At 34.2% G+C, this 57,268-nt stretch overlaps 5 protein-coding genes and 1 long non-coding RNA gene across 7 annotated transcripts; 2 read left to right on the top strand and 4 right to left on the bottom strand.

The window, feature by feature from the left end:
- Positions 1-3,828: 3,828 nt before the first annotated feature.
- Positions 3,829-6,804, top strand: LOC140823600 (metal transporter Nramp3.2-like). Its single transcript, XM_073185021.1, has 4 exons — positions 3,829-4,515; positions 5,015-5,151; positions 5,229-5,878; positions 6,326-6,804. Exons 1-4 carry the CDS (start codon positions 3,953-3,955, stop codon positions 6,542-6,544), a joined length of 1,569 nt encoding a protein of 522 aa, XP_073041122.1. The 5' UTR covers positions 3,829-3,952; the 3' UTR covers positions 6,545-6,804.
- Positions 6,805-10,948: 4,144 nt separating this feature from the next.
- On the bottom strand, positions 10,949-12,217 carry LOC140824788 (uncharacterized). The gene is made up of 2 exons (XR_012116458.1): positions 11,490-12,217; positions 10,949-11,230 (listed from the first exon to the last, which is right to left on the bottom strand). It is a non-coding gene; the product is annotated as an uncharacterized lncRNA (long non-coding RNA).
- A 5,747-nt stretch (positions 12,218-17,964) lies between these two features.
- LOC140823601 (karrikin insensitive 2 receptor IA) lies at positions 17,965-19,062 on the bottom strand. The gene is made up of 2 exons (XM_073185022.1): positions 18,668-19,062; positions 17,965-18,570 (listed from the first exon to the last, which is right to left on the bottom strand). Exons 1-2 carry the CDS (start codon positions 19,033-19,035, stop codon positions 18,123-18,125), a joined length of 816 nt encoding a protein of 271 aa, XP_073041123.1. The 5' UTR covers positions 19,036-19,062; the 3' UTR covers positions 17,965-18,122.
- A 13,261-nt stretch (positions 19,063-32,323) lies between these two features.
- LOC140823602 (subtilisin-like protease SBT1.7) lies at positions 32,324-35,009 on the bottom strand. The gene has a single exon (XM_073185023.1). The coding sequence runs from the start codon at positions 34,802-34,804 to the stop codon at positions 32,492-32,494; it is 2,313 nt and encodes a 770-aa protein (XP_073041124.1). The 5' UTR covers positions 34,805-35,009; the 3' UTR covers positions 32,324-32,491.
- Positions 35,010-40,722: 5,713 nt separating this feature from the next.
- On the bottom strand, positions 40,723-44,560 carry LOC140823603 (ribonuclease III domain-containing protein RNC1, chloroplastic). The gene is made up of 5 exons (XM_073185024.1): positions 43,554-44,560; positions 42,320-42,524; positions 41,949-42,149; positions 41,437-41,523; positions 40,723-41,130 (listed from the first exon to the last, which is right to left on the bottom strand). Exons 1-5 carry the CDS (start codon positions 44,324-44,326, stop codon positions 40,810-40,812), a joined length of 1,587 nt encoding a protein of 528 aa, XP_073041125.1. The 5' UTR covers positions 44,327-44,560; the 3' UTR covers positions 40,723-40,809.
- A 7,989-nt stretch (positions 44,561-52,549) lies between these two features.
- LOC140823604 (BTB/POZ domain-containing protein SR1IP1-like) lies at positions 52,550-57,062 on the top strand. 2 transcript variants are annotated; one of them, XM_073185025.1, is made up of 6 exons: positions 52,550-52,985; positions 53,131-53,200; positions 53,455-54,003; positions 54,084-54,629; positions 55,037-55,591; positions 56,977-57,062. In XM_073185025.1, exons 1-5 carry the CDS (start codon positions 52,930-52,932, stop codon positions 55,577-55,579), a joined length of 1,764 nt encoding a protein of 587 aa, XP_073041126.1. In that variant the 5' UTR covers positions 52,550-52,929; the 3' UTR covers positions 55,580-55,591; positions 56,977-57,062. The 2 variants fall into 2 exon arrangements, with proteins under 2 accessions (XP_073041126.1, XP_073041127.1); XM_073185026.1 differs by lacking the exon at positions 56,977-57,062 and having other exon boundaries at positions 52,893-52,985; positions 55,037-55,736.
- The last annotated feature ends 206 nt before the right edge of the window (positions 57,063-57,268 follow it).

Here is a 57,268-nt window from a genome sequence, read left to right on the forward strand (position 1 = left end):
GGCGTAAAGATTTTCAATCCTTTTTCAGAAACCTTTTCTCGATTCTTGCTTTTCATCTGAAGGAACTTAAATGATATACGTGTATATATATCTCCACTTGTATGATAAAGAAACGTGTCTCGTTTTTCTTAACTTTCAGTCGACGCTCGGGCGGTAAGAAAGTACCGCTCGGGCGCCGAGCGTTCTGCCCGATTTCGAGACTTATCATGCATTGGCGCTCGGGCGGTAATATTCTACCGCTCGGGCACCACATCATCTGCCCGAGACACATTGCTGTTGAACATGGGCGCTCGGGCGGTCAGAAACTACCGCTCGGGCGCCACTAGTTCTGTCCAATTTTGTATAATTCATCTACTTGACCCCGTTCGGTCTCGGCATAATGCATCTATAATCATATCAGATTACGTTAATCATCTCAGATTACGTTAATCAAATTCTTGGGCATTACATATATAGTATAGATAAATATATTTGTTAATTGATTTTGAAATAGTTTTTGGAGTTAAGTAACTTAAGTAATGTTAAATATAAATGATGGAGGCATTTGGGTGATTTAAAATTTTAACTTGTATAGTACAGATAAACAAAGAAAAACTACGTACAACTCCGAAAAGTTACGGCAAAATTCATGATGGGACAACAATTAGTTAAAATCAGCAAGATATGTAAAACAAAGCGAGGGCCCATGAAAATCGCTTATGTAGTTTGATAAGAATCGTGGATAATGTTATTTAAATTTTTGAATGAGAAAATCTCGAGTAGAAGTCGGAAAAAATATTGAATTTGTTATATATCGAGATTATCATATTGAAAACATATTGAATTTATCGAATTTTTGGTATATCGTAGATTTTTGTACGGTACGTTAACAATACCAAATTTTTAGGTATGATAATGATATCAATTTGAAAATTTCGGTATATATCGAAATACTTAAAAAATATATAAAAAAATTTAAAATTTATAATATTTTAAAAGAATAAATTTATAAAATTTTTAAAAATATAAGGTTTTTTCGATATAAAACATTATATACCGATATCGTATCGAAATTTTCGATCGACCGTACAATTTTGGTATAATCGATATGCAAGTTATATGTACCGAAATTTTCGGTACGGTATCGATATGTATTTTCTTATACCATAATTTTCAATAAGATACGATACGGTATACCAATTTTAATCTCAACTACTTTAATTTATTACATAAAATTTATATAAGTTTTGTGATTAAAAAAATTATATATTTTTTTAATAATAAAACGTGACGGTTATCCGTACTCGTATGATGTATCTGCTCGGTTAAGTATTGTAAAGAATCTAATACGATTTCTCTTTTTCATACCAAGGAAGAGGTGTAATGCATAGTGTAATTAGATGCCTTCAAAAAAAAAAAATTAAAAGGTGAATAAATGTGAATACGACATTTGAATTGATTTCCTTCCATCCAATTTGGAATCTTTTACTTTCTTACAAATGATTTATTTATTTTATTTCGCAAATGATAAATTATTTTGTATCAGCTAACTTTTGAACATTACTTTAATGATACATATGATGTTTTTTATTCATTTTCACATATTTTGTTTATAATATGTAAGAGAGAATGTGGATAATTTGATAATATCTTTTGGCTGAGTTGAACTCAACCTAAAAAGATAACGCAACAATCTCATTTTCGAGAAATATATAGGATTTATCTATTCAAAATTTAGAGTAGGTTTTTTGTGAGACGATCTCACGAATCTTGTACGGATCAATCCTACCGATATTCAAAAGAAAAAGCAATATTCTTAGCATAAAAATTAATATTTTTTTATGGATGACCAAAATAAGATATATGTATCACAAAATACGACGTATAAGACCGTCTCACACAAGTTTTTGCTCCAAATGAAATCAACAATAATGCTATTTCCAAATGATTAAAAAAATTCGGTGTTGACTTCTTGATTTGAGTTATAACTAAGTATTTGATAAATAACGACATAACTGGTTAAATTATATTCGAAGAAAATGTGTTTGATGAAAACTTGATAGATGAACATTATCGTACGAAATCTAGCGAACTCATTTTAAATCATAAAAAATTTCATAATATAAACATAATTGGTTCATCTCAAATAATAGTTTCTTGCTTATAATTGTTTTAAAAGAGTTATGAATTTTACATATTTTTATATATTTATTTTCATATAAAAAAAGTCGAGAATCTTTATATGTTCGTCCATTGTCATCATTATTTCGGTTTTAAATATTTATTTTTAATATGACAATAAATAGATTATAGAACTCAATTTCATTATTTTTTGATGACAAAAACTTGTGTGATACGGTTTTACATGTCGTATTTCTTGAGACAGATATCTTATTTGAGTCATCCATGAAAAAATATTACTTTTTATGCTAAAAGTATTTTTTTTATTGTGAACATCGGTAGGATTTATATCACAGATAAAGAGTCGTGATATCGTCTTACAAGATACCTACTATTTTTGGATAATATACTATATTATTTGATGTTTACTCTAAAAAATTGAGTAATTTGATTAACAATCATTTCACTGTTAGTTATCAGTTGTTCCGATGTCACCTTGATTTTAATATTTGAATTGTACATTAATCCTGTCGTCCTTTAATTGGTTGAAATATTTTATTTATTATGAAAATTAAATTACCCACACACAGTATTATTAATATGGCCGAAGTTCACTTTTAAAGTTTTCTTTAATAGGTTAGTGTAATAAGTGGGCATGCACTATATGAATCGGACAAAATTTACAGTGATTTGCTACACTGAATTATCGTATGAATTATAAACAATCATTTTTGGCTTACGGATGTAGATCAACTAATTTCGGTGTCACGACTTGTCCAAATTTTCAAATATTTAAAATAACCCTATATATTATAACAATTATGAAAAATAATTACACTAAATATCAAAAATTATCCTACTCAAAATGTATCCCAAAAATAACGTATATATTTTACAAAAAAAATTATATATCTATGCTATTTTGTGAAACTTTTTTACCTTCTTCCTCGAAATTTTATTTCGAAACGTTTAAAAAATATATCAGTGTTTAAACTTAAATTGAAACTATAAGATACTTTATTTCTTACATTTTTTCCGCTATACAAAATATTAAAAATCAAACACACGACAAGATTATATATTTTTAGAGTTAAACGTGTGAAAGACTTGTTTTGGAATTTATTTTTAAAAAGGTTATACCAAACGTGTGTACAATTTTTTTTATCATTTTCGATGGACTAAAGTGCAAATTGACAAATTATGGAGAGACTAAATTGATATTTGAATGGTTGAAATAAAAAAAAAATGTGTGTTGAAATTTTTTTAAAAAAAACAAAAGACAAAAGTGTAATATTAGTATCATATAAGGGTAAAATTGGGAAAAAAAAGTTGATGTCCTTTCTAGGTATTTATTATCATGTCTTCACACTTAATAATATAATATAGAAATATAAATTAGTGTAAGATACACATGTTGCGTATGTTATGATTTTTGAAGTTGATCAAATAATATTAAATAATTAAACCAAGATTGTAAATATAAGCAGAATTAGAGATCATTTGCAAGGACTTACTAAAAATATATTTGATAATAATTGCATAAAACATGTATTTTTTTTTTAAAAAAAAAAACTGATTCGGTTGACAAAGAAAACGGGTGCGAGAATTCTGTATTATTTCCAAAATTTTAATCCACTAAAAAATGAAATTCAAATTATTTAGGTCCTATAAAAAATATTATAACCTTTTTTATAATTATGTTTGTTGCATTATTTGTAAACTACATTGTGACCATAAGTGAAGGTTTCGACTCTTGTATTTTCCCACGTCGAACTTTGCTCTCCTAAAATCTCTTCCAAAATCCCTTCACTTTTCTACCTTTCTGCTTCACTGATCAACGCTTTTGATCAAAATGAATCCTCACGACGAAGAAGAAGAAGAATCCCAGCAACGATTACTCTCAAGTCAGCCTCTCGTTTTCATCGAGGTAAACGAAGAGGAGCGTGCCTACGACTGCACAGAGAGAATCCATGTGATCGGAGTGGACGTGGGATCTGAAGCCGACGAGTACTCCTCCGCTGTACCGCCGTTCTCATGGCGGAAGCTGTGGCTTTTCACTGGGCCCGGATTCTTGATGAGCATAGCGTTCTTGGATCCTGGTAACCTGGAGGGGGACCTCCAGGCCGGCGCTGTGGCCGGGTACTCCCTGTTATGGCTTCTGTTATGGGCCACGGCGATGGGTCTCTTGGTTCAGCTTCTGGCGGCCAGACTCGGTGTCGTGACCGGCCGACACCTGGCGGAGCTGTGCAGGGAAGAGTACCCGAAGTGGGCCCGGATTTTACTTTGGGTGATGGCTGAGTTTGCCTTGATCGGAGCTGATATTCAGGAAGTAATTGGTAGTGCTATTGCGATCAAGATTTTGAGCCATGGGTTCATCCACATATGGGTTGGTGTCATCATCACAGCTCTCGACTGGTAAATATTTGGAGATTGTTGACACATAGTTCTTGAAATCATTTTTTTGAGTTAAAGATAAATTTTTAAATCTTTAGCTAATGCAAATTTGTCCAAATTTTACCTTTTTCTTATATTATAAACTGAGTATTTTATTATTCTTCATCAGATAAAGCAACACGTTAAAATGGTAAGAAATGTAAGTAGAGTTTCTGTTTTGACAGTTTCTTAGGTAAAGAGTGGTTGAGACTTCATATTAAATGCTATAGTATTCTTCATATATCGGATAGAGGAATATGCTAGTATTTGAAAATGGTAAGTTGTGTACATAAAGTTTCAGTTTTGTGCATGAAGATTAAATCTTTGTTTTTTCCCCCACGTTTATAGTGGTTGAGATTCATACGAACAAAACTAATACATTTATTTTTTTTCTTTAAGTATATATTTCCATTGAAATTTTGTATTCATCTTATGACTTGTGTTCCTTCTTCTTCTTGTTTTTCTTCTTCGTTTTGACCAGCTTCGTCTTTCTATTTCTGGAGCATTGTGGTGTGAGGAAATTAGAAGCCCTTTTTGCTGTCCTGATAGCGACTATGGCAATATCATTTGCTTGGCTCTTTGGCAAAACAAAGCCTAATGGTGTTGAACTTCTAAGAGGTGAGAAAATGATCTTTCCGAAAATTTTTAACATTCTTTGCATTTTTGGTTATCTAATATGTAAACTGCGATATTAGGTGTTTTGGTCCCAAAACTCAGTCCCAGCACAATAAAGCAAGCAGCAGGAGTGGTGGGGTGCATCATAATGCCTCACAATGTATTCCTGCACTCCGCACTTGTACAGTCTAGAGAAGTCGACAATCGCAAGGTTTCACGAATTCGGGAAGCTCTCACGTACTTTTCAATAGAATCTGTTGCTGCCCTCACGACCTCTTTCGTCATAAATCTGTTAGTTACCTCGGTTTTCGCGAAGGCATTTTACGGTACACAAGAAGCCAACAGTATAGGTCTTGGAAATTCAGGGCAGTATCTTCAAGAAAAATATGGTGGATCATTTCCAATAGCATACATTTGGGCTATTGGTTTACTAGCTTCTGGCCAGAGTAGCACCATGACCGGTACCTACGCTGGACAGTTTATCATGGGCGGATTTTTGAACATGCGGTTGAAAAAATGGCTACGAGCCCTTGTAACAAGAAGCTGTGCTATCGTCCCTACACTAATCGTTGCTCTAGTTTTTGATACGTATGAGGATTCGTTGGATGTTTTGAACGAATGGCTTAACGTGCTTCAGGCGATTCAGTTCCCTTTTGCTCTTATCCCCCTCCTTTGTCTTGTGTCAAAAGATGAAATCATGGGAGTTTTCCGAATCGGCACTGCTCTTCAGGTACCTTCTTTCTTCATGAGTTCATTCGGTAGAGTCAATATTAGAATTGTGGAACATAAATAGTAGAAATATGGCAAAAACTTGTGTGAGATGGTCTCACGGGTAGTATTTGTGAGACGGATCTCTTATTTGGATCATCAATGAAAAAATATTACTTTTTATGCTAAGAGTATTACTTTTTATTGTGAATATGGGTAGGGTTGACCCGTCTCACGGATTAAGATCCGTGAGACGGTCTCATATGAGACTCACTCTAGAAATATATAGTAGAGAGAATTAAATGCAATACGAGATATAAGTGGGTGAAATGCAGCAGGATAAATCTGTTAGGTCATCTATCCTTACATTAAAACTAAAATCAAGATATAATGATGATCTTAATTATATGAAATCCACTACTAACTTATGTCGACAAAAACATGATAATTTGGATGCTTATGCTGGTAGGTAGCATCATGGTGTGTAGCTGGATTGGTGATGTTGATCAACATCTATCTTTTGGTGGATTTTTTCTCATCCAAGGGACGCGCAAATTTCTTTACTCCTGTGCTATCAGTGTTTGCAGTTGCATATAGTTGTTTCATCATGTATCTTGTTGGAAGGGGAGCTGTGTCTCCAAGTTTGACTCGAAAAACCAAGAAATCGACTAGTGGTTCTTGCATTTGATCCATCAACACAGGCCCCTGAAGATACTAAGAAATAACCGAGATTTATAGGTGACAGACACATATTGGATATGGATAATTATATCATCTGGTTTAGGATTCTGAAGGTTTGAAATAAAACGAAACAAAATTCAACGCAAGGTTTCAAGCAAGGAGAGTTGGTTGTGAAAGTCGTAAAATACAAAAATATGCTTGTGTACGCACAAACTCGGAGGTGAAATAAAGAGTGTTTGCAAATACTTAAAAAGGAGATTATGAACTTTTCGTTTACAATTTTTTTGCAAATTTATGCATTCAATGAGTATTGTGAATCCTTATATTGTAACAACAGTGAAGTGAATGAGCAAATGCAGATATAATTTAATCAAGGACACTTTGATGTGCACTTGCATATATCTGTAACACGGGTACTCCGACTTAGCTTGTTGCAGCATATATGCAGCAGTTTTTAAAGCAGTTCTTGTAGTTTCCTGCTTTCCACACATTGTATCGCCCTTTGCATTACATGATCTTGCGACTGAACGAGAAGACGAACATTACTCATTTGATTTCTGCTCATGTCTACCTTATATATTAATTCTGAGCATATACTTTCCAGTTGCAGGGTGACACATTCCAAGCTTTGTTAGAGTATAAAGCTACTATTTGGATTGCCTACAGGGATTTCGAAATTTTGGAAAGTGTAGTTTAGCATAATCTTCCTCTTGATCTTTTTTTCTTTTGTCTTTTCGTTTTTGCAAAACAAAAATGGTCGCTACAACTTACGAACATCCTATCGAATCGAGACATAGGACATGCATGCTATAAATACCAGGCAATACAACAAAAGATAAGAACACCGAGTATTTCATATGATTCTCCATCAACGACAATGTAATAAAAAATGTGACACCTAGTGTTTCATTATATTTGAAAGAGATATTGAAGGCAAAATGTTACTACCCGGGGTTGGAGACGGGGCAAGTACAACATCCGCTACAAAACAAGAGCTCAGAAACAGTGAAACGGGAAACTAAGTGAAGAAGAGAAGCTTTCATTTTTAGTAATCTGAGGAACTGAAGTTTGGATTTATTCTTGATTTTGTTTTAGACCTAAGTGAGACTCACTGCCACTTCATGTGGCACCCGGGCCGAGGAGGGATGATTGTCGTTGTCATGAGGTTACAAGGATAATGAGCGGTTCCTAACAAATTTCTAGACGAAAGAAAATAAATTAACAGACCTCATACTAGAACAGAGAGATTTAAAAACTTTTCACGTATGTGATTATGCAGTTGAAAATGATTTAAAGATTTGATATATATTACTCATATCATTAAGGTGTATTTTCTTTTCGGAAAATCATCACTTAGGCCATCTTCGACATAAAACTCTATTTTAAAGCAAATCTATTTTAAAATAGTGCAGTTTCTGCACCGAATATAATATTCATCTTCAACTCATCAACTTCAAATCTTACTCTAAAAAAAAATATTCTTGAAATATTTTTTATTTGATTTATTTAATTTTTTTTCTTATTATTTTTTAAATTTAGTGATATAATTATAAGTATATTTTATATTTGATATTATTATTGATACTTGCAATAATATTATTAAAATGATTATTTTAAATATATTATTGAAATCTATATTTTACAAATTGAAATATAAATAATTTAAATTGGTGAAATAAAATTAATATTTGATATTAAATTAAATAACATATTATAAATACAACTTCAAATATTTGAACGACCATATTTATCTCATAAATGATCAATTAAATCATTTCGTAAGCATAGTGAGTGTCTTTGTCTTTTATTTTTTATATCGAGAGAGAAATTCGCTAAATCTGATATGCTCATTGACAGTCATTTCTACCATTGGAGTCGGTGCTTCCCTAGCATCTTGATTTGGTGCACTAAGATCACGTTCATCTTCGATTATCATATTGTGTATTATTATAATATATACTTTCATTATATCATTCAAATAATTTTTCTTCCAACCACATGCTGGAGATGCCACGATCGTAAATCGTGATTGAAGAACGCCAAATGCACGCTCGACATCTTTCCTGCATAACTCTTGTTTCATAGGAAAATATTGCTTCTTTGGACCACGTTCTTTGTGCACGATTGGAAAATAGATTGTTAGATGAGTTTTGACTAGTAGATGAGTTTTGACCGATACGGATCGACGAAACAGCATGGAACGAAACTTAAAAAAAATATATATGATCCATTTAAATTTTGACTTTTTTAAAATAGAGGAAAGTTAGTTTATGAGATAAAAAATAAATATATGGTTTCAAACTAGGCTGTTGTCTTAAAAAATTGGGTTGAGTACTCGAGGTGGATCGAACTCTTTGTTTGGGTCGAGCTCGACCCATTCTTCAGACTTGGGTCGAGCTTGACCCAGGTAGGTCGAGGTGAGTAGGTGAAAAGCTCGACCCACTCTTATTTTTTTAAAAAAAATTAATTTTTTTTTTGTTTTTTCCTTTTTTAATATATCAAATTATTAAATTAATATAATAATATCCTATTATATATAATAATATTATAATTTTATTATAATATTTATAATTAGAAAAGCAAAAAAATTTAAAAAAAGGAAACTTATTTACGCCAAATTTGGCGCAGAGGAAAATAGAGTTGGGTTGTTTTGACACGGTATTTTGATGCTTGGGTTGGAGATGACTCGAATAAGTCCAGAGTTATGCGTGATTGACTTTAAGTTTGTTTACCTAAAATAAATCATAGTACCGGAAATCAACTGCTATCGATGTGGGATATTCAATATTTTGTAATAATAAAATGTTTAATCCAAGTTTGATTCTATCTCAAATGTTTAATCTCACGTTATTATATTAAATCTATCGATGTGGGATATTCAATATTTTACATTAATAAAATGTTTAATCCCATGTTTGATTCGATCTCAAATGTTTAATCTCACGTTATTATATTAAATCTATCGATGTGGGATATTCAATATTTTATATTAATAAAATGTTTAATCCCATGTTTGATTCTATCTCAAATATTTAATCTCACGTTATTATATTAAATCTATCGTGGTTAAATGGTAAAATCATAATGTATCATTTGATCGTGGTCTAAATAATAAAGTCCTCCATCTCGGACATATTATTAATCATGTGACATTCCAATCATTGAAATCAAAACAAGAGGAGTTCCATTCAAAATTAACAAAAATATTGTTAAAAAGGCATTACAAGTTGTAAATTGGGTGTCAATATTAGGCACCGACCGGCGTCTTCATCCTGTTGACCCCTATAAGACACAATCTTGGTTTTGAAGTAAAGTGTTGCCTGCCTGCACTTTCAAAAAAGAAAAATAAATTAATTAATTATAAATGTGACAGCTGCCATGATCATAATTGGTTTTATTGAATTTGCACTTTCTTGGAAGGTCACACTTTGTCTTGGTGCTGCCGTTTCATTTTGTGGCCAAACTTTTTTGCTCTTCTTCTATTCCAATTGGTATCCTAAGATGATTTTATTTAATCTCTTATGAGGAGAAACAGTAATATTTATCAGTGTTCTAAAAAGCTCGCTTAAGCTTGAAACTTGGAAAAAACGCCCCGCTTCGGAGAAAGCGTAAAAAAACAGTCAAACTGTAGTTTGATCGAATTAAGTATAATTAAGGTGTTTAATTAAGCGTGTTTAACCACAATGAATCGCATCTATTAATTTTTTTTATTTTGAAGGTAATAAATTAGGTTTATAATTTCGATGTTTATTTTTTAATTTTAATTATGATTAAGCGTGTCTGATAATGATTTGACAAATATTTAATATTTTTAATGTGTTATAGTTGCAAAAACAAATTAAGATTGTAATTTTGATATTTTATGATTTTATAAATATGAGAATTAATGCATCAGACATAAAATTTATCATATTTATGTATTATTTTATCTATTTATTGGTTTGAGATAATTACAATTACACTGAATATTGGCTCATCCAATAATTATTTTAAAATTTACACTTTTTTTTTGTATCGGCATTTCAAATTTTAACATAAGCAGCATGCATAAAAATAAAATTATAATAAAGTAATATTGACTGCTCGATTATTCTGATTTATTTTACTCAGAGATATATTAAGATCACATTTTCTTTAAATTACATCATAAAAATTTTTGAATTGCCCAGAAACTATTTATGAGATTTTTGCGAGAATTGATTTTGTTAAACAAATCTCTTATTCGACTTGACAAAATTATTTTGTTTAGCATAGATTGAGCTTTGTATCTTTTTGACAAACTCATTATTAATGTTTTCATTTTCATCAATTCGTTTGGTATGATCCAATTTTATATTCAAAATTCAAAACTGAATGATAATTTAAATTGAGAAGCATAACTATCTTATTAAATTGCAATATCCGCTGGAAATTAATAAATAAATAATCAATAGAATCATCAAATCATCATACAAAACTCAAAAAGAAAGAGAAAGGTGCCTAAAGAACAGAGAGAAACAAAGAGACGCCAGGTGTCCTGTGTGTGTGGCAAATAAGGTATGTGACGAATCGTTAACGGGAGTTGAATGAAATTTCGTGGCAAATTGTTGGATAAAAGAGAGTTATCTCTAATTTCCTATATGATGATGAAGAAGCAGCCAACGAACAGTGCCAAACTTCCCAGTACGGCGCTCATCAATTTCTCTGCCCCACTCTGAAAAAAAGTTAAAAACAAACAAAAAATGTAAAGAAAAGCACATAATATAATATTAAACAATTTGCCCCCAAAAAAAGTCGGGATATCATTGCGGCGCTACCGTCTACCGACAAGGTGCACGTTAAGAACAAATCGATGTTTTCCTCAGACACGCTCAATTTGAACGATAAGTTGATTTACGAGCAAAATAACGACTCGTAGTACCAGATCTGGATGATTCTTAGGTTAAATAAATTGAAGGAGTAATAATGCGCACCAGATCTTTAACTGCCGCGGGACTGGGAGATAGCTCAGTGCTGGGGCCAGGAGCTTCGGTCGGCGGTGCAGGCGGACTGAGTAGCTCAGGAGCAGGACAGGAGCAGGAGAGATGCTCTTCTTGCTAGGAGCCGGTGCGGTGGCCGGAGGCGCTGAAATAGGAGCAGGTGGAGTTGCTGCCTCGGGCTGCCGGAGTTGGCGGGGACTGTACTGGGGCTGGTGTCGGCGGCGAGCTCACGGGCGAGGAAGCCGGAGGCGAAATCGAAACTTCAGGTGTAGAACTTACCGGAGATGAAGTCGGAGGAGTCGAAACTGGAGCTGCAACGGGCGCAGCTGACGGTGGTGTGGGACGGGACGGCGACGGTGGCTGGAGCTGGCGCAGCCGCAGGGGACTGACCGATGACTGAGGAAGCCGCAATGCTGATAAGTGCAAGAAGAAATCCCGTTCTCCGATCCATGACCGCAATTTCGTTGAAAGAAGCGTGAAATGTTTACAGTAAACCGAAAACGCTCACAATGGACTATTAATTAAGATATAATTAATGTGGATTTAATAGAATTGAAGGGGCGGAGTGATATATAAATAGGCCTGAATTTGCGTGGGCCGGACAATCATTGTGCTGTACTGAGGCCAATTAAACAGACTGGATCTAGCCCATTTAGCCTGTGAACTTGTCACCTCACTCAACGGCTATATATATATATATATATTTAAGCCGTTGTAATGTTCTTTTCTTTTCTTTAAACTAAATAAAAAATAAAATTATTATAATTTTAAAATCAAAAGTATGCCGTTGGTGAGATGATTAATTAATCTTGGTGGTTGATTAAAAGAATGATATGTTGAACACCAAATGTAGCACTTTTAAAAAACATTCAACATAGTTTCAAAAAAAAAAAAAAAACATTCAACAACAGTGCATAAAAAATTCTACATTTTAAATATTTTATTCAAAAATAGTTGTTTTATGGTTTTAAAAATAAAAATATTTTAGGACAAAAAATTGATCTTTTTTATATTTGGCGGCGAGTAACATAGGTGTTTAAAACATGAGTGAGTCTTATGTGAGACCATCTCACAGATCTTAAAATATTTTTTCATGAATGACCCAAATAAGAGATCCGTCTCATAAATATGACCCGTGAGACCGTCTCACACAAGTTTTTGTCTTAAAACATTATGCATGCTCCGAACCTCCGATATTTTCATAATTTCATAAATTTATGTTGGATCATTATTGTAACATTAAACTGGAAATGAATTTTCTAGGCAAATAATGAATTACTACAAATGAAGCTAATGGATTCTCGAAACATAAATTGGACACCTATGTGTTTATCGTTGAAATAGCGCACATACATGTTATATGTATAGTTTTTGTTAACATTGGAACTTAAACTTAATTCAACTCCAAAATTTATGATTCTTTTTCTGATATTGTTGGTACTGTTTTTATTGGACAATATGTTTTGCCAAAATTTTATTGTATTTCTGATAAAAAGAAAATTGTCCTCATCCGTTCATTTAAATACAAATTCTCAATATAAAGGTTAGGAAAGTGAGAAGTTTCAATCAAGGTCTATCTCAAAATAATGTTTTAATTGTTTAAAGGATATTTCCAAATAAACAACAAATATTTATAAAAATATAATCACATTACTATTTGATCTAAAAAATCACATTTCATTTACGACTAAAAATATTCCCCAAAAAACGATTATTTTTATTTTTTATAATAAAAAAACATAAAAAAATATTATTTTAAATATATAAAAATAGATTAGTTGATTAGGAGCTATTGTTGCAGCTGGAATGGAAGCTTCAGTGAGGTGACAAAACGATTGAAACAGCACAAGCTGTAAAGCAGCGATAATCATGGAGCAATTTCTCTTTCAAATTCAATCCAGTTTCCACCATTTACTTCATGGGAAAAAAATTACACGAATAATACTAAAAAATACATCTATTTATCTTATTTTACGCTAACAATCGATTGTTAATTAATAATAAATAAATAAATAAATCAAGACATAAGTAATAGTTATACAATAATAATAGAATCTGATTTTACGCTACAATTGATTATTAATTATTTCTTTTTTATAAAATAAGGGAATATTTTTTTAAAAAAAATATCTTTCAATAAAATTAAAATATACCAGCCTGATAATTATTAAATTCATGTATCATGATAATAATAATAATAATAATAATAATAATAATAATAATAATCATTCATGCATCCATTAATTACCATTAGTTCGTATATCGATTTCATTTCACTATCAAATTTAATTAAATTAATACACACACACACACACACACACACACACATATATATATATATATATTATATATATATTTATTTATTAAATCATCATATTTTACATATAATTTAATAATAAATCAGCTGTTCATGTGCCAAATTAGTTTATAATATTATATAAGTTGTTTGATACAAAATTCTGAAACTCGTGAAGCGTGATTGTCAAGCTCCCAATTTTACAAGTTCAAACAAGTTTAATTATATGAGATTAAGCTAAAAAAATATTTTTAATTGTAATATAATTTTAATTATATCATATCAATATTTGATCAAAGAAGACATAAATGTACAAAATAAGTATAAACTGACAAGCATATGGATTTTAGGATTTTTTTAGTTTTCAAAAGTAATAAATAATTAAAGTACACACATTTAGGGGTCTTTAAGCTTTTTATAGGTATAAAAAAGGCATATATTTACACATTTAATTTTTTTAAAAAAAATTAACTTCAAATTTTAAAAATAAAATTTAACTAATTTCGTATAACAAATCAATCTTAATCACGATTTTCAACTATTTTTACGCATTTTTTTCTTTTTTACATCTAGTGTAGTCAAACCACATGTTGACCGCTCTTTCCACAAAGAGAATATTTTTAACTTAATTCGTTTTTTTTTTAAACATTGGTTTGATAACTTTTTATATTTTTTAAAAAATAAAATGAAGTGTTGCCTCATCCAAATAATTTTTAAGATTTAATGTTAATATCTTTAAATCCCTTCATTTTTACATTTACAATGTCATAAAAAATTAATATAATTTATTCTTTGGAGTATAATAACACACTTAAAAATTTCAAATATTTTTATATATAAAAACCTGACTAAACACAAGGAATTGAGCGAATCTCTTGGTTATGTTTGGTACGTGTGATAGGATAAATAAATGATTAATAATATAAGAATTAAAAAATAGAGATATTGATAAAAAACATGGTGGGATAAAATTTACGGTGTTTAGTATGATTTTAATATTACGTATTAATTTTGTACATGAACATAAAATGACCAAACATCCCCACATTTTTAATAGCCAAGTCCACCACCATCGCCTAAATACTCACAACTCCTTTAATGGCCACCACCAAAACCTCCACCACCACCCAAGCCGCCTCACCTCCTACTCCTCCTCCACCACCCAAACCTCCACCACCTCCAAAACCGTCGCCCCCACCAAAACCACCACCATCTCCGAATCCACCACCACATCTGAATCCACCACCACCACCGAGACCTCCACCTCCACCCAATCGGCGCAGAAGACATGGGATTGTATTGAAATTGAGAGATCGGCGCAGAAGACATGGATGATATCTTGGACTTGATGAAGGAGAGAGAAAGGGATATTTGAACTTGATGTTACATCATTCTCACTACATTTTCATTTGTTGCCACTGAAGCTGTCTCTTATTCTTGATGAGATCTTAGCAAACACTTCCTCCCTTCGGGGGCGGTTCGCGTACAGCATCCACAGGGCAAGACTCAGCATGACTCCTACTGATATAAGTGCTAATCCAACATTTACAAGGCGAAGATTGTCCTCCAATGGAGGACAATAGTTTGTGGTGATAAATAAATGGAATAAATTATCACACCTAAATTATCAATATTATTTGTCCAACAAATTATAGCTATAGTGCGTGCTTTTTCTTATTTCACGGGCCCATATATTTGATCAAAAAACCAACCAAACATTGGATATATAATAATTGTTATCTTATCATGGGCTAATCCTATCTATCAAACATATCCTTAATATTTGTTTACATTCAAAACTAAATATATATAATTATTTTAGATTTAAATGTCGAAAGACATGAGTTCGACTCACATTAAAACAATTATCCCTCACCTCCGTCGTAATTTTTAAAAAATAGATCTAATTATCTTATTATCAAAGAAAAAGAAAATATGGCGATAAAATTTTAATAGTAATATTGAAATAATTCGACATAATCACATGCCCACCAAGATATACTTCAAGGTGTAGAGAAGAATAGACACAAACCCAGCAAGGATCCATGAATAACAAGAAACCTTGCTAGCTTTATCTGGAATCTCATCCCGCTATTAATGCAGGATTGGCCGCTGCCTACTTTTTCTTTTCTTTATCTTTCAATAAAATAAACTAATCAATTTATCTAATTACTCGATGAAATAACCAAAATATTTATAATTTAATTGTGAAAATCACAACATTTTTTTTTCAAAGTAAGTCTTTTGTAAGACGGTCTATATTTTGAGTGGTACACTATTCAAATCCCAACTGATAAAGAATAATGTGTAAATCGAATTTCATGGGTAGTGCTTTCTGAGTTTGATTTCTTCTCAAGTTATTCCAGCTTGAACTCTAACCTTGTTCAGGAATACCAGTGAATCCAAAAATACCCCCTGCTTTGTTCTAGAATGTAAGATATGTTATGTGAACATGGTTTGATATATTTTACTAGTTGATCTTCTGGAATAGAAAAGTGTACACCGGAGCGATTCGATTTTCGGGTTTTCCGATGTTTACTTTCACCTCTACCCAGCATGGCTGAAGCCGAAGATATCACATATTTGGACAGCCCACAATAATTGATAACAGCTGATTTTGAACTGAATGAATAATGGCACGAAAACATTAGGCCCCATTGTCAAGTGGGGCGACAAGGGCGGGGCTACAGCCCACACTACTGCTATAATGTATATAAATATTTATTAAAACAATTATTTATTTTAGCTATCTTCTATATATATGTATGTGTGTGTCTATATATATATATATATATATATATATATATATATATATATATATATATATATATATATATATATGCAGGGTAACAGTGGACGACAGCTGAGTTGACGCACAGCTATTGCCCACATGTGCATTTTTTTTTTAAAACAACGTTTAGCGACGACTTTTAAGAATCCGTCGCCAATAGCGATGGATTTTTACAAACCGTCGCTAAACGTCTAATTTTTTTAAAAAAACCGGACAGAGGGGGACAGAGAGGCGTTCACAAAATCGATTCTCCCGTCCAACCTACCGCCCCACAACACAGAAAAGTTTGAGAGAAACTCGAGCTTTTAAATTCCTATTTATTCATAAAATTGTGAGGTTTCAAGCACACTGTGCTTTTGAGGCGCACGGAAAATTTTTTATTTGACCCGCACTTACATTCACACATACATCGAACCAAATTTTTATTTTTAACAACTTCGATTTACATTCACGCACATATTTTTATACTCGAGGTTTTCTAACACATTCACGCACAAATTCTACCGGGAGTGAGAAATTTTCCAACAATATCGAGTTACCTTCGGATTTGAGGCGCACGGAAAAACCTTACACGAGATCTCCAGATTTGCCTTCAGTTGAACCTCACTTTTCTGTGTTGTGTTTCTCTCAAACTTTTCTGTGTTGTGGGCGGTAGGTTGGACGGGATAATCGATTTTATGCATGTTCCTCTGTTCCCCTCTGTCCGGCTTTTTTTTAAAATTAGACGTTTAGCGACGGTATTTTAGATTTCGTTGCTAGTAGCGACGGAATATGAAAAACCGTCGCTAAACGTTGTTTAAAAAAAAAAAAAAAAATGCACATGTGGGCGACAGCTGACGGTTACACTGCACCCTTGGGTGCAGGGTAACAACCCTCTTTTATATATATATATATATATATATATATATATATATATATATATATATATATATATATATATATATATATATATAATCTAACACTAATTTTTTTAAAATAAATTATTTACTTACTCCAAAAATTAATTTTTAACTAAATAAACTGTTATATAAACAAGCAATTCATGTTGAGTTAGTTTATTTTGATTTACCCTACATTTCTCAATTTAACCACCCGACTTTATTTAATTTAGTATATTTATTTTAGTTGAATTGACTCGATAGTCATAATCTTAGAAAAGATTACTGAGATTATAGAAATTTAATCAATTGCTTGAAATGTTACTAAACTTTAAAGTACTTCATTTAAACACAAAAGAAACAAAACACCCAGTGAGCATATAGATCAATAATTTCGAATTATTGGATTTCAAATAGATTAAAATTACGTTATTTTCAAATTCGTTATATATCAAATCAATATTTTTAATAATTTTATTATTAAAATAATTTTCAAATCAAATATTTATATCCAAACGCAATATTATTATTGTTCTAGAATATGATTCATACAGCAGAACTCGACAAAGAAACAAAAACTAAATAGTTAACACCGAATAATGACATTATCACGATACCTAAGCACAATCGAACATTTTCATCACCGTTGTTTTTCCGTTGAATCATTCGTCAACGATATCCCGCGTAATATGTCGCAGCAGCACCGGGATGGTGATCTCCGGCAAGCTGAGCTGCGGCAGGTGGCCCTCGGTTGACATCACTTCCACGATGGATTTCCCGCCGAGATTCTGGTGTAGATATTCCGCCACGGCCACCGGCACGGCCAGATCCTTGGAGCTCTGAAGGATGTGACACGGGACAGTAACACGCGACAGGAAGTGCCTCAGATCAAAGGTGAAAATGGTTCGAAACACACTGAGTGCGATGTCGGGTCGCATGTTGAATAACGTCCGGCTGAACTCCTGCACCGCCACCGAATCCATGTCTCCACCCACCACCAGCGGGGCGAAACCTGATATCCAGGATTTGTAGTTTGCTTCCATTGCGTTGCAGAGTTGGTCGATTTCTTCTTTCTCGAATCCTCCGTAGTAATCGTCCGTGTTTATAAACCTGCTCAAAATGTGTTAGTGAATTCAGCTCTGCGAAATTCCATTCGTTGTCCCATTATCCAGAATTAAAAAAAAAAAAAAGACAGGAAAGATTGTACCTCGGAGAAGCTGAAATCAAGATGATCTTGTGGAACAAATCAGGGCGGAAGATGGATGCGATAACTCCAGTCATGGAGGACAAAGAATGGCCCACATAAATACAGCTCTCGACACGAAACTCCTCAAGAATCGCAAGCAAATCATACGCATACCCTTCAAGATTGGCGTATCTCTCGAAATCGAAATAGTCCGGATTCGTCGGCCCGGCTCCCATGTTATCATACACTATGACTCTGTAATTGTCGACAAGGTGAGGCACCAAATGCTTCCACACAGATTGATCGGTGCCAAAGCCATGACCGAGGACGACGGTCTGCTGGCCGGAGCCTAGAACCCGTACGTTGTGGGCTTCTTCGACTGTGCCCATATTCGAGGAGTTGGGTTTAATCTACAGTTTGCATTTAAGGAATTGGGATTTATGGGCTGATATTTTTTGACTTTTTGTATGTGGTGGCCATCACATGACCGGGCATAAAGCGACTTGTGTGGTGTCCATGTCGGCCAAGTGTGTGTATACATACACCGTCTCTGTTAACCAAAAAGGTTGAAAAAGAAAGGTTGATAATTGATCGGGTTACGCTAGCATGAACCAACTGTTACTGGCAAAAAGGTACTTGGATTTAGAAGAGTTATTCGATTTAAAAAGAAAGTTTTGTTTAGAATTTTTTTTATGTAAAATATGGGGTGATTTGAGGAGATTTTTGGTAAGATAAGAAGAGTAATTATGGAATTAAATATTTTGGTATACTCTAAAATAGATATTCTAAGAGTCTCACATTTAATAATATAATATTTATGAATGAGATTTGGCCGTGTAATGTGTTCAGACCATCTCCAACCCACTGCACTACATTCTGCACTATATTCTGCACTACAATAGTGTAACACTAAATTCATCTCCAACCTATCTACACTACATTCTACACTAAAAAAGAATATTCTCAGAATATTCTTATAATATTAATTTTAATTCAATAATAACTATTTATAATTTCATTACACAATTATACATAATAAATGTAATTATATTATTTCATTATTTATTAGAAAATCGATTAAAAAAAATAGAAATATACAATCTATTTAATTTTTAAAATTTTTTTAAAAAAATCTAAATTATTATTTATGTTTCAAGAATAAATTTTTTAAAAATTTAAAAATAAAAATATTAATTATATAATTAATATATAATAGAATATTAAATATTTATAATTATTAAAAAACAAAATAAAATTTAAAAAAAAAATAAAATATTGTGCTGCGCCACATGTAGAGTTGCTTTTAGAGTAACTCTAGTCCAGCACCAAAAATGGTGCTGGATTGGAGTGAAAATCCTTGCTCCACAATGGAGCAACTCCATTGTGGAGCAATGATTGGAGTTGCTCTCACAAGGTCCTTTAGCTGTAGTATAGTAACCTAGAAATACATATGATATAATTGATCCATCATCATATTTTTTGGAAAATAAATCTTGCATGCAATCTTCTAAAATAGCGTGCGAAATTTCCCAAGACAAAATAGCATTCAATAGAATTTTATTTAACAGACAAGATTTTGTTTTCATACTCATATTAGGTCCAACTTAATTTAAAATCGAATCAGAACAAATCTATTACCGGGATAAACCTATCGTTATCCATCTTTTTATCCATAATAAAATTCGAATCTGGGATTTTATTTAAATTATTACACGTGGGCGCACGTTCTTCACTTCTTTGTTTGGACAACAAATTTAATAGTTCTGGAGATGATAAAATATCCTGCATCTCGAAGTTGGTTACACTTGGAAATGGAAACAAGATATTTAATAAATGTCGATCATCTCATCTGCCACCAAAAAATACAAATATATAGAAAAATTCTTACAATTAATTGAATATATTATATCACGAGTAAGCATTTCTAAAAAATCTTAATTCATGATTTCACGCTTGTAGATGTAAGCCAAATCAATTAACAAAATTTTTTTTTATAACTTTCACTACAAAATATATATATCACCATAATGCAAAACATAAATTAACAAATATTTTTTTCGTCTCAACCCGCATGTCAACCCAAACTCGTTGTCTGTATTCGTAACACACTTCGGAGTGGCTTGTTTAAATATGGGTCGATAAAATTTCAACTCAAAACCACTTAAATTGTTTGGCTAAGAGGACCAACTTCACGGGCCCACTCAAATTGGGTGATCTACTTATATTTATTTTAATATTGACATTCATTATTTATAAATATTAACTCTTATTGTTTGGTAGTCATGATAAAAGAATGCTTATTAATCTTAATGTTTGGTAGCCATGATAAAAGAATGCTTATTAAATAATAATTCTTTATCTTATGTTTGATTCATTTTTTATTTATTCTTTAAGCCCTTGATTATGATTGAAAGCTCCCACTAATCATGTCATTTGTGTGATGATAATATATAATTCTTAAATAATGCTCATGATAAGATTGTATATTGACCATAATACCCTTGAATTATCTTCTTCATATAATATAAAATTAAAATCACTGAAAATTTAATAATTAATATAATGTTTAAATTTTTATTAATTTTTTTTATAAATTAATTTCATATATTTTTATAATTTTCAATTATTTTAAAAAAACAATAATATTATAATTATCCCTAAAATTTATTTAACAATAAAATTAATATTTAAAATATTATTACTATTTTAATTATTAATTAAATGTATATTTATAAATATATTTCTAACAAATATATTTAAATTAATAAATGTAAAATATAATTATAAATATTTAATTATCTATCAAATTATTTTAAAAATATTTATAATTATTTTTAAAAAACAATAATTTTGTAATTATTACTAAATTTTATTTAACATTAACATTCAAAATATTATTGTTATTTTAATTTTTTAAAATAAATGTATATTTACAAATTTATTTCTATTTAAATTAATTTAAAAAATGTAAATTATAATTATAAATATTTAATAATCTATCCAATTATTTTAAGAATATATATTTAATTAGCATTTGGGACATTTTGGTCATTACAATAAAATCAACAAAATTAATCCATCATTTTAAAATCATACCAAACAACATGTTATTTATCCACCATACTATTAATCTGTATATCTGATTTTTTAATCACTCTAATTAGTAATCATTTACTTATTCTATTATACGTACCAAACATAGCTTTTAATATCCATTTATTCATCTTTATTCCTTTTCTTCATTAATAGAGATATACTTTCAGTTTTATTTACAACATTAATATTTCATTTTATTTTACAATCGTAATTTATTGAAAATTAAAATTTTATTTTAAATTTGAAAATAAGTACAAAATAGAAAAAAAAATCTCACTTACATAAAATTAAAATTAAAATATAAATTAGTTTTTTTTAAAAAAATATGTAAAATTTAATTCTTGTTGTATTGTGCCCAAAATTTCTCAATTAAGTCGACACGAAGTTGGTGATGCACTTCATACAGTTTAGAATTTTTCCATAAATAACCATGAAATCATCGATTTGTGTCATGGAGCGGTGGATCGTCACCATCATCGTTGTACTATTTGTCATATGACCCACTCTTTATTTTCAATAATCATGTTATGCAAAATAATAACATAATATATTTGTGGGGACCCGGATGCTAATCAAGTTCTAATCATCTTTGGGACTAATTAATCAATTATAAACAGGGTCTAATTTTTTTTTTTAAAATGCGGAACGTAGTGAAATTAAAACATATATACATATCAGTATATAAAATACAAGTCCTGTATTACAACACATTTATTCAAACTAGGGTTTGACAACTACTATCAAGTGTTCAACCCTATCTCTAGTCCAAGTCCGTGCCACCACTCTAATCACGATCTCTCTCTTCATCTTCTCGACCCTGAACCTGTCCCATCTGTTGTCAAGTACACATACAGACAAGACAACAGCCGGATAAACCGGTGAGAATATACTCCCAGTATAAATCAACGAAACATGCAATCATATAAACAATATAAAGCATGTAATTAGGTAACAGATATATGTAACAAAGTCTGAAACATAATCAATATCTAACTGTCGACAATACTCGTAGCTACATCATTCAGACTAGACTCAATCCTAGTTTAGGGATCCCGATTCCAGAAGTTGGCATGCGTATATCGACTAACAGTAATAGAAAAGACTCCAGTTCTATCCACGCCGATATGGTATCAATCAACAGTAATAGAAAAGACTCCAGTTCTATTCACATCGATACGGTATCGATTACCAGTAATAGAGGAAGCTATTATTCTATCCACATCAATATAGTACCGATTAACAGTAATAGAAGCAACTCTAATTCTATCCACATCGATATGACATCGATTAACAGTAATAGAAGAGCTACTAATCTATCCACATCGATACCATACTGATTAACAGTAATAGAAAAAGCCACCATCCTATCCACATCGATAGCCAAACATCCAGTGACAGACTTTGGCACATCCGCCAATACACCATCTTATGATATCGTGCAATTTGCCCGTGGTGATCCCACCACTAACGGCACTTCTGTCATAAGACTACTCGTCTAATACCTGTAATCTATAACTCCAGAAAACAAGTATATCATCAATCAATGCAAATATCAATGCAATAAAGTAAAGTATGTGATTTAGGGAAACCCAAGTCTAAACCGACTTAAGTCCATCTCCCAATACCACATTGACTTATACCTTTCTTTCGTCGGTTTCTGGCTCAGTCGAAGTCCTGAACTCACAATCTGTCTGGTACTGACAATATCAATAATCTCATATCAATATACCAGTCAATATCATAACAATCTGATCAATCTGGATTTAATTCAAATTAACGGTATAACGGTATAATTTCAATATCCCCGTCAATACCAATTCACCAGATAACAGTTACAATCTATAACTCATATCCAATATAATCCGTAATCCCGTCACAATTCAAATATGTCCAGTATAAATCAATATACTCCAGAAAATTCATAACAATTCCATAATCAGTCTGTTTCTTAATCTGACTTCGATTCTATGATGTCTAACATGTCAAGAACATCATATATGAATCCTATTCAATTCTGACAATAGCATAATTTCAAATCATGTCAAAACGTAGCAAAACTTACGTCAAAGTATAGCCTACGTCGATAGGATTATAGTACTGAAGTCGGATTACAATTCAGACGGACGGATTTCTCAGAAAAGGCGTAAGGATATTTCACTCTTTTCCCCCGAGCCTTTCTCGATTTCCCCCTTTTCTTTTTCATTTCTGAAGTAAGGATATACATATATATATCACAAGTTGCATGTTGAAGAAACGTGGCTATTTTTCATACAAATCAGGCGGCGCTCGAGCGGTTAAAAACTACCGCTCGGGCGCCGAACACTCTGTCCAAGCACCCGGCTTGTCACGCACTGGCGCTCGAGCGGTCGTAAACTACCGCTCGGGCGCCACCTCTTCTGTCCGAGACATTTTCCTATTGAGCATTGGTGCTCGGGCGGTCATTTTCTACCGCTCGGGCGCCAACGTTTCTGCCCAAAACGTACACAAGTTATATGAACTCTTATTTCGTGTCCCGATTAATCCTTTCGTAATCATATCAAATTATAAATCAATAATTACCGACTACTAGGATTAAATTTCCGGGCATTACAATATTTTAACTTTTTTCATGTACCAATAACAAACTAAAATCTAACAATCGCCCATCAAACATGGAGCACCCAAAATGCTCTTCGGCCATCTTTTCTCGCAGCCTCTTATATTTCCCTAAACAACATCCTCTTAGGATATTTCGGGCAAGAAATTCCCATTAAGAAAACAACATCATTCTGAATACCTTCTGTGCACAAACTATGTCACCAAATGAATAGCAAAAGGGGTGCTACTCAAACAAAGAACATGATGTTCTCCAATTAAGGGTGCAGACAGTAGAGTCTCTTTTCACAAAGAACATGATGTTCTCCAAAGTTGCTACCCTCAAGTTTAGCATTCATCTTGAGACAAAGATTTTGCTAGGTTATAATGGCCCTATCTCTTATTGGCATGGGAGGACAAGCAACATTGGGTCAAGACACCTATTTTAGTTTCAGAGACATACTTGAGAAACCTGTATCCAGGATCCTTCTTAGCCATCACATTAACAATTCTTTGTAAATTTTCTTTGCTCTTATTTCTAGCTCTATCCACGACATCCCAGATGGCAAACAAGAGGATCGTCCATGCGGATACTTGGTTTTCCGCAGTGCCACTTCAGATTGCCAATGAACATTTCCTTCTGCAGCTTATCATATCGTTCACCATCAGTAAATCTATCAAAGCCCTGTGCACAGCAGATTTTCCATCCACTAGACATCTATCACGAGTAAGATTCTACTGACAGGTAGAAACGGGTAACTTTAGAAATAACTAGGTCGAAAATTCCAGAGACGTAATAATTTTAAATATTTGCATATTCATATACAAATTTATCATGATTATTATGAAATGAAGATGAAATACAAAATTTTAGACCGCAAGAAAACTAACAACTGTAGAGAGATTTTGCATGCAAACAACAAATATCTCAATACAAGGAAAATTATCACATACCCGCAAGGTCCATCATTACCTTGCAACATTTCATTGATGGCCCTTCTTCTGTCGCCAGGCTTTCAAATATTTGGCATTCAGGTGGTCCAAATCCTCCCTGGGGTACCTCTGACCCTCAACCAAGACACATAATTCCACAGGAACATCGTCTGCTGATTTGTTGCTTTTCCCAAGTTGTAAACAAGGAATATTTATGTTCTCAATATTTCTTCCCCACTTTTCCAGAAAATAGGCAACAAGGCTCGATCGTTTTTCTAGGAGGATTTCTACCTTCACGATCAACAAGATCAAACCAACTATGGCAAATATTCTTTTCTGCCAGACCTACAATGAGATAGTACTCCTGTTTACAGGGGCGGTGTGTTACTCGTGCTCTCCACCCTTTGAGAGCTTTGATGGTCGACTGTCTATATCTTTTGATGTCATATATTGATTTAATTGGTGGAACGTTTTCCATAGGAAATCTGTGACTGACATTGGCTCACGAAATGCTAACACAGAGTACTCCAAACACGAAGAAACACCTTGTGAATTAAGCTTCGAAAAAAACCTCTATAAGCTGCGAGACTCCATTACCAAAGTCATCATCTCTCACGTATTCCGAGGAGTACTAAAAGCTATCCCCGACACAGATTCGCTGCCTAGAAGGATTTTCTTTCATTACCAAGTCCATCCCTTGCAATATATCACGAGGAATATAGGAGAGTACCTCACTTTGCATAGCTTCCACTCCTTCACAAATCTAATCTTAAACAAATAAGAACGCCCCTTGACATTTTCCCCTTCAGAAAGTTCCACCGCGCGAGGCCCTACCGTGGCCATCGCACTAAATATGATAATCAAGTTTTTTAAAACAAAATAAATTATCTTTTCTTTATATTATATTATACTTGATAGATGAACTTAGATTAACTGGTTTTTTATGTCTTAGGTGTAACATTATTTAAATATCGAAAATAACCCTATCAAATTATTAAAATACAAAATTTGTATTTAATAAAAAAAATCATAAAAACTTATTTTAGTATATTAGTAACATCTGTATCTAATATATTTTTATTGCTTTCAAAAATCTTTCAAATTTATAAAAATGTTTACTTATCTTTATCTATCAATATATTATAATTTTAAATATCATTTCCTACAAATAACCGAACCGAGTGATGACGATTATCTTTACGTAGGCACGCGACTCTTGCAAGAAGCTCTAGTGTTAGGAGAAAAGAACGCGACTTTTTATTTTTTGCAAAACAACCTAACCGCACCTTGGATTGGATAGGTGATTGTCACAGGTTTTTGGCGGACCAGCGTCGCCGTGTACCGACCAGTTTTATAAATGGAAGGAAGATCATCATAGTTGACATACAAGGATTTTCGAAAAACTTTTAATGATATAAACCATTTAAATATTGTTTCTAGTAGAAAATGTATTGATTTTTTGATTTTTTAAAATGTGAGATTTATTCAAGGGGACGTTATATATTTCGGAATACGTAGAGCAAAATTTAAGCTAATCTATAGGACATTTCTCCAACGTGAGATCTACTGAAACGATAAATTTCCACACATGTATGGTATCGATAAATATAAATTCTACGTGCATACGTTTATATATTTGTTTCTAAAAAAATCATACAAATATTTTAAAAATGAACACGAAGCACCGATTTAATAGACAATTGAGACTGGATATCTTAAAACAAAACGATAAACAAAAGCCAGGACACATTTAAGTAAACAAGCTGATCAATTCTTGCTGGAATCCTTAGTGGAGAGTTGAGCGTGGGGATTTGTGGCTCCACCGCCGGTGACGGTGGGGGCATCCGTGGAGGCGGCGGCGCCACGGCCAGGTTGAGGTTGGAGGTGGCCGTGTGTGCCATACCCTTGCTGTTTGTAATCTTCCAGGTCCTGGTACTGTGTGTAAGGACTTGTTTCCACGGGTAACCCTTGTACATTTCCTTTCATCTCACTGTCTTGTTTCTTCTCCATAATTCTTCTGATCTTTTTGTGAGATTGTGGGTCGAATTATTTATAAGGGTTTCTGTTTTTCAACAGATAAAATTTTAAAATTCTAACAATGATGTGTTTTTGTGAAGGTGACACGAGTCCTGGAGCTGTCTGGTGTCCACTTCTGAGTGACCCAAGGCTATTTGTATGTAAAGCCAATCAATTTTGAATCAATCCGTCTTGCTTTCTTCTGACATTTTAACTAAACAGTAGATAGGGTCGGCCTGGTCTACGATTTACTTCTGGCCCAATTTATGGAAAAGGGGATTGCACTCTAGGTTGTGGGCTTATCCAATTTGCTATCAGACTCGCATAGTACTCCAGCATTTGTTTTTGAAAGCGGAATTTAAAATTTAAAGAAATATCAAGAACAATCAATACATTTTTATCCAATACTAGGTATGGCCACCTCAACTCTTGAGATGTTTACCCAGGCATGCAGGGCATCATATTACCATTTTTATGTTTTTTCAAGCAATGAAACATGCGTCTACATTTGTATATGTTTTTTTTACACTTAATTATTGTTAAATGCATAAAAATAATTAAATATAATATATATATATATATATTTCGAAATTTATATATTAAAAAGTATTATAAGTTGCACATACATTTAGTATTCAGTTACGTGTGGCAATTATGTATATTTAAATGGTTAGTTAAGCGATGTTAAGACTTTTTACACCCACCAAATGATCCAATAACCCTAACTTTGATTTCTTGTAATGATTTCATCTCACCAAGCGATGACACATACACCACGCTTCGCTCTAAAACCCATAATTGTCCTGCCCAATTTACTCCGCAACTCATGCTCCGCCACTTTAGGATGACTAAAATAGAGTTTCAAGATTTTGGAAAATGAAATGTTACATCACTAAATAAATCAAACTGATTTGACAATGAAAACACATGTGGATTCTTTTTGAAGTTACGAGGACAGGTGATTACATGTTGCAACCAAGTAAGACGAGTCAACGGTCTCCGAGGATTTTTGGCAATGTTAGCATGAATGTATTTCAAATATATCTAAGTTGTTTATACAAGGTATATATCAAACTATAGTTTAATGTATATTTTAACTATCCAATCATTCTCGTTGAGACTTTCCAATGATCTTTATTTGGATTACTTGTGAACATACTTAACTTGGGGGTGGAATTTGTGGCGACAACCTATAGGGTTTAAAATTTTTCTATATGGAAGATCCGGACAGGTACAATTAGTAAAAACATTAGACTACCTTATTATCCTTGCATATTCAAGCAATGAGATGAGTTCTTCTCGATTTTTTGCTAACTATACGTCTAAATCTATAGGTGTTCTAGCAGGACGACTGTTTAGGGTGCTGAATCTTTCAAGTACCTTTTCAATATAGTGAGTTTGTGTAGTGACCCGCTCCAGAATCACCTACTAATCAAGAACTAAGCATGCAATTAACTTAATTAATAATAATCAGAGATAACAGCGGAAATATGGCCGACGACAATAGTTATACAACCCAATCGAAAACAGAACAACTCAAAATATATTCGGTACAACCATATCGAATAGAATAGTACTGAAAACTAAACCAACCAGCTACTCACTGTCCTCCTCCTGCTCTTCCTGAGCCATCCAACCTGAGGCCTGCCCCATGGGAATGGGGTGTCCAAGATAAACAAAACCGAGGACGTGAGCGATAAGAACGCCCAGTACAAAAGCATGAGTATACAAGCCTATATGAAATGCACATGCTATGATATGATACCAGGGTAGTCAAGAAACAGGAGTAACAAAGGATCTCAAAATGCTCAGTCTAAAGGCGCCAAGTGGATAGTGCCGCGCGGTACTCCTCTGGATCACTGCATCCACTACAAGAACAGACGTGGACCAAAAATGTCCCGGATCACCGAAGCCCTCCGGACCCGTCGGCCACTGTGTACTCTCGGTGTCCATGCGTCCACAAGACAAGACAGGGCTGAGCGGCCCCACAAGATATAGCTTATCTCGAAAGAGATACAGCTCAACAGTAAAGGCTATCTTGAAGGAGATACGGCTCAACATGAAATGCAACATGCATCATAAAACGTGACATAATAGCATGCATCATATGACATATATCAATGCACCACATAATCATGCAACACATATAAGGATGTATACTCGACCAGGATATCTCGGATAGTACTTTCGTACCTCTATCACAGCAAGCCTAGCCTTACGCAACACCGCTAATCAGGTCTAGAACAAGCCTACGCATCAAAAGCATACCCAATGAACAATACTACCATGCTCGACTAGCAAAACCAGTACTACCAAAGGTTTAGGGTTTACCTTCGTCCGTCGACAGCCCTTTGATGTTGATTGCCTCGTAACTCAGGCGTCGCTACGCTACCAATCCTGGCAGCTCTTGGCTATCGCTCGACCGACAACTACCCTAGAAACCTTCCAAACCTCTCAAATATGAGACACAACTCAAGAATTTGCAATACAAAATGAGGAAATCCGAGCACTATTTATAGGCTATGTTCGGATCCACCGAACCCACTTCGGAACGTCCGAACTCCCACGTGTCCATCGGCTCTTGACACCTCATGATCGGATCCACCGAACCTACACTTCGGATCATCCGAACTTGCATGCAAACTGACGTGTCGATCAACTCTTGACACCTCATGATCGGATCCACCGAACCCACTTCGGATCGTCCGAACTCTTCGGTGCTACCGAACCATCTTCGGTCCGTCTGATCATGACCATGGTCAAAATTACACATTAAACCTTCTTAATCACCATTAATCCGTTAATTACCCAATTTGGAATTCGGGCTATTACAGTTTGTGACAATAATTCTATCAGGTATTCTAAATATTTTAATTCTTAATATAATATCACATAACACTCTTTCAACATTTTCTATGTATTTATACTCAACTCATGATTATTTCTCACAATCAACATGTCGTCTCCTAAAGGCAGACAATTACATAAGCATTTGCATTACCTTTAATATAGATACATTTTTCACATTCGTTGATTTTTTAAACCATTTGACTTCATTGTAGTGTCAATTTTTTCATGTCATTGCTTAGGTGCTTGTTTGAGTTCGTATAGTAATTTCACAAGATTACACACCTTCTTTTCTTGTCCGGGTACGACAAACCCCTCGGGTTGTCCATGTATATTTCCTCTTCCAGTTCTCCATTCAAGAAGACTATCTTTACATCCATTTGGTGAATCTCAAGGTTATGCAATGAAGTAATAGCTATGAGAACACAAATAGATGTAATCCTAGTAATCAGAGAGTATGTGTCAACTAAGTCGTATCCTTCCTTTTGTTTGAACTCTTTAGCTACCAATCGGGATTTGTATTTATCTATAGATCCATCTTCTTTGTATTTCTTTTTAAGGATCCACTTGCATCCTAAAGGCTTACAGTCCGGAGGGAGATCGGTCAACTCCCAAGTATGATTATGCATGATGGAATCTATTACATCATTTATTGTTTCTATGCAGATAGTTCTTGGTTCATCATCTAACATGTTGTTGGGTTCTGGTTGGTGTCCTTCTCGAAATTCTAGGAACAACAACAATTCTTTAAGTCGAGGCAAGGACAAATCCTTTATCCGCAAGACGATATTGTCCCTATACAAGTGCTTTACGTTAACAGCAATCGTCTCTAAGATACAACGACTTCGATCAAGAGTAGTAGCACAACAAACTCTTGTTTGCAACGAACAAAAAAATACAACTTCTTTCAAGTGCACATGAACGAAAATTGCTGCAATATGGAGAAGAAATATCGAAGCAAAAAAGTGTCCAAATGAACGCAGGTAAGGGATATTTATAGAGCATCAAAGGTTATCTTGAATAGACGTGTTGCTTTGGTGAAATAACGCAACCATTAGAGTAGGGACACACCCTATGGAAGAATGGACACCCATTCATGTATTCAATGGCTTGGACAATATCAATCTGCACAAAAGGCAATCGACTTTCTGAAGAACCAAAGCCAAAGGACGCGTATGGTCTTTGGAGCATTCAGAATCCAGAGGCGCACGGGCACCCGCGCGACATTACGCGTGGCCGCGCCCATGATTCTGTTTTGCGCACAATGATTTCCAGTGTGGCGCGCGCGGCTGGGAGACATCACGCGCGGCCACACGTTGCCTTCTGTTCGCGTGCACAGGAATGCGCGCATCCGCGCACGAACACGCGCAAGGGCGCATCAGCTTCTGTTTGGACACCAACAAAATTTATTCCTTCAAATAATTTTGGTCCAAAAAGATTAATATTGGTCAAAGACCACACTACACCATACCTCACAGCACCGCGCCGGGCGGGCGGGCGCGTGTGTGTTTAATTCACCGAGACATAGTCTAGTATCGTCTTCCCCCTTCTAAAAACTTTGGTACCCCTTGGGGCCCAAACCCTTAGTCCACACTAGAACTAATAAGGAGGATTAACTTTCTCTAAGCTTCCAATGTGGGACAACCACATTTTCATTTTATTCACTTTTTCTCTAACACATGTAAGTTAGAAAATCAGAACCGAAGGACTTTCAACTCTTGCTCTATCACTACGTCTTGTTTCTTCATTGATTTATATGGAATCAACAGTAGATTCATAAGATCGTTTGTTAGAACTTTCTTTTTTTTCTTTACAATGAAAATTGGTTTCAAAGAATATTGCATTCTTTGATTCCATAATTATTTCTTCATTAATATCAGGAATTGTTGACTTATGTACAAAAAATCTATATGCACTATTATTATATGCATATCCAATAAAAATGCAATCAACTCTTTTGGTTCCAATTTTAACTTGTTTTATCTTAGATATTATATTTTAGCCAAATACCCCCACACTTTTAGGTGTTTTTTAGATGGTCTGTGACCTTTTCATAATTCATATGGAATTTCATCTTTCTTTTTGTTTGATAATGTGCTTGAATAAGATTGATTCCCCCCACATTTTATTTTGTATTACTGATTTATAAATAAATAAAATTTAAATTTAATATTTGATCTATTATTCAATCGTATATAATAAAACGAATCCAAAATTATGAAATTAAAATCTATCAATCCAAGCATAAAATCATAGAACAGCGTACTAAAATTCATCTTGAATGGATTGATGAACACGATTTGAACACAATGATAATGACTGAAAAGTGAAAAGCAACTAAAATATAATGTAAATTACTCTCCCCTTCGGCAGAGAAGTCTACGTCCAACTCAAAGCAATTGGGCTCCCGACGACGTGTTTCCCGTCTGACCATTCGATCCTACCAAATTCATTTGCATCCACCGGCCCTTGTAAAACCGAGGTAAACGTCGCCGTATATGATTTTTTCTCGTTGGTTTGACTAAAACCCAACTCCTCAGGCTCCACTGATACCTTGAAGGCGTCACTCGTCGAAATCGAAACCTTGTATGTTCCAGGTGACCCCACGTTTGTTACAGTTCTTGTGTACTTCACTGTATTCGAAGAGGTACCATCTCCGCTGCCGAGGGTACGATCTGTAGTAGCCGGAAGGGACACCGCGAATGAAGGATAATTGAAGTCGTTTATGCTGTGGCTCTTGCTGGAGTCGCATGTGAAATTCTTCTTGGCCAGGCCGCTGATCTCGTCGGCCGTGTAATTCAATGCGCAGAGGAAGTTTAAGTAATCATCCACATCTAAGTCGTAGATGAGGCCTGGATTCAGGGCGGAGACGGGATCCACGTGGCCGGCGCCATGGTCAAATGGTGTGGATGGTTTCCCTGTGGAGACGTCTTCGATTAATTTGCCGTTTTTGTCTACGACTTTAGCCGTAGTCATCAACGCCGATCGTATGGCGGCCGGGCTCCAGTCTGGGTGCGCTCCCTTAAGCAGAGCTGCTAAGCCGCTTACATGGGGGCAGGACATCGACGTGCCGGAGATTATGTTGAATCCCACGCGCCTGTTGTCCTCTGCGAGGCCTGTGGGCCCCACAGCACCGGACCAGCCTGCTAGTATGTTGACACCTGGTGCTATAATGTCGGGTTTCAGAATATGCGAGCTGATAGGGTTTGGTCCCCTGGAGCTGAAAGCCGCCACCACGGGCGAGGGTTGGATTCCGACTTTGGTGCCTTCGAAGAAAATTGTGGCGGTCGGATTTGAATCGGAGAACAGATATGATTTGATTGTTTCACCGGTAGTTTGCCCCACCGCCGTGGCTGGAAGAAGATGGGCGTCTGCCACCAGCTCCTCGCCGTTTGCCACGGTGTTGGTTAAAACCATCCCTACCCCGCCAGCAGCTTTGACGACAGAACCCTTTTGAACTCTTGGGTTCACCCCACGGTCGCAGAGCACAACCTTTCCGGCGACTTTTTCAGGAATTAGTGTATCCGTCATGCAGAGATTACCATTGGTGGCATTGGTTGCGTTTCCTGCGTAAATTAAAGGAAGCATTTTTCCAGGTAATGTGCCGCCTTTGTAAAGTGAAACGCCAGAGTAGTTTTTCCCATTTCCGAGGCTGACATACGCCGGGAAGTCACGGTCAAGGGTGCCGGCACCGACGGTTGTTATCCACGGTGCTACGTTAGACAAACTATAAGAACTTGGGCCCGCGTTACCAGCGGAGCAAGAAATCAAAATACCCTTCTCCATGGCGGCAAAGGCTCCCGATGCAACGCTATCCCTAAAGTAATCGGAAACTCCGCCGCCGAGAGACATTGATAGAACATTAACATTGTCGTCTATGGCCTTCTCAATTGCCGCCAAAATGTCGGAACTAAAACATCCGCCGATCCAGCAGACTTTGTACACAGCAACCCTGGCACGCGGTGCCATTCCTCGTGCAGTCCCGGCTGCGTACCCAAACAGGCTAGCGCCGGTGACAACCGATCCAGCTGCGGTGGAGGAGGTGTGCGTGCCGTGGCCATCGTCGTCACGCGGAGATTTTGATTCCTTGGACTGATCAATTGGACCTAGAGTTGCCTCGTAACCTTTAGAGAAAAACCTGGCTCCAACCAACTTCCTATTACAGTTAGATTTAGTGAAATTCGTTCCAACTTCACATTCCCCCTTCCAGAAACTTGGCACAGGCCCAAGGCCAGTGTCATCATAGCTTGGGCTTTCGGGCCAAACACCAGTGTCCAAAACCCCGACAACTACATCACTGGCAGACTCAGATTCCGGGAACATAGCAGAATTCTGGTCCAATCCTAAAAACGATGGCGTCCGCGTCGTGTGAAGCTCGTACTTCAGTTCGGGCATAACAGAAACAATTCCAGGCCGATTCGCCAGCGCCTCCGCCTCCTCTGGCGTCATCCGGGCTGAGAATCCATGAATCGCATTATCGTACGTGTACAAAATCTCCGCCGAGCCCGACACCGATTTCAGAGACGAGTCGTACCAGTGAGAATGATCCTCAAAAATGGCTGGCATTCTCGATTTCGCCATATGGATAATGTAAGTTCTAGTCCCCGTGACAGCGACAGAAACATGGCAAGAACACGCCAACAGAAAGAAACCCAGAATCCAAAACACGTAAAGTTCAATTTTTTCCCCCATTTCTTGGTGTAGTTCGTAGGGAAGAAAGTGTTTGGACTAAATAGTGCTGGATAGAAATACAGCTGGAGTAGGAGGCTTGAAGAAAACGAAGAAGTGTGAAACCATGGAGATGTGAGTGAGTGGGGACTTTGTAGTTTGTCCTGTTCGTGAATGATTGCGTTGCCACAAAAGAGGAAAAGGAAGACAGGTTGGTAGAAAGAGAGAGGACTAACGCATACGCGTAAATAAATATTTTCATTTCATGATATTTGATTTTAATTTTTATTTTTTTTCCCTGATAAGTAAACATAATATAATAATCTTTTATCAAAATTTAAGATATGTCTTTTTTTTTTTATTAAATACATATTCCATGCCACAATCGGGTGTCCAACTCGATAAAATAGACAAGTGTTTTACTAATAATTAATAGTTCAATTTTTTATCCGCGTTTTCTCGAACAAGCATATCGCATTAGATTTATTTAGTGTAGTACTTGGTTAACATGATCTACAAGCTCTTGTGTTATAAAGAAAGCATTAAGGGTGTGTTTGGTTGAGTGGATTAAATAAGGATAGATTAATAGTCAAATATATATCGTTAAAATTTTAAGATGTCTTAATAATCATTTTGAACCGGTTTAAGATCCAATTTTATTAATCAAATAGTTATCCATAAAATTGGATTTTAAACCGGGTCAAAATGATTATTAAAACAACTTAAAATTTTAACAATAAATATTGGACTATTAATCTATCCTTATTTAATCCACTTAACCAAACACACCCAAATGAATAATTAGTTTTTTATTTGTGAGACGGGGTGATCCGGTCTATATTTATAAATAAAATTAATATTTTTCATGAACCGAGTCGAATCAGAAATCTGTATAACAAAATTGATTTATAAGAAGATCTCACAAGTTTTTTTTGTTTTTAGTAATTCATAATATGTCTAACTTGAAAATTGATTTTAAATTACAAAAAAAATTTTGATGTGAGATAATCCATCATTATTGAGCAGAACTTTTTCCATTGGAGGGGCAGTTGCTTGCTCATCTATTTATTTCATTTAGCCATTTCAAGCTCGTTAGAGGATATCAAATCTACAGTTTGTATAGAAGGATCTATTTGGTTATCGAACTTGGTGTTTGCATGAATAACATAGTCAATTCACTAAGTTGTCCAAGAGTGAAAATAATCGTTTAATAAGTACAAAACGTGACATTGTTAGTAAGATGAGACGATAAATCGACAAATAAAGATGACATTGTTATTTTAACTTTAATTATTGCATGATATAATAATATTGAAATGCATACTTCGTGTCACAAGATACATTAATAGTTGCATGATAAGATTATCTAGACATGAAATAGTACCACAAATTTTCCTTTGTCAACAAATCTTCAAACAACCACCGTTTTTGACATCTTTAAGTTTATAATTTTTTTTTAAAACAAGCATAACTATAACCTGAATTTAAATTCTTCCAATTTATTAAATTATAACAAAAAAAGAATAAAATAAATATGGTCGTGTGGAAATGGAATATATATTCGAATTAATCACCTTTGATCACGTGTAGTCAGGCTTTAATCTCAACAAATTATTCTATTTTATCATAAAGGAATAAAAGAAACCTTCCATGAACCCGTTGGTCCATTGAGTGGCGCGATTCACGAACCGCGCTGCAATTCACTGCAGCCGCTAATTGGGAACATAAATCTTATCTTCAACATTACGTTTACTTGGTCACGGGCTGCCTCTTTTTTTGGATTATTAATCTTTTTTTCGTATTTAAATATGCTGTGATATCTTATATTATATCTATCAGATTACCACAAGCTTTGTTTGTCGCTTGAACATTAATTATATCTCTCAAACAGCATCGATTTGATCATATGTTCTTTTTCCCTGGATTGCAAAAAGTGTAATCACAGGGAGCGATAACTAGTTTTGAACAGAAATCGATTGACGTTTGAACTGTTTTATAGTTTCGAACATTTGAATTACATCTAACCAAATTTCTCTATGTTTACAAGTTTGAATCCAACCACCTCAAATAAATTTGAGTTATAATACATATTTCATATAATATAATTCAAATAGCAAATGCTTCATGACGGTGACTGCATATTAAACAATGGAAAATAAATTATTTTTTTGAAATTATATTAACCATGCATATATATGACTATTGTAATAGAACAAATTCTGACTCAGTTCAAAGCTTTGGATGAGTAAATTCTGATGAAAATTATGAGATGTAGGCCCACGCGGATAGAGGTATAAATAAATAAAGAAAATTAATTTTAAATTTTTTGATGATTTTTTTTATATTTATAAAAATTTAAATTCTAACATGATACATGAAAATAATATCTCAAAATTATCATATGTTATGACAAATATAGACGAGACCAATATCATTCATTCAGTCATATGAAACTATTCAGAGAACTGAAATTAAAAATAAGTCGATTTAAAAGACCATTTCGACAAATCTTCCTTCAATTAAACACTATGTGAAAAATGACATTTTACTTCGCCAGACGTTACTTCGACAAATATAAATTACGAAGTAATACGTTACCAATAACTTCATTAATAACACAAGCGAAGTAAAATAATATATTTTACTTCGGATGTTTAAAAACACGGGCTTCACTATATATATATTTTTTTTATTTTACTTCGGCATATCAATTTTGATGAAGTAAAAAATAATGAAAATGCGTTGTACTGAAGTAAAAAGATTAAACCATGTGACGGTTTTTATAAACCGTCGCTAAATGTAGCGACGGTTTAAACAACCGTCGCCAAATTTAAAATCGGCGACAGTTTACATTAACCTGTCGCTAATTTTAGCGACGGTCAAATAAAAACTGTCGTCGATTTAAATTTTGGCGACGGTTAAATAAAACCGTCGTCATTTTAAAAAAAATTACACCCCGTGTATATTTCTCTCCATTTAAACCGTCGCCGATTCAAATTTTTGCGACGGATTTTAATAAAATTGTCGTCAGTTTCAAAAAAATTCATTCCCGCCTATTTTTCCCTCCATTTTCTTCCACCACTCTCTATAAATACTTACAAATTCTCTCCAATTTCTTCCACTTCACTTCACTACAATTAAAATTTTTTCTCACTTACACGATTTTACAACTTCACAACACTTAAATTTTAAATTTCTTACACGATTTTACCACTTCACAATACTTAAAATTTTTATCTCTTACACATTGTACCAATAATAACACAATTTATTAAATTATTAATTTTTTTATTGAACCGCACTATTAATAAAACAGATTTATTAAATATTAATTTTTTTATTTTCCGAACAAATTAGCGAATTCATACATAGACCGTGCTAGAGCGACAGTTTCTAACAGAATTCCGTCTCTAATTAGGACGGTTTTCACAACATTGCGCATATAACGGTGGTACATGTTCCGTCCCTAAATTTAGTAATTTAGTACACGAAAACCGGCCAAGACTTCAGTACCAAAGACTTCAGTATGTTCAATCATACAACTTCGTATTGTATGAATAAAAGTCACTATACTTCACGCCATATACTTCACACTTAAACCTATTACTTCAGAAATTCCGAAGTAAAAAGCTTTTCACATATGAAAATACATTTGGTGAGACCGATAAAGAATCTAGCATCATCGACCCATTGCTGTAAGTAAATGAAATTTATTATCCATGCAGTGGTTGGGTGGGTGGAGACCATATGTGGAATACCTTTCAACTTGTAACTTCCAACCATAAAAAAAAACCCCATTTTTCCTCACATTTATTATTACAAACGATGCTTTTTATTAATGGCTTCCGTCTGCAGAAGTGAAAAAATAGTGTAAGTTCAATGGAAGAAGCGTGAGGGTATTTAAAATCTTTATGGGGAAATGGAGAAGTTATGTGGACTACTTTAATGTGATGGATTTTGAGATGCTCGATGGATTAAATGTGTTCATGTGGACAAAGATTTTTATTTTGTTGTTGATATCGCATTAGAGCCCGTGTCATAGATGACCCGAGATCTAATATAGATAGCCCAAATTAAGGTAAATCTACAGGAAAAATTCGTCAGCAGCCGGTCAGGTGAATTCTTGGGACATCTTCTCCTCGGGTTATCAAAAGTTCGGGCTCTCATACAAGCTCCTGGATGACTCACTTACCCGAGAAGCCTCAATAACAGTACCGCAATTGAGTGTTTGAGTAGGTAAAATATTACCTTGGTAAACATATATGACAAAATCATACTGTTGCGACAAGATGGAAAAGTAGGGCATCATGACAGGAAGTCAACATCCAAAGCTACAAGCGGTAAGTAGACACTGAAAACAAGAAAAAATCATCATCTTCATTCCTATAAATAAACACGTTCTTCTTGCATTAAACACATTCAACCACATATATTCACACGTATATTTACACCAGTAGCATTTATTTCTCTCATAAGCTACAGTGGTTATCTTCATTATCTTTCACATGCTGACTTAAGTATCGAAGTGGCCACGTCGGACACTTCTCCGGCGCTCATTCACGAGTTCATCTTCTTGTTGTCAGGTTACGTTTGAAGCCATGACCCTTGCTCATTTCCCTAATAAAAAACTCTTATCATCATCCGATGGATCGTCTCGACCAAACTCATCCAATTCATCCGGATATCATCAGTTGTGTTTTTCATGATAGATAACATTTTGGATAGGTTAATTATAACTTCAAATTATAGAGAATACTAATTAAAGAATAAACATAAACAAGAACGTATGTGTTCAAGCTAGTTGACCGAGCTCGGGTCGAGGCCATCCTAGTTTGTGATAGCATTTCATGCTATAATTTTATTATGTTAGTCGTATGATGAAAGGTATTTACGCTAATCGCGCATCGATTTGTTTTCTAATGAAAAAAATATAACAAGGATGACCATATTATATATCATTTATTGTTATTCTAATAATGGCGGTGAAAAATAGAATAAGATATTTTTTAAAAATATAAATTTAAAAACAAACTGTAAAGTGGACAAAAGTTAATAATGTGGAAACTTTGAAGACAAAAGGTTAGGGATCACGTGATGCACTTTAAGCAGGGGACAAAGGGTCCGCTAATTAATTTTTGTATGTATATTATCCGATAATCAACCCAGGTTTCTGTCTCTGTTAAGTATGGAAATTATTCATTATTTATTAAGTAAACGACATCGAAGCCTGCGTATCTGGAAGTCTTATTCGATTGTTCCTCTCATTCTAGTCACGTTATTTGGTATATATATATATATATATATATATATATATATATATATATATATATATATATATATATATATATAAATTTTTTTTCATAATTAGTGTATTTTTTCTTTGAAATTTATTTATTATTATTATTTTTTTTAAAAAAAATTATGTTTACAAAATAACAAAAATTAAAAGTTAATTACATCATATGTAGTAATATGTTTATATCCTTGACGTAAAGTACGTGCACATGGCACATAATTAATGTTTTTTTTATTTCTTTGAAATAGTACAAGTGTGCAATCTAGTAATAATTGAAGGTAATATTATTTATTGTATTTAATTTAATAAAATCTGTGTCTGCCTCGCCTATCAATTTTTATTTATTTTTTTAATTATAAATGAATGTATCCAAGTTTTAATTGGAGAAAAGAGACATTTACATTTAATAGAGGTCCAGACTTTAGCCATATCATTAATGTTTACCTGACATATATTTGTTGCTGGTTGGATTATACAGCCCGAAGAGGACCCATTTTCTTTTAGGAGTTAATCGCGCGGTAGCGGGAGAGTTGCACTACTTGCGCATGATACATGAACTCCATAAAATTTTATATGAATTTCATCGAGCGTGAGCAGTTTTATGCCTTTTTCCTGCGCAATTTGTTCAGCCAAAAACAAACAAAACGAACATAAATCTTTCAGGAGCCATTTAATTGAATAAAGATGAGCCCATTCGTTCAAGATAAAGCACAACCATTTTTTTTTTCATTTTTCATGATACAGCCTTAGGTTGAATCTGCTCAAAATCGAAAACTTCGAACATGAGACGTCTAACTTCTGGCTTTCCATATACAGTGTAAGCGAGTCCATGAAGGGCTTGTTGAACTGAAGTTGAAGCCGGATTTCTAAGCCTTCGGTTGTGTTCGTATGCGTCTTGCACTTCTTCACTGTAAATTATGAAAGGATGGAGATATTTCTCCCTCAAGTATCTCCCGCAAAATTTGTTCATTAAAATGCGACGATGTTTTTCTTGTAACCATCTTCCTGGGGCATCTATATGCTTCATGAGCAGCCTTTCCGCCATCACAAGGTCCTGCACACAGTTGGGAATTTGGGTTGCGTTTGTGCCAATTATGCAGTGAAAGTTTGGAGAAGATTTAAGTTCAAGATATTTACGCCCTGTGATCACGGGCCAGCACAAACAAGATTGTACATGATGATTTTTTATAGTAGCTACTTTGTATACATCCTCTCACTCAATGATTAATTTGAGTTGGCAGAACAAGATAAATCATAGCAAACTCTTCCCAGAAACCAACATGGAACAGGAGTATTACAAAGTTACACACAAAGCTAGTAAATTGATATATCGAACACTATAAATTTATAGAGTACATACCTGGATTTTTTGACCAAGGTATTCCAGTCGTTCGAAGCAAAAGCGTGGGTGTTCGAACTTGTACTTGGACGGGTGAAGGAAACAAAGCTGTATTTCAATATAGGTAAGATTAGTCAGAAACCGTGCAATTTCCTGGAACAAATTGATGCTCAACCTTAATTTGAGCATAACAAGGTAACAATGTAACAAACTAATACCTAATATCATGAAAAGATATATAATAGCTATATTATGCTATTCAATTATATGCAAGGACAAAAAGAATTTCAGGGTTGATAGATACACACATAGAGTTATCAGGAGCTGCAACAGCGATATATATCATTTTCGACTTTATACTCAACTGAAAAGTCACTCACATTTTTCAAAGTTTTGAGAGTGTTGTGCATAGAGTTCCATTTTCTATTTTTTTGCCAGCCCCATTAAATTATCAGTTTCTGCCTAGAGCATCATCTTCGTAAAGTAATGGAACCAACCAATACATGTGTTCCAGATCAAGCTGAAAGGATTACCTGTAATCCAAGTCCAAGTTCAATATTCCTGGCATCTGTTATCTCACGAATCCTATCAATCCTCGCTAACGGGTATCCTAGTTTTCGCATGACTTGAGGTCTACAATCATAATCCCAAATGTTGCCTCGGAATCGATGCATTCCTGGTGGAACACACGCCCTGAAAAGCCTTGGGTGAGTAAAAAGAGTGTCTTCTGGGGGCTGTCAAACATTAATACACCAATGAGTTGACAATCCATCTTCTTAATAAATGGACTAATAGAAACACCATTTTTTAAACAAGAATGTCAGAAATAAAAGGTCATAGTTTTTTAACAGTAGATTAATTCAAAGAAAAAGAATAGAGATGGTAAGGAACTAATAATGCTAGCCTTATAAGCAGCTACATCTTGCCAACTCAGCTTTTGACTTTCGAATTCAACAGATACATGATCTACATCCTCAAGCTGTCTCCTCAGTTTAGGCTGGCAATCTTCAGCCTCAAGATCCATTCCAAACACCTCAAAAAGAACTCTATACACTTCTGGCATGCCATAGCACAGATATATTGCACCAAACATGGCCCAGAATACAGATCTGCCGCCAACATATACAATCAAAGTAAATCATAATAAGCCAATCTGATAAATGAAGATCGTGGGCAAGGAATTACACAGCCAAATGCGTTGGTTCACGTTTGATATCATTAAATTTTCCTTAAGGATTGAGACTTCACATTGTTTTTTGTAATGTATGCATATTTGATTACTTGGCAAGCTCTGCCGGTATCATGTATATGAATTCAAAATGTTATCAATAATCTAACTCAAAGACTAACTTTAGCATAACTGATGAAACACAGCATAACTGACTCCACAACTTACAATTGTCACAACCCACATATGTAATGACATATTCGTATAGTTGAAGCATATAACAGACAATTGCAGTATCTCTTATATTTAGTTGATCTATATTTATTAGAAGCACAAGACGCCCTAAGGTGTAAAAAATGCTTAGAGCATAAGGTAAAAAGTGCAAGGTAAGAATTGGATCTCATTAAAATGAGCCGCACTATGAGATAGAATGACATGATCTAAATATTTGGAGAAAATTCTTATTATAACCAAATATATACGTAACAAACAATTGACTGACACTAACATAAACACTCATTTGTTAATGAGTGAAAATGAATGACTATTATCTAGCGTCTCAACTTAAATTTATCGTCTCTACTCAACACACCCTGAATATATTATCCCTAAATTTAAATAGCACGAAAAAAGTGCCTCGAGCCTTTAAAGCACACCAAATTCAGGGCTCCAGTGAGGGCTTCATTGAAGGGCTGAGCCAGGGCTCCTGTCAAGGTGCACCGAGTCTCGTATCGAGACTTGAGCCTAGGTGCACATCTTGTGAGCTTTTAAAGACTACGTTCCAATCAAATTAATATGAATAACCTTGACTGAAATGTAATCTCTCTCATCTTCCACCAAGCACAGCCTTGAGATAATATATCTCAAAGCACATCGATAATGGAATCTAGATTAGTTATCAAAATGTACACAATTAAGTCCCATTGAGTAAATAAGTAAGCAAACTTGAAAAAAAAAAGAAGTAACATACTTGACCGGAGGTTCTCTATCTTTTCGAATCAACCTATCCATATCATCATAAGGAAAAATCAAATTCTGCAAGCTAGCAGCTTTGATCCACTTAGGCAAAAACCTTTTCCCAATCAGAGCATAGACCCTCTCCCTCATTGGCCCCGGGGATTCCCTTGGATATCTCTGCAAGAAAAACTCACACAAGGCCAACTCCAATACATGCTCCCCCAAGAAGCCCAACCGTGAATGCCCCGATCTCACATGCCGCGCATTAGTCCTGTCGCAATGGGGGTGCTGAAATGCCAAATACAACAATGTATCTAACTGCTTAGCCGGGTTATCATCTCCATAATTCTCGGAAGGCTCCAATGGGTACCCTAAAGCTTGCTTCACCTCCAGCAAATATTCATCCATCCAGGTTCTGTCCGCATTGTTTAACCGCATAGAGGGCAAGCAAGAACTCAATAAAGGGAAAGCTTTCAGCGACAACTGTGGGCTGTTGAGGAATCTTTCGGCCAATCTCGCATCATCAAGTGGGGGCTTGAGGATGAATCTTCTCGGGGGTGGCTTCTTCTTGGGGGACACTATTTTCCTGCGCTCTGCCAGCTCTTTCAAGAGTCTCTTAGGGCTGTTCTGAGGCAGCTCTTTTGGTTCCACTGCTACTGCCAAAATATGGAAATTTGATTGGATTTTAGGGTATTTGAGGAGGGTTTGAAAAGGGAAGGACGATAAAGAAGAGGAAAAGGATAAGTCTGGTGCGGATTGGAGTTTGAAAGACGAAGATAGCTCCATTGAGAATAGTAAATTACAGAATCTTTTGGTAGGAATTGGTACTAAGATTGACAAGTAGGGGTTTACAGTGAAATTGTCTCGATTATCGCAGGCATTGAAGGAGGTTTTTGCAGGGTTTTGCAACACTGATTGGCGGAGGTGCTGGGGATAAGGTGAAACTGGTTTTTGGCGAGAGGTCGCCAACGGGTCAGTGTCAGTGAAATCGCTAGCTCCCGAATCTAAAGCGTGACGAATGAAATCGAAAAAACGCATTTGGTTTCTAATGTCAAGCATTGTGCAGAGAATCATATATTATAGGATCCGGGTCTGTGGAGTTTGAGTAACAAGGTTCGGGTTGGATCCCAAACCGGATTGTACCCGCAATAAGGCCCAAACAACTTGGTATGCATGTATATACCTTAATGGGCCTAATTGCACCACCTTGCTCCAAATAAAAGTTACATGGATCTTTTCGATTTCACCTTAGAGAATCCGAAGAACCATGGGCGCAACTGGATACGGTATTATGGGCTTGAGCCCAACTTCCAATTTTAATTTTTCACTTCTTATTTGCAACCTTCAGTTAACAGTTGATTGCTTAATCATGATTTTTTTCCTCGTAGAGTGATTTAAAGTTGTGATCATATCGATAAATTTGATTCGAAGAAAGATTGTACGAATGAGTTTCAAATAAACATTCACCTTGGATGTATTTAAAAAGTAGGTAAAAACTTGTGTGAGACGGTCTCACGAGTCATATTTCGTGAGACGGATATCTATTTGGGTCATTCATGAAAAAATATTACCTTTTATGCTACAAATATTACTTTTTATTATGAATATGGGTAGAGTTGACCTGTCACACATATAAAGATCCGTGAGACCGTCTCACAAGAGACCTACTCTTAAAAGTAATCATTGAAATTACATAAATTGATAATGAGAGAATTTGAAATTCATATTAATTTTTCCGTCCAAGAAAGCCAACGAATTTGAAATACGTAATCTCCAATCAATTAACCCAAGCACAACCTAATCTTCCATTAATTTAATATTAAGTTTTATATTTTAACAATTCACACAGAACGTTTAAGCTTTTTATAGAAATTGAATTACTGGAGTCAATTAGAAATGGCTTATCTTCCATTTATTTTTTTTATAATTGCATGGATTATATAATCTTGTATTAAGTTACTTCTTATTATTTACATTTGTTTTATTGTATTAAGAAGAATCGAATTATACAATTTAAATAATGTTTTTTTCCTCGTACTTTTGAATATAATGAATATTTAATACTCTTGTTCTATGTTTTTTAAAAATCAATATTCATATAACTTTTAAATTATATTTATATTTTTAATTAATTAATTTATTATATTAATTATAGTAACACAAAGCGAAGCCAGCCCCTACTATTTTTAATCATGGCTCCGTTACTGAGATTGAGAGATGATCGAGTATATGATATGGAGGCAAAATTGGTCAAATCTAGAATAGTTTGATGTCGAGAAAACTTAATATGGATAACAAAATGAAATGAAAATAAATAAAAGATGGGTGAGAGAGTCTGTTGGTATCCGAAAAGAGTTTAATGGGTAAATTTAATATTTTTTTAAAAATATTTTGCAAAAATTGAGCCGACTTTAATAATTATTAGCGGTTAAAATCTTTTGTTGAACGGCTAGAGTAAATAAAATAGAACAAACTGGTCATTGATAATATGATTTGAACATATAGGTTTGAACATATAGGTGTGCGCTTAGTAGGAAAATTTTGTCAAGATCATATATACTATCTCGCGACAGATTGATATTGTAAATCTCTATTTATCATATACTTGATTAAATGCTTATTTGCTTTTCACGACTTCGACTCTTTTAGTTTCTGAAAAGTTGATTGACTCTTAATATTTTAGGAAATATTCCTGTCAATCGGGAGTTGACAAGATACTGTGCTCGACACTTTACTTTGATAGTATTGAACAGCTTGAGTTGTTGTATCCATCTTGATCTGCTAATGTCTGATCGGTTGGAGCCTGATTAGAATTGAATGGTCTGACTCTGAACATTTCTTAGATAAAGAAGTCTCTTTAGAAACATATTCAAGAGATGATCTTCTTGTAAAATCTACAGCTTGAGTTTCTGATAGAATATGAGTGACTTGACTTGTCCAACGTCTAGAGTCCTATAAATAAATAAAATTAGCAGCTGGACTCTGAAACAACTCGTGGATGCTTTTGCTATTGTCAAAACTTGGGGTATTTAAATTTAATAGAGCCATTTTTAAAGGTTTGATATATCAAAGTGACCATATATATTTAAAAGTTTTCTCCTGTATTGTGTCTCATGTCTAGTTAAGTACTTGATGCAGTTGATTAGCATGCTTGTGACAAAGCAGTGGTTATCACACCATCTCGTCAGGGTCAGAAACAAAGTTCAAGATATCTTCCTATAATTAACTTGATTTCATAATTCAGTGCTCGAAATATTTCAAATTACAGAAAGCTCTTAAAACATATAACATATTAGTTTGATTTAAAAGGGAAGAAGGGTAAAAGAAAACCGATAAAAAATAAAATAAAAAAACTGATGTTTTCTGTGTTCGGGGTGTTTTGGCTGGGACTGTATTTGTCACAGCCGGAGTTGGAGTAATACTTGAAGAATCTTTATGTGTAATTTATGTCAACTAGGGATTTTACTCGAAGTCTTAAATTTAAGAGAGCACCATTGGATGACAACCATTCATTTGCAGTCCTCTCCTTTATATGTTAGGTGTTGAATTTCCTTTCACATACAGTCATACACATATATGTATTATATATATATATATTATGTAGAGGAAAAAGGGTCACTTTTCCACAGCATTATTATTTGCCTATGCAAGTCTTGCTTTTTTTCATTGAAATGTGTTGAATTTGAAGGTCACTGTTTTCTTGTGCTGTGATGTACATAATACACACAAAGATATATATCTTTGTGTGTATTATGTACATCACAGCACAAGAAAACAGTGACCTTTGTGTGTATTATGTACATCACAGCACAAGAAAACAGTGACCTTCAAATTCAACACATTTCAATGAAAAAAAGCAAGACTTGCATAGGATATATATATGTATGTATATTATTTCCAAATAATGGAAGATCAATCAACAAGAGGTAGGGGGCCCTTTACCAAGGACGCTGAAAGTTTTGACCACAGAATCTTGATATGAAACTACAGTCATGTACCCCATATACATTAAAATAAAGTTGTAAACTATTTTTAGAAATGTGCAAAATTAAATTTTAATTCAAAAAAAATTAGGATCCTAGTAGGGATGATCCTGTCTGAACAATATAGTATAGTGATATATAGAATAGGATGTTAACATATGATACACCATCATTGAGTATGAAAGAAAGAGACCATAAATTCCACTGTCCACCTCAATAAAATAAACAAGCAACTGGCAACTTGGACTGTCTTCTACTTCGATTCGCTTGGATCGCGGAGTGAAATTGCCCTAGAAAAATGTAGCTACCACCAGGGATGGAGCCAATAGGGACGGGTGAGTGCGACCAGTCTCCCTCAATTTTTCAATTTTATTGATTAAGAGCCTATATATATATATAAAGTATGAATAAAAGGGAAAGAATCCTTTAAATTTTTAATATTTTCTCTAAAAATCCAAGTATACCATCCGCATTGGTGGGTGTTATAACACACACCACCTCATCAAAAATCGTGGGGTCCACATGCCACATACACATTACATTAACACATCTATTCTCCCACATTCATTTTAACATTCACACTCATTATTTATGGGTCCCGCTGTCCACTCATTCATCTTACTCTTATTTTACATTAAATAAATTCAATTTCAAATTTTTTAAGAAATTTGAATTATTATTATTTTATATTAATAATAATTTATTTTTATATATTCAATACGTAAAATAATTTAACTTTATGAGTGTCATTTACTTAAAATTAAAAATTTATTATAAACCTAAAATAAAACGGTACAACATATAATAATAAATAACACTTGCATATAAATAAAAGAAAATAAATTAAATTTAACAGAAGATGCAAAATACTAATTCAAGGATTGTTGTTGTATTTTGACCAAATATGTTCAACTAAGTCGGCACGAAGTTGGTGATGCACATGAGTGTCACGTATTTCGGAATTTGTTTGGAGATATTCACGAAATCCTCGATTTGAGCCCTGGACGGGTTGTGCGGGTTCGTCACCTTCATCGTTGTACCAATTTGTCACGTGAACCCCCTCGTCTTCGACAATCATGTTATGTAAAATAATGCATGCTAACATAATATATTTTAACCTTTTTCTGTACCAATAACGAGCTGGACCTCTGACAATTGCCCATCGAGCTTGGAGCACCCCAAATGCTCGTTCAACATCTTTTCTTGCAGACTCTTGTCTTTCCTTAAAAAGCCTCCTCTTTGGATCCTCCGGGCAAGGAAAAGCCTTAACGAAAGTGGCCCATTCCGGATATATTCCATCTGTTAAGTAATACCCCTTCGTATATTGAGTCTCGTTGACCATGAAATTAATCTCTGGTGCATTTCCTTGCAAGACGTTATTGAATATGGGAGATTCGTACAACACGTTAAGATCATTACGTGAACCGGCGACAACAAAGAATGCATGCCATATCCACAAGTCTTGAGACGCGACCGCTTCAAGCACGATTGTCGGTGACCCATGGCCTCTTGTAAACTGGCCTTTCCAAGCAACTGGGCAATTTTTCCATTCCCAGTTCATGCAATCAAGACTGCCCAACATTCCAGGGAACCCGTGCCTTTCATCATGCATTTGAAGAAGACGTTGAACATCATCAGCATTTGGCCTTCTCAAATATCGATCACTAAATAGTTCGACCACATATCCGCAGAACTTGAAAAGACACTTGATGGCAGTTGATTCACCCATGCGTAGGTACTCGTCAAGATGGTCGGCCGGGACTCCATACGCCAATTGACGAATTGCAGCTGTGCATTTTTGTAGTGGTGACAAGCCTTTTCTTCTCGCAGCATCGTCCCTTTGTTGAAAATACGGTGAACGCTCCTCAAGTGCATTCACTATTCGAAAGAATAACTCTCTTCGCATGCGAAATCGTCTTCGAAATATATGATCTGGATACACCGGGTTTGTGGAGAAATAATCATTGAAGAGCCTCGCATGCCCGGCTTCACGATTTCTTTGGATGAACCTTCTTCTTCGCCGCATCACGTTATTACTTTGACATGATTCAACTATTTGTCGACTTTGTTGAAGCATCAATGACATTAGCTCTTTCCCCGGATCATAATCTTCGTCATCAACTTCAACTTGGACTTCGTTTTCACTTGTCGAGCTAGAGGTTGAACTACTGGAATATTGAGACATTGTGGAGGAAACAAATTCAAGTGTATCTTTTTGCCAAATGATATGTTTGTAGAATGAAAATGCTGCGAGAACCAGGTGTCTATTTATATTGAAATTTGCAACGGCTATATTCCAACGGCTATATTCACCAACGGATACTTTAAACTAAAAGTAACAACATTTAGCGACGGTTTTTGAAAAGCCGTCGCAATTGGCGACGGCTTTTCAAAAACCGTTGCTAAATGTCCAAATTTTTTGACCGTTCATTAAATATAAAATATAATTAAAATAATTGAAAACACGTGGGGCCCGCGTGACAGTAAATCGGCGACAGTTTCTATATAGCTGTCGCTAATAGCGACGGTTATTTCAAAAACCGTCGCTAATTTTGAAATTTTTAAAAAAAAATAATCTGACACACGGGCGTTCAAACAGATGAACGCCCAACCCTCTCTCTCATGTGAGTGGGCGTTATAACGCCCACTCACATTGGAGAGTGGGTGTTAAAGGGGTGTTATAACACCCCTTTAACACCCAATGTGGGTGCTCTTAGGTTTGATATGGGTAGTGTAGACCCTACGTGCCTTTGCAAAATTGGTATTATAAAGAATTTGGACAGAAGAATTTGGACGAAAACTGGGGCATGGCTTTAGTGGCACATCCTGTATAATTTCTTTGATATATATATATAACAACCTTCTTGTATTTTTTAAATTTACGAGCATCTTATTGCGAAACAACACATGATCCTATACGTACAAGACAATGCTTAAAAATTAAGTAAGATATGTAATAAACACAGTGCTTACTGTTTAATGTAGGACAATGTTTAAAAAATTGAGGAATTTATACACCAAAATGTTAATTAAACATAGGTTTCATGTTGACACTCGAGGAAATTTGGTATAAAAAAACATTGTCCCATCCATTTGACCAATGATAATATTTTTCAAAGCCTTGTCATTTTATTTGGACTTCATTGGATAAAAACAGTGTGGTCCGTACTTGGTCATTTTTTTAGAAAAATAACTCAACATTTGAAATGATTTTTTTTAACAAAAAAAATGAAGTTTGACCGCCAAATTTCCCATGAAAACACATTATAAAATATGGGTATTTGATTATGGTCAAAATTATTATTATTATTTTTAATATCTAATAACATGGTTTTACTAAAAAAAATCGATCATATGTTCGCAACCACGTATGTTTTTCGAAAAGTCTATTATTTGACAACTTTTAGCATAATTTCACACAAATGTCTCGGTTTTGAGACTAAGTGATGTGTATTTAATTCAGAGTTTTGATGATTTTTAATGACTTTGTCAAATGATAGACTTTTATGGATTTGATATATTTTTATTGACTTTTACTTTATAAACAAATTTATGTGGATTATTGTAGATTTTTATTGATTTTTAAAGAATCTCACAGATTTATAAACAAATTTATGTGGATTCATGTAGATTTTTTTACAAGATTTTATAGACTTTGTGAAATATTTTTATAAGATTTTATAAATTTTGTATTTAATTATAACATATTATTTTTTATTAATTTATTTGAATCAATAATTAATTGATATATATATAACATATTCAGTTTGAAATATTTTTTTAATATTTATATTAATAAATAAATTTACTTATTTAAAAGTAAAATCATTTAATACTTAAATGTGTATATATATGTGAGTTTGTATGCATGTTTGTAAATTTTTAAAAATAGATCAATTGATTAATCTGTAACCTTGTTTTTGAATTGATAATATACATGTGAAAAGAATATTATTTATCATTGTGTAGATACAATTTTATATAAAAATATCGTAGCTTACATATTAATTGAAAATGCTAAAAAGAATTTAAAAAATCATGATTGTTGCGAGTCTATTCAATTATTAAGAATTACGTGGCATTTTTTTTTATTATCTTTTATTATTATTGAATATTAAATTAATTTGTATAAATTATAAATTAAAAATCACAAAATCAATTCTAGAATTCAAAATTTTCTGTTATATTAAAATAAAAAATTATTAAATAAACAATCAGTCAAAAAATGAAAAATTTGAAAGGAAAGATGAAAATATATGTAGAGACATATGTCGAAAATTTGAGAGAGTAATAGAGATAGATGAGAGGATAGAAGATAAGAGAGGTGATGGGAAGCGACAGATAGAGAAATAAATAGCTTGTGTACGAGTTAAAAGTTTTAAAAATCCATCTAAATCTTTGGATTGAACCTAATACAATTTTTGACAATTTATAGTTGTACTTTATGTTTTAATGTTTGTATATTAATTAATTTCATGAAGTTATTAAAAGTCTATTGAAAATTTAAATACCTCTAGACTTTTATAGAGTTTTAAAAAGTCAATGTTGAATACCACTTGACTTTTTAAAAACTCTATGAAAGTGTATTTTGAATATCACTGTATTTCTATAGAATATGCAAAAGTCTTAATTGAATATATCCAGACTTTTAAAATCTACAAAATCAATAAAAATCAATAAATCTCCTATATTGAATACACTCTTCTAAGTTTTGAGATTCAATTTTAAGAAATCTCACATCAACTCAAAATTATTTTTATAAAAAACTATTTATATTTTAACGGGCAAAAACTTGTGTGAGACGGTCTCACGGGTCGAATTTGTGAGACGGATCTCTTATTTGAGTCATCCATGAAAAAGTATAATTTTTTATGTTTAGAGTATTACTTTTTATTGTGAATATGAGTAGGGTTGACCCGTCTCACGGATTAGTATCCGTGAGACGGTCTCACATGAGACTCACTCATTTTAACAAAGGGAGGTTATTTTATTTTTTTTAATCAAATTTAGGTAAGGATTATGATTCGATTTCGATGGGAAAAATTCATCACCATATTCACCCGGTTCTCTGTAAAATGGATTACTATAAATGGAATTCTCAGGAGTACTACAAATGATCTTTGTGAAGCTGAATGGCTGATAAAATAATCAGCATAATATCGGGAAACTATGATTGTGCAATCTCAGAATCACTGATTCAGTCTTTTCTTCAGCCTACTCTGTGTTTGTCAGCAAAAAGACAAGGATCGACATTTATTACTTATCAGATTGCAATTTCCCGCAAGAATCCATTCGTCTTTCAAGCAACTTATTAAAGATTTCGACATTCTGGTTTACAAACATACTACTCCCGATTGAGATGATGATCTTGAAAACGAGCAGAGTTCACCTTCCTGTGCTGCAAACATGTCTGCTAAGAAAAAAGAGCTTCTTTCTTGTGCCATGAGGAGGACTGGCCAATGGTTTGGTTTCTTCGTTTTTGTCTTTCTGGTTACTTACTGTATTGGGATTTTATCATATTCCCAAGTATTTGTATTATTTGTTTGAGTTTTGTTTTAATGGGAGTGAAAATGGGAAATTGTTTAGAGTTTTATTTGTATTGAGCAGGGTTTTCTCCCATGAAATTTCAAGTGATGTAACGGTTACTGCAGGAGGAACTTCCTTTTCTTTGCACAAGGTAACATATCTCTATGTTTCCAAATCGAAATCTTGATTCATGGTGTTGAATTTTAGTTTTCTTGAATTAATTTTTCAATATGAAGGTGATTTCTTACAGTATTCGAAGTCGATGTTTCATAATACTCGATGATAGGAAAGACAAACCAAATTTTCCGAAAGAATAATGATATATTATAGTTTCTTGATTGATATTCAAAGGCCAATGTGAATTCTGAATTTTTTATTTTCACGTTTTTTCCTACATGCACATAGTTTCCTCTAGCCTCAAAAAGTGGATACATAAACAAAAAACTCTCAGAATCCACTGATACTGCAAAATCCATGATTGAAATCCCCGATGTCCCGGGTGGGGCGGAGGCATTTGAACTTGCAGCAAAGTTCTGCTATGGTACGGCCTTTGAAATCACCTCCGAGAACATCGCCATGCTTAGATGTGCAGCAGAGTTTCTTGAAATGACAGAGGACTACGGCACAGGGAATTTGATCCAGCGAACTGAGTCGTATTTAAATGAAGCCGCATTAAAGACTGTGTCTGGGGCTGTATCGATTTTACATTCATCGGAAAATCTTCTTCCCGTCGCTGAGGAAGTACGGTTGGTGAGCAGAAGCATCGACACCATATCGATCATTATGTGTCATGATAGCTCAAAACGAGCTGCCGATTGGTGGGGTGAAGATTTGGCCGTCCTACGAATCGATATGTTCCAAAGGGTTCTCATTGCGTTGATAGCAAGAGGATTTAAGCAACACGATCTTGCTCAAATAGTTATGCTATATGCACAAAGATCTCTTAGAGGTTTGGTGAGGACATACCCCTAGAAACTTTTATTTCCTGATCATATATGAATAGCCTATTTAATGTATTTTTCTTCGTGTTTTAGGAGATATTTGGAAAGGGTCGGAAGAAAATAGAACCAAGACAAGAACACGAGAAAAGGGTCGTGTTAGAAACAATAGTTAGCCTCTTACCTAGAGCGAAAAACTTGATCTCAGTCAGCTTTCTATCTATGCTTCTTCGAGCTTCGATATACTTAGAGACAACAGCTGCTTGTCAGCTTGATTTGGAGAGGAGAGTGGCCTCACATCTTGCACAGGCCACGCTAGATGATCTTTTGATCCCGTCTTATTCCTGCACCGGTGATACGCTGTTCGATGTTGAAGCCGTGCTAAGAATCACAAAAAATTTCTTTGAATGTGAAAGGGAGATGAATAAAATAGGGTATAATTATAATGCGGCTGAAGATTATAATTCCCCTTCAGCAAGTGATATGGAGAGAGTGACACGATTATTGGAGAATTATCTATCGGAAATTGCTTCTGATTGTAATCTATCGGTTACTAAGTTTGTTGTTTTTGCAGAACTTATCCCTGAACAGGCAAGAGTAACAGAAGATGGAATGTACAGAGGCATCGACATTTATTTGAAGGTTTGTACTTTGTAAATTCTCTTCACATTGATCGATTCTTCTGATCTAGGCAAAAATAGAGACATAGTCGAAACGTGCTGCTTAGGCTGTCATTTCTGCTAGTTACAACCTTCAATATGACAGCATACGTACTCAGATATACAATTTTATTGCGTGTCAAAATCAAATTCACAACGAGTTACCATTTTCTTGTGAGATTTTCATTTCATAAGTTTGTACTTGCACATTTTCTTTTCATTGGCCTATTCTATTGGCCAAGACATCTAGTGAATCTTAGTTGAAAACATAGTTTTCATCAGCTACAACTCTAAGCACGGATGCTCAGTCAATATATATTCTATGTTATACATAAAAATATTTCCGTTTATGCAATATATTTCTGTTTCATTTCATGCATACATATGCAGGCTCATCCTTCTTTAAGTGATATGGAGAGAAAGAAACTTTGCAGTGTCATGAACTGTCAAAAGCTCTCTCGAGAGGCTTGTGCGCACGCAGCTCAGAACGATAGGCTACCGGTTCAAACTATCATTCAAGTACTTTACTACGAGCAGCAACGTTTAAGGGAAGTCATGGACATGAATTGTAGTAGCCTTAATCACGAGTCCTCTCTTCATTCAGGGAAACCGAACCATAAGTCCGTCGGCAACGGCATTCACCCTGTGGTGCGGGACGAGACCTCGGCTCTACGAAGGGAAAATCACGACTTGAAACTCGAGCTCCTGAACATGAAAATGAAGTTAAATGAATTGGACAAATCTTCAGGCAATAAATCTTTGTCAAAACCTGTTAGCCCCTTGGTGACCAGCCACACCACGTCCACCGGTAAACCTACTTTGTCGCAAAAATATTCGTTCATAAGCTCGGTTTCAAGGAAACTCGGTAGATTATTACCAGGTACCAGAGGTGGGAATAAACCGACTAAAACTAGGCGTCACTCGATATCGTGACATGTACATGAGGTTAGTTATTCATTTTTACAAATGAAGAATATATGTGGATCATTCATTGTATTGGTTTGTGCACAGGAAGATGATCTAGATTATATATGTATTTTTGTTGCTATGAATTATGTATTAATCAAATTGAGATTGAGATTCGACTTCTTACGAAGTTGGAATTCGAGATTGAGTTTCTTCTAAGTATTTTCTTGATGAAAAACTTTTATCATTCGAATTTGTAATTTTATTTTAGTTATTAGTCTAGTAATGTCAAAATAGACTAGTTGGTTGGGAGACCCGTTTTTTGACTGGCTGATAAATCATCAATTCAACCTACTTATTTTAGATGTTGACATATATAATTTTATTGTAATTTGTCCGTTTGCAACCCACCATTAAATGAGGTGGGACTAGGGATGTAAATGATCCAAATCAAGCCGAACAGTATCAAGCTTGAGCTTGGCTCGTTTAAGATTAATTCAAACTCAAGCTCGAGCTCGAGCTTGATTCGAGCTTTTATCATCTGGCTTGAGTTTGGCTCGTTTAAGATTGATAAAGCTCGAGCTTGAGCTCGAGCTTTATTCGAGCTTTTATCATCAGGCTAGAATTCGACTTGTCTTGAAATTACTAAGCTTGTGAAAATCTCGAGTTCGACTCGTTAAAAGCTCGTTTATCATGTTAATCAAGACGGGCTCGAGCTTGATTTATTAATAGCTCGTTTATCATATTTAACAAGCATGACTTGAGCTCGGCTCGTTTTCGAGCTCTTAAAACATACAATTGAGCTCGAATTTGAGCTTGATTCGAGCTTGTTAAAATTAAATATATCTATGAAGTTATTTTATATTAGACATAAAAGTTTAACTTTTATTAGTACTAATATTTTTATTTGTCAACTCAACAAATGAGTCAAGCTCGAGCTTACGAGCCACCTAAACGAGCCGAGTTCGAGCTCGCGAGCCTATTAACGAACATGTTTGCGAGGTCACGAGCCGAATACGCTTAGGCTTGAGCTTGGTTTGATTAAGTTGTCGAGCTCAAAATCGAGCTTGAGCTTGGTTTGATATGATTAACAAACGAACTCAAACAAGCTTTTTATCGAACCAAACTCCGAATAGCTCGCGAACGGTTTGGTTTGTTTACATCCCTAGGTGGGACAAACGAGACGGATTGAAAAATTGTTTACACAATCTACTCATTTTATACGTAAGACCGATCAATCTTACTGTCTTATTTTAACATCTCTATTAGTCATAGGTTTTCAAATATTTTCTTAAAAATTAAATAATGCCAACATTGGATTGTTTAGTTAACCAATAATGTTGGCCCAACAAGGACTCATTGAAGCCCATGATGTCCTCAACAATCAATCCAAAAATTCTTCATAAAAAAAACTATAATTTTAGGAAAATTCCAAAATTTTTTATTTAGCATATCTGTTGAATTTTATCAATAGTACTTCCTTTTCTTGAATAACTCGGGCATTAGGCATCAAACTAAAAAAATTATATCTGATGATCATACTGGAGATTCCAAGCCTTGATATTTAGGAATTTAATTATATTTAATTGGTGTAATACAAACATATATATTTTGTATAATAATATCTAAAATTATTGTCAAATAATGTAAATTAAAAGTCAATTATATCATTTTTGGAGGGAATAATTTCATCCCTTTTTCCATGATGGGTTTTCT

The sequence above is a fragment of the Primulina eburnea genome, chromosome 2 (genome assembly GCF_022965805.1).
Source record: "Primulina eburnea isolate SZY01 chromosome 2, ASM2296580v1, whole genome shotgun sequence".
Taxonomy (NCBI): domain Eukaryota; kingdom Viridiplantae; phylum Streptophyta; class Magnoliopsida; order Lamiales; family Gesneriaceae; genus Primulina; species Primulina eburnea.

Bases quoted from the DNA above. Each gene is read 5' to 3' on its own strand.
- LOC140823600 (XM_073185021.1), top strand. From the start codon at position 3,953: ATGAATCCTCACGACGAAGAAGAAGAAGAATCCCAGCAACGATTACTC. The intron at 4,516-5,014 runs GTAAATATTTGG...CGTTTTGACCAG, and splicing joins ATCATCACAGCTCTCGACTG to CTTCGTCTTTCTATTTCTGG. The intron at 5,152-5,228 runs GTGAGAAAATGA...CTGCGATATTAG, and splicing joins TGGTGTTGAACTTCTAAGAG to GTGTTTTGGTCCCAAAACTC.
- LOC140823601 (XM_073185022.1), bottom strand. From the start codon at position 19,035: ATGGGCACAGTCGAAGAAGCCCACAACGTACGGGTTCTAGGCTCCGGC. The intron at 18,571-18,667 runs GTACAATCTTTC...CATTTTGAGCAG, and splicing joins TTGATTTCAGCTTCTCCGAG to GTTTATAAACACGGACGATT.
- LOC140823602 (XM_073185023.1), bottom strand. From the start codon at position 34,804: ATGGGGGAAAAAATTGAACTTTACGTGTTTTGGATTCTGGGTTTCTTT.
- LOC140823603 (XM_073185024.1), bottom strand. From the start codon at position 44,326: ATGGAGCTATCTTCGTCTTTCAAACTCCAATCCGCACCAGACTTATCC. The intron at 42,525-43,553 runs GTATGTTACTTC...TGTTGGCGGCAG, and splicing joins GATAGAGAACCTCCGGTCAA to ATCTGTATTCTGGGCCATGT. The intron at 41,524-41,948 runs GTAATCCTTTCA...ATTGAAATACAG, and splicing joins AACTTGGACTTGGATTACAG to CTTTGTTTCCTTCACCCGTC.
- LOC140823604 (XM_073185025.1), top strand. From the start codon at position 52,930: ATGTCTGCTAAGAAAAAAGAGCTTCTTTCTTGTGCCATGAGGAGGACT. The intron at 54,004-54,083 runs GTGAGGACATAC...TTCGTGTTTTAG, and splicing joins AAAGATCTCTTAGAGGTTTG to GAGATATTTGGAAAGGGTCG. The intron at 54,630-55,036 runs GTTTGTACTTTG...ATACATATGCAG, and splicing joins GCATCGACATTTATTTGAAG to GCTCATCCTTCTTTAAGTGA.